Raw genomic sequence first — 71815 nt, forward strand, 5'->3', positions numbered from 1 at the left:
CTTTAGTACTTATACAGCACAGAGGAAATTGAAACAATATTTTGGATACAGTAGCAATTATTTCTTATAGTCTTACTAAATGTTACAAAATTCCTAAATATATGTAAATATTCTTCTTACCACCCATTATGCACCAGTTTGGGGCTGCCTGATGAAGTTGTGGCTACTGTTTTTGTTTTTTCTCTTTTTTGACAGGGTCGTCCAGGCTGCAGTGCAATGGCAGGATCATGGTTCACTGCAGCCTGAACCTCTTTGGCTCAAGCAATCCTCCCACTTCAGCCTCCTGAGTAGCTGGGACTACAGGCGGGTGCCACTACGTGTGGCTCATTTTTGTATTTTTTTTGTAGATATGGGGTTTCGCCATGTTTTCCAGGCTGGTCTCAAAGTCAGAGGCTCAAGTGATATGCCTGCCTCAGCGTCCCAAAGTGCTGGGATTATAGGCGTGAGCCACTGCACCCAGCCATGGCTACTATTTTAACAGTTAAACATTGCACCTAGGCCAGGCACGGTGGCTCACGCCTGTAATCCCAGCACTTTGGGAGGCCAACGTGGGCGGATCACCTGAGGTCAGGATTTTGATGCCAGCCTGGCCAACATTGTGAAACCCCGTCTCTACTAAAAATACAAAAATTAGCTGGGGAAGGTGGCAGGTGCCTGTAATCCCAGCTACTTGGGAGGCTGAGACAGGAGAATCGCTTGAACCTGGGAGGCAGAGGTTGCAGTGAGCCAAGATCGTGCCACTGCACTCCCGCCTGGGTGACACAGTGAGACTCTGTCTAAAAAAAAAAAAAAAAAAAAGCAAAAACAAAACAAAAACAAAAATTGCACCTCAAAAGTTCTGCCATCCATGCACAAGAAACGGACACAATGGTGAGGACTCCTCAGAGATGGCAAACTACTTCCCAAGTGAAAAGTTAGTGATAGAGTGTCTCCAAATTAGAGGAGAGAGGGGCATGGGTAAGGGAGGTAGGTAGAGTAAAAGGACTTTAAAATAATACTGCTTAGGAGTGTGTATGCGTGTGCATATATATGCCATCACACCCACCTAATTGTTAAACATTTTTTGTAGAAATGAGGTCTCACTATGTTGCCCAGGCTGGTCTTGAACACCTGGGCTCAAACACTCCTCCCATCTCAGCTTCCCAAAGTGCTGGGATTACAGGTGTGAGCCACTGTTTCAAGCCAGGAGTGTTTTTTTTTTTAAATTTATTTAATTAATGTATTTGTTTATTTATTTAGAGACAGGGTCTCACTCTGTCTCCCAGGCTGGAGTGCAGTGGCATGATCTTGCCTCACTGCAACCTCTGCCTCCCAGGTTCAAGAGATTCTCATGCCTCAGCCTCCCAAGTAGCTGGGACTACAGGCATGTGCCACCATGCCTGGCTAATTTTTGGGTTTTTAGTGGAGACAGGGTTTTGCCATGTTGGCGAGGGTGGTCTCGAACTCCTGACCTCAGTTGATCTGCCTGTTTTGGCCTCCCAAAGTCCTGGGATTATAGACATGAGCCATCGCACCCTCCAGTAGTATTTTTGTTTGTTTCTTTTTTCTTTTCTTTTTTTTCTTTTTTCTGTTTTTGTTTTTGTTTTTTTGAGACGGAGTCTTGGTTTATCACCCGGGTTGGAGTGCAGTGGCATGATCTTGGCTCACTGCAACTTCTGCCTCCTGGGTTCAAGCGATCCTCCTGCCTCAGCCTCCCAAGTAGCTGGGATATAGACGTATGCCACCACACCCTGCTAATTTTTGTATTTTTACTAGAAATGGGGTTTTACCATGTTGCCCAGGCTGCTCTTGAACTCCTGACCTCAGGTGATCCACCTGTCTTGGCCTCCCAAGGGATTACAGGCATGAGCCATCACACCTAGCCAGGAGTGTTTATTTTTAAGTTAACTTCTATACCTTGTCTGTCCTTGATCCTAATCCTTGAATAACTCATGTTCGTGCTAAATACAATTTCTACTCTAAAGGAAGAGGAGTGTTCTGTTAGGAAAAGCATATTTTAAGGAGAAGACACAAAGACATCTCTGTCATAAATGCAAGTTTACTTGGTGAGTCTTTTGGTTACGTTACTACATTAACTGTTTCTGCCGCTATTTCAATCTCTTTATCATTGGGGCAGGTATTGTTGAACATATCCCTACTACTTGTATTCGTTAGGTATCCCCAGATGCCAGTCATTCCTTTTTTTTTTCCTATATTTTATTTATTTATTTATTTTTGAGATGGAGTCTCGCTTTATTACCCAGGCTGGAGTGCAGTGGTATGATCTCGGCTCACTGCAACCTCCACCTCCCGGGTTCAAGGTATTCTCCTGCCTCACCCTCCCAAGTAGCTGGGATTACAGGCACCCATCACCAAGCCTGGCTAATTTTTGTATTTTTAGTAGAAATGGGTTTCACCATGTTGGCCAGGCTGGTCTAGAACTCCTGACCTCAAGTGATCCACCCACCTTGGCCTCCCAAAGTACTGGGATTACAGGCATGAACACCATGCCTGGCCAGTCATTCCTTTTGGAATATCAAAGTTGTGATTTTTTTTTGACAATATGCAGTTTGGGCAGCAGATGGCAATCAGCTAATGCCATTTTATTGCCATCAGAAATTTATGTGTAGAAAACTTAGTGTCCTGCATGCTATTTTCATCAATTTCATCAGGGAGAGGAGAATTCAGATATTCATAAGTTTTTGCAGTTTTTTTTTTAACTTTTATTTTAGCTACCAGCATACATGTGCAGGATGTGCAGGTTTGCTACATAGGTAAATGTGTGCCATGGTGATTTGCTGCAGAGATCAACCCATCACCTAGGTATTAAGCCCAGCATTCATTAGCTATTCTTCCTGATGCTCTTCCTCTCCTTGCCCCACTGACAGGCCCCATTGTGTGTTGTTCTCCTCCCTGTGTCCATTGTTCAGCTCATAGATATAAATGAGAACATGCGACATTTGATTTACTGTTCCTGTGTTAGTTTGCTGAGAATAACTGCTCCAGCTCCATCCATGTCCCTGCAAAAGACATGATCTTGTTCCTTTTTATGGCTGCATAGTATTCCATGGTGTATATGTACCACATTTTCTTCATCCAGTCTATCATTGGTGGACATTTGGGTTGATTCCATGTCTTTGCTATTGTGAGTAGTGCTGTAGTGATCATATGCGTGCATGTATCTTTATAACAGAATGATGAATATTCCTTTGGGTATATGCCCACTAATGGGATTGCTGGGTCAAATGTTTTTCCTGCTTCTAGATCTTTAAGGAATCACCACACTGTCTTCCACAATGGTTGAACTAATTTACACTACCACCAACAGTGTAAAAGCGTTTCTTTTTCTCTGCAACCTCACCAGCATCTGTTGTTTCTTGACTTTTTAATAATCACCATTTTCTGCAGGGTTTTTAAGAGACACTTCACTCATGCTTCATTAACCTCTGGCCTTGAATTCTTGATCTATGCAGAGAATTTGGCAAAGATGTCCATTCCAGCAGTATTTGATTCTGGGTGTTTTGGTGAAAGCTTTAAGTACTTGGGAGGACATAAGACTTCTTCAGGAGCTTCCTCAATCTTATTTGACTTCACTGTTGAAGGTTATAAGTGGTGGGTGGTTCCCAGGAGCCTTGTTTTGCAGATCTGCACGTTTCCTTTTTCAGATCAACAGTTGTGACACTGAAGACAACTCCTTTGAGCTAAAGAATCATGAGGAATCTCTGGGAAAAAAGGCAGATTCCTGTGATTTCACCATCACTGACAGCCTTGACCCAGAGCTCAATGAGGGGCTCTTTGTCTTCCTCCTTCAACCTGTTCAGTGGCATCGACAATGCCAAGGCCAGCTCAGCTGGGCTTTGCAAACGTTGGTAGCTGCTGCTTCTGCTCCAAGGCTGCTCTGGCTGATGGCTTTGGCCATGTTGCTCACTGGACAGTCTGGCATTGAGGTGGCCATGACCTCAGCTCCTCAGCACTGCACCACACTGCAGATTGAGCCACTTCTTCAATTGGCCTTAAATTTATCAAAGGGAAATTGTTTAGGTGAGCCTGAGTTAATCACACAAACTCTATAAATCTGAATGTAGAAGTCAAATATCAAGAAAGTCAGAAGCCAGAGAGATTCAGACCTTGAGAAGGATTTGACCTGTCATTGCTGGCTTTAAAGGTGGTAAGGGCCACATGACAAAAACCCAAGAACATCTTCTAGGAGCAGAGTGATCCCTGGCTAACAATGAGGTAAAAAAACAGGGGCCTCAGTTCTGCACTGCAAGGAACTGAATTCTGCCAACAACACTAATGAGTTTGAACACAATTCTTCCCCAGTCTCCAGATGAAAACACAGCTTGGTCAACTCCTTGATTGTATAACCTTAAGAATAGAATCCAGATAAATCTTGGCCGGATTCCTGATGAAGACACCATGAAAATAATGAATGAGTGTTGTTTCAAGCCACTAAGTTTGTGATGATTTGTTACATGGCAGTAGCTAACTAATACAGAGTTATGTGGCCAACCTGTTGATTGGGATCACCAGTCTTATTTTGCAAAGATACTTCAGAACCATGGACAGTGGAACACATGCCAGGGGAGAGCTGATTGGCTGGGATTAGTTACCATCCAAACTGGAGTGATCCTATTGGACAATCTTTGACCTAGCCACTGATCCCTGGTCCAGTCAGATTTTGTCAGGGTCTACAGACTCAACTTCTCTGCCAACCATGAAGATGGTGCCTCAGGAGTCCTGTAAGGTCTTGAGTGAACAAGTCCCTGCCTAGTTCTTCAGAAGGATATTGCACCACCCTCTTCCTCGTCCACATTAGCCTCCTTTGGCTTCTCCTTCCCACTTCCCAGCTATTGCCCAGTGGTGTTCCTGCAGTCAGGAACTCCCTTCCTTTCTCTCTTTGATACTTTCTATCCTTTACCTAGCCAACTCTCTCTTTTTTTTTTTTTTTTTTTTTGAGACAGAGTCTCTCTGTCACTCAGGCTGGAGTGCATTGGCATGCTCTTGGCTCACTTCAACCCCTGCCTCCCAGGTTCAAGCAATTCTTATGCCTCAGCCTCCCCAGAAACTGGGATTACAGGTGCACACCACCATACCAGGCTAACTTTTTTTTCTTTTTCTTTTCTTTTATTATTATACTTTAAGTTCTAGGGTACATGTGCACAATGTGCAGTTTTGTTACATATGTATACATGTGCCATGTTGGTGTGCTGCACCCATTAACTCGTCATTTACATTAGGTATATCTCCTAATGCTATCCCTCCCCCCTCCCCCCATCCCACGACAGGCCCCGGTGTGTGATGGTCCCCTTCCTGTGTCCGAGTGTTTTCATTGTTCAATTCCCACCTATGAGTGAGAACATGTGGTGTTTGGTTTTCTGTCCTTGTGATAGTTTGCTCAGAATGATGATTTCCAGCTTCATCCATGTCCCTACAAAGGACATGAACTCATCCTTTTTTATGGCTGCATAGTATTCCATGGTGTATATGTGCCACGTTTTCTTAATCCAGTCTATCTTTGATGGGCATTTGGGTTGGTTCCAAGTCTTTGCTATTGTGAATAGTGCCGCAATAAACATACATGTGCATGTGTCTTTATAGCAGCATGATTTATAATCCTTTGGGTATATACCCAGTAATGGGATGGCTGAGTCAAATGGTATTTCTAGTTCTAGATCCTTGAAGAATCGCCACACTGTCTTCCACAATGGTTGAACTAGTTTACAGTCCCACCAACAGTGTAAAAGTGTTCCTATTTCTCCACATCCTCTCCAGCACCTGTTGTTTCCTGACTTTTTAATGATCGCCATCCTAACTGGTGTGAGATGGTATCCCATTGTGGTTTTGATTTGCATTTCTCTGATGGCCAGAGATGATGAGCATTTTTTCATGTGTCTGTTGGCTGCATAAATGTCTTCTTTTGAGAAGTGTCTGTTCATATCCTTCACCCACTTTTTGATGATGTTGTTTGATTTTTTCTTGTAAATTTGTTTAAGTTCTTTGTAGATTCTGGATATTAGCCCTTTGTCGGATGGGTGGATTGCAAAAATTTTCTCCCATTCTGTAGGTTGCCTGTTCACTCTGATGGTAGTTTCTTTCGCTGTGCAGTAATTTTTTTTTTGAGATGGAGTCTCACTGTGTCACTTGGGCTGGAGTGCAGTAGTGCAATCTTGGCTCACTGCAACTTCTGCCTCCTAGGTTCAGTGATTCTCCTGCCTTAGCCTTCCAAGTAACTGGGATTACAGGTGCCTGACACTACACTCAGCTAATTTTTTGTGTTTTTAGTAAAGATGGGGTTTCACCATGTTGGCCAGGAAGGTCTTGAACTCCTGACCTCAAGTGATCCTCCCACCTTGGACTCCTAATGTGCTGGGATTACAGGCATGAGCCACCATGCCTGGCCTGATATCTCTGAAATTTAAAAACTATTTAGAATCTCACTGGGACTTATGTGCTTTCATTGCTAATGGCCTGCTGCTAAAACTGTATAAGCCCCTTCCCTCTAGGCTCAGGGACTGTCACATAAGAGGTGGGCATGTGAGATTGTAAGGGCCAAATTTGAGGGACAGAATTATTTCAGACCCTCCTACTCAAGCATGGGCACACAGATGCCCAAACATCAGCCAAAATAAGACTGTGTCTTGCGCTACTATGTTGCCTCTCTCCATCCATCCCAACCATAAAAAGTTTTGCTTTCCATAGAATTAAACAAAAATTATGGAAAGATATCCAGACACCTGGTGTATTAGTCTGTTTTCATGCTGCTGGTAAAGACAGACCCAATTCTGGGTAATGTATACAGGAAAAAGGATTTACAGTTCCACGTGTCTGGGGCAGCCTCACAATCATGAAGGAAGGCAAGAAGGAGCAAGTCACGTCTTACATGGATGGCAGCAGGCAAAAAGAGAGCTTGTGCAGGGAAACCCTGTATTTAAAACCATCAGATCTCATGAGACTTATTCACTATCACGAGAACAGCATGGGAAAGACCTGCCCCCATGATTCAGTTGCCTCCCACCAGGTCCCTCCCACAATGTGTGGGAATTCAAGATGAGATTTGGGTGGTGACACAGCCAAACAATATCACCTGGAGACAAAGCCTTCTGGGTATAGTGCTCCCAGTAATAAAATGATGCCAATTATATAAACAATTTTATCAGCCACCTTAGGAGGAATTACTAAAAAGACTACAAAAAGCCTTGCAGCACATTGAAAGTTTCTAAATTCCTTAGCTTAAATGGTTTTAGGAAAATGCTTATGTTTTGTATAGCTAATTACTACAAGCGTGTAACTACAACCAAGATTACAGTAGCTCAATGCATAGAACTTAAATAGATGCCAATTTTATAACCTTGCCTTTTGGCATTTGATTTTTGGCTCTCATGTTACCTAAAGGGTTCCCAGGGTTAATGAGAACCTGCCCACCGCCATTCCCATCTGGCCTGGAACATTTAGTTGGCTATAAACATTTTGACTCCAAATCCCTTGGGCATGGGGTCCCACCGAGGGACATGTTGGGCCTGGGTAGGCAGACACACCACCCCAGCAATAATGTGGGACAAAATAGAAGTGTGGCCATCGATGCTGCATCTGGCATATAATGACCAAAAAAAGGGGGAATGTAAACTTATAATTAAATCCCAAGCTCCCTCTTCCCACTGCTACTGACAGAATGGATCCCTCCTTGGCCAAGGGAAGCCCCTGTAAAAAACCTTAAAAACTTAGTTCCCAGACATAATGGGATGGGAGGCCAGACATACCTTCTTTTTGTGGTTTAGACACAAAAACTGACCACCATTAATGGTCAAATAAAAATCACAAGACAGAACAGGCTTTCTGTAACAATAAGATAGCAAATTAAGCCAGGTATGGTGGCGTGCACCTGTAGTATCAGGTTGCCAGGTCCGACCTGTGGACCCTGACCCAGTGATGGATGAAAGACGTACACTGACACAGACATTTTGCCTGTCAGTGTGGCTAAGGGGCTCTGCTGCCTGAGTCCACAGCATTGGCCTCGATAAGCCGGTGAAGTTTGCATTTATTTAGTACAGATTAAATGACAAAGGTCTCAAGTAAACACCACTGGAGGGTAATTAACATTGCTGACCTCCTGAGTAGAGAGCAGTCATGCACCCGCAGATGATCAAAGGTCAGTCTTAGGACCACATGAGTAAACAAGCTATTTAGATAAACTCCTCTACATTCCTATGTATCTATGCCCTAAGCTTTTAAGAGAATTCAGCTGCCTCCAGCCAAATCTTTTACTGAAGTGATGCAAACCACCCGGCCTTCCAAGAAAGTTTGTGTCTATTTCCTATAACTCTATCTTTATAATTTCTCCCACCACCCTGACCAATCTCCTACACCAGGTATTTGGGAGACTGAGGTGGGAAGATAGCTTGAGCCTGGGAGTTCGAGGCTACAGTGAGCTATGACTGTGCCACTCCAGTCCATCCTGCGTGACAGAGCAAGATCCTGTTTCAAAAAAAAAAAAAAAAAAAGATACCAAATTATAAACAGAACCTAAGACCATGCCAGCAAAGGTTAAGTCACACACTCCTTCACTTAAAAAGTAAACTATGTTCATCCCAGCAGTTTGGGAGGCTGAGGTGGGCAGATCATGAGGTCAGGAGATCAAAACCATCCTGGCAAACATGGGGAAACCCCATCTCTACTGAAAATACAAAAAATTGGCCAGGTTGGTGGCATGCGCCTGTACTCTCACCTATTCGGGAGGCTGAGGCAGGAGAATCGCTTGAACCTGGGAGACGGTGGTTGCAGTGAGCTGAGATCACACCACTGCACTCCAGGCTGGATAACAGAGTGAGACTCCATCTAAAAAAAAAGAAGTAAACTATGTTCTAAATGCCACAAAGTTTTTCTTTTTCCCAAGCAGCCAAACAAGCATTTGCCTCTAGATAAGCAACATTAAAGCACTTTGCAGCTCCACTGGATGCTAACTGACCACCAGCCACAACTATGGCTTTAATTAGGCAAGAGACTTATTTCAGTAACTTTTTCCTGATGAAGAAACCACTGACCACAGGCTAGATCTGACTGGTTTAAGAAATTGCAAGCTTGTGTGCCTTTTTGTCCTGAAAAGAACTTTTAATCTATAGGGCTTAATAGTAATATTTTTATTCTATTCTATTCTATTCTATTCTTTTTTTTTTTTTTTTTGAGATGGTGTCTCTCTCTGTCGCCCAGTCTGGAGTGCAGTGGTGCGATCTCGGCTCACTGCAAGCTCTGCCTCCCGGGTTCATGCCATTCTCCTGCCTCAGTCTCTCGAGTAGCTGGGACTACAGGCGCCCACCACCATGCCAGGCTAATTTTCTGTATTTTTAGTAGAGACGGGGTTTCACTGTGTTAGCCAGGATGGTCTCGATCTCCTGACCTCATGATCCACCCGCTTCTGCCTCCCAAAGTGCTGGGATTATAGGCGTGAGCCACCGCACCCAGCTTTCTTTTCTTTTCTTTTTGAGGAGTTTCACTCTTGTTGCCCAGGCTGGAGTGCAGTGATGTGATCTCGGCTCACTGCAACCTCTCCCTCCTGGGTTCAAATGATTTTCCTGCCTCAGCCTCCTGAGTAGCTGGGACTACAGGCACAGGAAAACTCCTGTTTTTAAAACCATCAGATCTCGTGAGACTTATTCACTATCACTTATAGCCCCACCACGCCCAGCTAATTTTTTTTTATATTTTTAGTAGAGGTGGGGTTTCACCATGTTGGTCAGGCTGGTCTCAAACTCCTGACGTCAAATGATCCACCCACCTTAACCTCCCAAAATGCTGGGATTACAGATGAGCCACCATGCCCGGCCCAACAATATCTTTAAATCAATGACTCTCCTCATGGTTTGGATAAGGTCCCTCCAGATGGAAAAATTTGCTCGTGATTTTAGCCATGATTATAGGGATAGCTTTATTCTTCTACCCTGGACTGTATTGCTGTTGCACGCTATGTATGGGAATGCAAGACTGGCTTTCCCAGAGGCTTCTTTTTTTTTTTTTTTTTGAGATGGAGTCTCTCTCTGTCACCCAGGCTAGAGTGCAGTGGCGCCATCTCGGCTCACTGCAAGCTCTGCCTCCCGGGTTCACGCCATTCTCCTGCCTCAGCCTCCTGAGTAGCTGGGACTACAGGCGCCTGCCACCATGCCCGGCTAATTTTTTGTATTTTTAGTAGAGACGGGGTTTCACCATGTTAGCCAGGATGGTCTTGATCTCCTGACCTCGTGATCTGCCCGCCTCAGCCTCCCAAAGTGCTGGGATTACAGGCGTGAGCCACCACACCCGGCTGCTCTGATCTTTATTATTTCTTTTATTCTACTGAGTCTGGGTTGGGTTGGCTCTTGCTTTTCTAGTTCTCTAAGATGCATTGTTAGTGTGTTTATTTTAAGTTTTTCTTCTTTTTTGATGTAGGTGCTTATAGCTAAAGCTTCCCTCTTAGTACTGCTTTCACTGTACCCCATAGGTTTTGGTATGTCATGTTTTCATTATCATTTGTTTTGAGGAATTTCTGAATTTATTTTTTAATTCTTCATTGACCCACTGGTTGTTCAGGAGTGTATTGTTTAATTTCCATTGTGTTTGTATACTTTCCAATATTTCTCTTGTTATTGATTTCTAGTTTTATTTCATTGTGGTCAGAGAAGATGCTTGATATTATTTTAATTTTTTTTGAATATTTTAAGACTTGTTTTGTGACCTAACATATGGTCCATCCTTAAGAATGATCCAAGTGCTGAGGAAAAGATGTTTATTCTGCAGCTGTTTTCAATGTTTATTCTGCAGCTTTATTTAATGTTTATTCTGTAGCTGTTGAAAGAAATGTTCTGTAAATATCTGTTAGGTTCATTTTGTCTATAGCGCACATTAATTCTGATGTTTCTTTGTTGATTTTCTGGCTGGAAGATCTGTCCAGTGCTGAAAGCGGGTTGTTGAAGTTTCCAGCTATTATTGTATTGGGGTCTATCTCTCACTTTAGCTCTAATAGTATTTGCTTGTTATATTTGGGTGCTCCAGTGTTGGGTGCATATATATTAACAATGGCCGTATTCTCTTGCTGAATTGATCCCTTTATCATTGTATAATGACCTTCTTTGTCTCTTCTTATAGTTTTTGTCTTGAAACTTATTTTGTCTAAGTATAGCTACTCCTGCTCTTCTTTGGTCTCCATTGGCATGGAATATCTTTTTCCATCCCTTCATTTTCAGTCTGTGTGTATCTTTATAAGTGAAGTGTGTTTCTTGTGGGCAACAGATCACTGGGTCTTGTTTCTTTTTTTAATTCATTCAGTGACTCTATGTCTTTTGATTGGAGACTTTAGTCCATTTACATTTAATGGACTTATGAATAAGTATTCATAAGTAAAGACTTACTTCTGGCATTTTAGTTTGCTTTCTGGTCTTCCTTTCCTTCTTTCCTATCTTGTTTTTAGTGAAGGTGATTTTCTCTGGTGGTTTAATTTATTGCTTTTTATTTGTTTTGTATCCATTATATGTTTTTTGATTTGAGGTTACCATGAGGCTTGCAAATACTATCTTATAACCATTATTTTAAGGTGATAACACCTTAACACTGCTTGCATAAATAAACAAACAAGCAAGCAAAAAGAAAACTAGTAAAAATTCTAACTTTGCAGGCAGGGTGCAGTGGCTCACACCTGTAATCCCAGCACTTTGGGGGGCTGAGGCAGGTGGATCATGAGGTCAGACGTTCGAGACCAGCCTGGCCAACATAGTGAAACCCCGTTGCTACTAAAATACAAAAAATTAGCTGGGTGTGGTGGCGGGTGCCTGTAATCCCAGCTACTCGGGAGGCTGAGGCAGGAGAATCGCTTGAACCTGGGAGGTGGAGGTTGCAGTGAGCTGAGATTGCACCACTGCACTCCAGCATGGGTGACAGTACGAGACTCCATCTCAAAAAACAAAACAAAACTCTAACTTTGCCTTCCTGCTTTTTAACTTTTTGTTGTTTCTGTTTATATCTTATTGCACAGTCTGTGTCTTGAAAAGCTGTTGTAGGTATTATTTTTGATTGTTTTATCTTTTAGTCTTTCTAGTTAAGATAAGAGTCCTTTATGCACCACAGCTATAGTCTTATAATACTCTGTGTTTTTTCTGTGTATTTACTATTACCAGTGAGTGTTGTAGCTTCAGATGATTTCTTACTGCTCATTGACAACCTTTTCTTTCTGACTGAATCACTTTCCCTCAAATTCACTTAGGGACCCGGAGCACTCCACCCTGCAGTGGCAAGGCTTGCTGGAACTCAAGCCCTGACCACTGAAATGGGTGATTCTGCTCTGGTTAGGGCCAGTCCAGCTGCTTCCGCTATGGATGGGTCAGCTGGGGACAGCCCAGTTCTGCTTTCTGCTGTGACAAGGGAGCAGTGAATTCAATGCAAAGCCTCACAATTGCTGCGCTTTCCCCTTCCCAACTCACAGACTCTCTGTCCACATGGTTGCTGCTGGGGGGGGGGGGGGGGGGTGGGGGAGGGGTGGCACTGGCAATTCAAGACTGTCTTTCCTTCCCTCTTCAGTGCCTCTTTCAGCGATATGAAGTCAAAACCAGGCACTGTGAGTGCTCACCTGATTTTTGGGTCCTAGGAAGGCACTCCCTTTGTGTAGCTAGTTGTCAAACTTGGTGCTCCTGTTGGAGGGATGATTGGTGGCACTCTTTATTTGGCCACCTTGCTCTGCCCTTCCCAGAAGATTCTCTTGTGTAAGCCCAGGGACTTGTGAATCCTTTCAACTCCAGGTGGATAGGTTCTACCCCATGGCTGCCTAATTATGCCCCTTTTCAGCAGGAAGTAGCCAGAATGGATGCATCACCTGTTTTCCATAGAAATGGAATGGAGTTTGATGGTGGGGAGTTCGTAACTGGGGACTTCAGTTTAAAAATATATTTTATTTATTAATTTTTTTATTAGGATAGTCAAGTGAAGCAGTGGGAGTGGAGAAGGAACAAAGAAATGTGTAACTGGTTGTGAACAATTAGTTGTAAACACCACTGCACTTGGACCAGCCTAAAAACATTTTAATTGCCGGGTGCAGTGGCTCATGCGTGCATTCCCAGCACTTTGGAAGGCTGAGGTGGGCAGGTCACCTGAGGTCAGGAGTTCAAGATCAGCCTGGCCAACATGGTGAAACCCTGCCTCTACTAAAAATACAAAAAAATTAGCCGGGTGTGGTGGTGGGAGTCATAATCCCAGCTACTTGGGAGGCTGAGGCACAAGAATTGCTTAAACCCGGGAGGAGGAGGTTGCAGTGAGCCGAGATTGCACCACTGCACTCCAACCCGGGCGACAAGAGTGAGACTCCCTCTAAAAAATATATATATATATATGTGTATATTCATTTATTTATAAATATATCTCTATCTATCTATCTATCTATCTCTCTATCTATCTATATCTATCTATCTACGCACATATATACTTTTAATCACCCTCCTTTCCTCTCACCTCTTCATTCCTTCCCTCTCTAGATACTCCCTTCTGGCAATGCATGCTTATCTAATTAGGCACTTCCTTGAGAAATTCCAGAGGCTAATCTTAAAACAAACCAGGCAAATCAGGAGCCCTGATTACAGAATCCTTTCACTTAGGGAGAGCCACTAATACTAATGGTTAGTCCACCATCATTTGGCCAAAGTCAAGATAATACCAACCAGACCCCTGAACAGACGACAATCCAAGTTAGCCATTGGAACAAGACACACAGACCCCATACCGTGCACCATTCTACTCCACATCTGCCATACTGAAGTGGCATCGTTGTCTGGGGTAAATACCTGGGAGTCGTCCTCTTGCACCAAGAAGATTAACAATATGGACACACACACATGGAATGGGTTAAGAAGCAGAAAGTTTAATAGGCAGAAGAAAGGAGAGAAGAGGAGCAGCTCTCTCCCTCTTTCGAGAGAGAGGTGTCTGAAAAGGAAAAAGTGGTGGACCTCATCAGATCTTACAGGCAGGCTTGAGAAGGAGGTGTCTGACTTATGTAAGGCCCACAGATTGGTTCGGCCAGGTGTGATGTTTACGTGGTGCGTGGGGAAGGCTGGTTGCCCCACCCTAATCTTATCATGCAAATGGCTTTCTGCTTGGTCGGTGCCATCTTGTCTGCCTCTTACTGTACATGTGGCTGGCAAAGAGAAGAGAAGATGGAGCTGCCATTTTGAGCATGCCTATTCCCGAGTAGTTTCTTCCTATTGGCACAACTGCCAGCATTCACCTGTGCAAACTTCTAGCTTTTTTGTCTATGTTTGCCAGTCAGTTTTACATGCTGCTCTTTGTTAGAGAAGAAAATGATTTGGGGGCTGCTTTTCATTAAGAGGAAGACCTTACCAAGGACCCCCATATCTCCCTATCTGCCTAAGTAATTTCTTCTTAACTCCTATATCAATACCAAGCTTTCCTGTAAAATCCCTATGGTAAGATTTTAAAATTTAAGATGATCTTTATGACTATAGTCTCCCGTCTTCCCAGTCTGCTGGCTCTCTGATTAAACCTGCTTTTCCTTCCTCCAATCCTTGTCTCTTGAGTCTGGCTTTCGAATGATGAGCAGCCAAACCCGGGTTCGTTTACACAAGTCCTGAACCACATGACTGTTTCCCTAACACACATAGCATCTTCCCCCTTTCCTCAGATTTCTATTCTTCCAGTTCCAAACCCAGGCCACACTTGGTTTATCGATGGCAGTGCTTCTAAACCCAATCAATTTTCACCAGCTAAAGCTGGATATGATGTCGTGTCCCACACCTTTATTATCGAAGCTGCTGCACTTCCTCCCTCCACCACTTCCCAACAAGCCAAACTAATTGCTTTAACTCGTGCGCTGTCTCTTGCTAACAGAATGCACATTAACATTTACACTGACTCCAATATGCTTTCCACATCCTCCATAACCATGCTGCCCTCTGGGCTGAAAGAGGCTTCCTTACCACACAAGGCTCTTCCATGATCAATGCCTCCCTAATAAAGGCCCTCCTTAAGGCTGCTCTCCTGCCAGCCAAGGCTGGAGTCATTCATTGTAAAGGACACCAGAAACCTACTGATCTTATTGCAAAAGGAAATGCCTATGTCGACAGGACAGCAAAAGAAATAGCCAATGCCTCCACACCTGCCAATATTCCAGCCCCCGCTCCAGAGGGCCAGTATTTTTCTTTCTCCTCTATCACTCCCACCTACTCTTCTTCTGAAAACCTGCTCTACCAGTCTTTTCCAACTCAGGGCAAGTGGTTCTTAAATCATGGAAAATTCATTCTTCCTGCCTCACAAGCTCAGTTCATTCTTTCTTCCCTTCATGACCACCTCCATGTGGGATACAAGTCTCTGGCTTGCCTCCTACAGCCCCTCATCTCCTTCCCTCTGTGGAAATCCATCCTTAAGACCATCACCTCTCAATGCTCTGTCTGCCATGCCACAAGCCCCCAAGGCTTTCTCAGGCCTCCTCCTTTTCCTACGCATCAGGCTCGTGGATTTACTCCGACACAAGATTGGCAAATTGACTTTTCTCATATGCCCCATGTCCGTAAATTTAAATATCTCCTGGTTTGGGTTGATACCTTCACCGGATGAGTTGAGGCTTTTCCCACTAGCTCCGAAAAGGGTACTGCAGTCATCTCTTCCCTTCTAACAGATATAATTCCCCGATTTGGCCTCCCTGCTTCTATTCAATCTGACAGTGGTCCCGCCTTTATTAGTCAAATCACCCAAGCAGTTTCTCAGGCTCTTGGTATTCAGTGGAAACTTCATACCCCTTACCGTCCTCAATCTTCAGGAAAGGTAGAACAGACGAATGGTCTTTTAAAAACACACCTCACCAAGCTCAGCCTCCAACTTAAGTACTTCTACCACTTGCCCTCCTCAGAATTAGGGCCTGTCCTCGAGAGGCCACAGGGTACAGTCCATTTGAACTTGTGTATGGACGCACTTTCTTGCTGGGCCCCAACCTCATCCTAGACACCAGCCCTCTAGGCGGCTATCTTCCAGTCCTCCAGCAGGCTAGACAGGAAATTCACCGGGCTGCTAATCTTCTCTTGCCTACTCCAGATTCCTAGCCATATGAAGATACCTCTTTTAGTACATCCTCTCATCTTTTCACTTTACATTGCCAGTTCTGCCTTACACAAGGTCTCTTTTTCCTTCGTGGCTCCTTCACCTACATGTGTTTAGCTGTTAATTGGACAGGCACATGTACACTAGTTTTCCTTACTCCCAAAAATCAATTTGCATATGGGACCGGACAGCTTCCTGTTCCCCTTATGACACCAACATTTCACTACTGTTTTGTTTTTCTTCCTATTAATATCAGAAGACAGGAATAGGCCTGAACTTGCTCACTGCTGAAAAAGGAAGACTCTGCATATTTTTAAATGAAGACTGTTGTTTTTACCTAAATCTATCTGGCCTGGTATATGACAACATAAAAACACTCAAGGACAGAGCCCAGAAACTCGCCAATCAAGCAAATAATTATGCTGAACCACCTTGGGCACTCTCTAGTTGGGTATCCTGGGTCCTCCCAATTCTTAGTCCTTTAATACCTGTTTTTCTCCTTCTCTTATTCAGACCTTGTATCTTCCATTCAGTTTCTCAATTCCTACAAAACCACACCCAGGCCATCAGCAATCATTCTATATGACACATGCTCCTTCCAACAACTCCACAATATCATCCCTTACCCCAAAATCTTTCTTCAATTTAATCTCTCCCACTCTAGGTTCCCACGCCACCCCTAATCCCACTCGAAGCAGCCCTGAGAAACATCACCCATTGTCTCTCCATACCACCCCCCCCAAAAACTTTTTGCCACCCCAACACTTCACCACTATTTTGTTTTGTTTTTCTTATTAATATAAGAAGACAAGAATGTCAGGCCTCTGAGCTGAAGCTAAGCCATCATAACCACTGTGACCTGCACGTATACATCCAGATGGCCTGGAGCAACTCAAGAACCACAAAAGAGGACATTTCACTATTGTGATTTGTTCCTGCCCCACCCCAACTAATCAATCAATCAACCTTGTGACATTCCTTCTCCTGGACAATGAGTCTCATGATCTCCCCACCGCACCTTGTGACCCCGCCCCTGCCCCCAAGAGATAACCAACTTTAACTGTAATTTTCCACTACCTACCCAAATCCTATAAAACTGCCCCACCCCTATCTCCCTTTGCTGACACTCTTTTTGGACTCAGTCCACTTGCACCCAAGGGAAATAAGCAGCCTCGTTGCTCACACAAAGCCTGTTGGTGGACTCTCTTCACATGGGTGTGTGTGACAGGATAGTCCTATTCTACCCTCCTTGCAATAGTCTTTTTGAATAAAGTCTCCCCTTGCTAAATTCAGATTTGTTTTTTATTTGACAGAGTAATGGTCAGTGCACATAAAAGACTAAGCATGCACAAAAGTGTGCACACAAAGATAAAGGCTGGGTGTGTGCACTTGAGGAGGAGGCTGTGCTCAGTGTATGTGTGTGTGTGTGTGTGTGTTTATGGGTACTGGTGGTAGGTGGTTTCTGAATTGCATATGAGTCTGAGAGTCCAGATAGTCTCTGAATGTAAAGAAAGCTTGGTCTTGTCTGGGCTTGTCTGGGCTTGCCCCCTGAGCGGATGAGACACACCCCGCCTCAGCCTATTTGAATAACGGCAAAGTGTTAAGCCAATTCTCAGGGAGGAAACAATCTTGCAAATACAATATCATCTTGGGGCTGGAGGAGAGAAGAATCTGCCACAGGTCTGCCAGTGGAAGTGTTTGCCTTCTCTGGGTCTTGTGTGGTCCCATCAGAGAACCAGGGTATATAAGACAGACACCAGAGAACAGCTTCACTAAGACCAGAAGACCCCAGCACCCTCTTCCAAAATGCCCTGGGTCTTGCGTGGCCCCCATGGGGAAACCAGGGTATATATGAGAAAGACGTCAGAGAACAGTTTCACTAAGACTGGAAGAGCTTACTTCCCTCTTCCAGAATGCAGTATTTGGAGCAGGAGAATCTGCTCTTTAATAGCTTTCAGCTACACAGTTTCAGTTCCTCTAAGGCTGCACTTCTGACGTTGAGAAGTCAGAACATAGTAATATCTGCATGAACATTGCAGCATTATTATTATTTTTTTAAATTTTACTTTAAGTTCTGGGATACATGTGTAGAATGTGCAGACTTGTTCCATAAGTATACATGTGCCATGGTGGTTTGCTGCACCTATCAACCCATCATCTAGGTTTTAAGCCCCACATGCATTAGATATTTGTCCTAATGCTCTCCCTCCCCTTGCCCCCCAACCTCTGACAGGCCCCGGTGTGTGATGTTCCTTTCCCTGTGTCCATGTATTCTCATTGTTCAACCCCCACTTATTAGTGAGAACATGCGGTGTTTGGTTTTCTGTTCCTGTGTTAGTTTGCTGAGAATGATGGCTTGGCTTCCAGCTTCATCCATGTCCCTACAAAGGACATGAACTCATTCTCTTTTATGGCTGCATAGTATTCCATGGTGTATATGTGCCACATTTTCTTTGTCCAGTCTGTCACTGATGGGCATTTGGGTTGGTTCCAAGTCTTTGCTATTGTGAATAGTGCCATTGCAGAATTATTTATAATAGCCAAGATATGAAAACAACATAAGTGTCCATTAATGAAAGAATAGATAAAGAAAGTATGGTCTGTAGACACATTGGAATACTATTTCATCTTACAAGAGAAGAAAATCCTGACATTTGGGACAATATGGATGAACCTGGAGGACATTAAGCTAAGTGAAATAAGCCAGACACAGAAAGGCAAATACTGCGTGATCTTACTTATACGTGTAAGAGTTAAAGAAAGAGAAAAGAAACACGAAAAGTGGCTCAACAGTCAAAGACAGGTTTATTTTGGAGAATAAACCTGAGAGGGGATTCTGGCCAATTTTGGTCAGGAGTGCTCTCTCTTACAGACTAAGAGTATATATTGGTTTTAGGGTGAGGGGGCTTATCACAAGCTTGGAATGTTTCTGTGTAGGGGAGAGGTTTATGGGGGGGGGGTTGGAATGTCTCTGGTCACAGGGGAGGTTATCTTGGGGCTGACATCTTCCCAGCCAGAAAGGAGGTTATCTTGGGGCTGGAATGTCTGTGGTTGAGGATGTTATTTGTGGTTTATGGTCATGGTGACCTTAGCCATTAGGCTGATGCCATTTGGATTTAGGTGGTTTTTTGATCAAGATGAAACTTTTTTTTTCTTTTTTTTTTTTTGAGATGGAGTCTCTCTTTGTTGCCCAGGCTGGATGCAGTGGTGCGATCTCAGCTCACTGCAACCTCTGCCTCCCGGGTTCATGCCATTCTCCTGCCTCAGCCTCCTGAGTAGCTGGGACTACAGGCACCCGCCACCACGCCTGGATAATTTTTTTGTATTTTTAGTAGAGACGGGGTTTCACCATGTTAGCCAGGCTGGTCTCAATCTCCTGACCTCATGATCTGCCCACCTCGGCCTCCCAAAGTGCTGGGATTATAGGTGTGAGCCACCCCGCCCAGCTCTGATCAAGATGAAACTTAAAATGGCAGCACTTGTCCAAGATGGTGATACTCCTGTTCTGTCAGTATGGGGAATCTTTAAAAAAAAAAACAAAGCCAAACTCTTAGAGACAGAGAGTAGAACTGTGGTTACCAGGGAATAGGGGTAGGAGGAAATGAGCAGATATTGGGCCACAAATATGTGGGCTCTCTGGAGGCTTGCGAGGTATTAAGGAGTGGGTTTACCCCAAATTGGAAAATGTGGGCTCTGCGTTCAAATAGTCTCACTTGGGTCTTAGGGCTGGTAAGGTTTGCTGGAAATTTGCATGTGCATTGTACATACGCACACCAGCATGATATTTAAATCAGTATTATGAGAATTTTAAAGAGATACAGTTTTCCTATCTCAGCACAACATACTCAAGAAGCATTTACCATCACCCTTAAAAAAGACCATACACAAAGTGTGGTCGGTTAATTGGTGAATTACGTAGATTCATCAAAACACCAGTTCCTCCTTTGTGCAGGCTAAATTTATGACAGTGGACATCTCTGGTCTCTATCCTGTTAATCTGGATGTCCGAGTTTAATGCTAAATTTCAAAAGATGAGGCTGGGCACAGCAGCTCATGCCTGTAATCCTAGCTCTTTGGGAGGCCAAGGTGGGTGGGTCACCTGAGGTCAGGAGTTCGAGACCAGCCTGGCCAACATGGTGAAACCCAGTCTTTACTAAAAATACAAAAAAAAAAAAAAAAAAAAAAAAATAGCCAGACTTCTTGTGATCTCGGCTCACTGCGACCTCTGCTTCCTGGGTTCAAGTGATTCTCCTGCCTCAGCCTCCCAGGTAGCAGGGACTACAGGCGCCTGCCATCATGCCTGGCTATTTTTTTTTTTGTATTTTAGTAGAGATATGGTTTTGCCATGTAAGCCAGGCTGGTCTTGCCCTTATTGCCCTTCTGACCAAGCCGAGGCGGGTGATCCTTCCCCTCTCTCAGCTGGGACAGGTGAATCACCCGTCTTGGCCTCCCAAAGTGCTGGGAACAAGCATGAGTCACCGCTCATGGTCCTGTTAATGGACATTGAATTTCCTTTTCAGGAGGTGGACAAGATGGTGATTAACTGTTAACGGACTTTGAATTTTCTTTTTTCTTTCTTTTCTCTCTCTTTTTTTTTTTTTTGGAGATGGAGTCTCGCTTTGTTGCCTAGGCTGGAGTGCAGTGGTGTGATCTTGGGTCACTGCAACCTCTGCCTCCCAGGTTCAAGCGATTCTCCTGCCTCAGACTCCTGAGCAGCTGGGACCACAGGTGCCCACCACCACGCCTGGCTAATTTTTTTCTATTTTTAGTAGACACGGGGTTTCACCATGTTGGCCAGGCTGGTCTCAAACTCCTGACCTCAGCTGATTCACCTGCTTTGGCCTCCCAAAGTGCTGGGATTACAGGTGTGAGCCACTGCGCCTGGCCTTGTATTTTCTTTTCTATAAAACCCTGTGTATACACTCTTTTTTCAAAAATTGAGGTGAAAATCATGTAACATCAAATAATCCTTCCTTCCTTCTTTCCTTCCTTCCTTCTTTTCTTCCTTCCTTCTTCCCTCCTTCCCTCCTTCTCTCTCTCTCTTTGTCTCTTTCTTTCTTTTTTTTCTTTGTATTCCTTTGTCACCCTAGGTGGAGTGCCACATGAACATAGCTCACTGCAGACTCCTGGATTCTAGCCTCCTGCCTCAGCCTTCCTGTTAATGACATTGAATTTCTTTTTCTTTCTCTCTCTTTTTTTTTTTTTGGAAATGGAGTCTCGCTCTGTTGCCCAAGCTGGAGTGCAGTGGCACGATCTTGGCTCACTGCAACCTCTGCCTCCCAGGTTCAAGCGATTCTCCTGCCTCAGCCTCCCAAGTAGGTGGGATTACAGGCAGGCGTGGTGGTGGATGCCTGTAATCCCAGCTACTCGAGAGGCTGAGGCAGGAGAATCACTTGAACCCGGGAGGCGGAGGTTGCAGTGAGCCGAGACCGTGCCACTGCATTCCAGCCTGGGTGACAAGAGCGAAACTCCATCTCAGAAAACAAACAAAGAAACAAAAAATCAAAACAAACAAAGAAAAAAGAAAATAGAACTGATTCAAATGACTGTTAAGCATCTGAAGAAAAGTTCTGGACTGGTAGAAACACAAGGAAACCCTCAAAGACTGTATATCTAAAAAATTCTATTTTATATTCCTGTGAACAGTTTTAATCCTGTGTGGTAGATTAACGTAAGTTAGTTTATACAATACATATTTTTCCTTTTTGACTGGCTTATTTCATTGAGTATAATGTCCTCAAACTAGTCATGCCTTCCTAACTATCCTCAAAGTCTTAACTCATTTCAGCATTAACTCAAAAGTCCACAGTCCAAAATCTCATCTGAGACAAGGCACGTCCCTTCTGTGAGCCTGTAAAATCAAAAGCAAGTTAGTTACTTCCTATATACAATGGGGTACAGGCGTTGGATATACCCATTCCAAATGGGAGAAACTGGCCAAAACGAAGGGGCTGAAGGTCCCCTGCAATTCCAAAAGCCAGTGGGGCAGTTAAATCTTTTTTTTTTTTTGAGACAGAGTGTCGCTCTGTCACCCAGTCTGGAGTACAGTGGCTCGATCTCAGCTCACTGCAACCTCTGCCTCCCGGGTTAAAGCGATTCTCCTGCATCAGCCTCCCAAGTCGCGGGGAGTACAGGGGCACGCTGCCACGCCTGGCTAATTTTTTTTTTTTTTGTATTTTAGTAGAAACAGGGTTTCACCATATTGCCCAGGCTGGTCTCGAACTCTTGAGCTCAGGCAATCTGCCCGCCTCGGCCTCCCAAAGTGTTAGGATTACAGGCATGAGCCACTGTGCCTGGCCAGGCAGTCAAATCTTTTTTTTTTTTTTTTTTTAATTATACTTTAAGTTCTAGGGTACATGTGCACAACGTGCAGATTTGTTACATATGTATATATGTGCCGTGTTGGTTTACCGCACCCATTAATTTGTCATTTACATTAGGTATTTCTCCTAATGCTATCCCTCCCCCCTCCCCCGACTCCACACTCCACGACAGGCCCCGGTGTGTGATGTTCCCCTTCCTGTGTCCATGTGTTCTCATTGTTCAATTTCCACCTATGAGTGAGAACATGCGGTGTTTGGTTTTCTGTCCTTGCGATAGTTTGCTCAGAGTGATGGTTTCCAGCTTCATCCATGTCCCTATGAAGGATATGAACTCATCCATTTTTATGGCTGCATAGTATTCCATGGTGTATATGTGCCACATTTTCTTAATCCAGTCTATCATTGATGGACATTGGGGTTGGTTCCAAGTGTTTGCTATTGTGAATAGTCAGGCAGTCCAATCTTAAAGCTGCCAGATAATCTCCTTTGACTCTGTGTTTCACATCCAGGTCACGCTGATGTAAGTGGTGGGTTCCCACGGTGTTGGGCAGCCCCTTCCCTGTGGCTTTGCAGGGTACAGCCTCCCTCCTGGCTGCTTTCACAGGCTGGTGTCGAGTGTCTGTGGCTTTTCCAGATGCATGGTTCTGAGTCCAGGTAAGGTTGGAGAGGGGCTGCAGGGCTAGATTTGTGGGGGAAGGCGGTGCATGGGTCTCACTTCCCCTCCCTCAGCTGGGACACCCCACCACTCCTCTCACTTCCCCCTCTAGAGGCGAGATCATGGATGCAAGATGCGGGATTATCTGGCTTGGAATCCTGAGTCCACTACTATGTAGATGAATTGCCTCGGGCTTGTGACTCAGGTTTTCTGCCACTATTTTCCGTAACTGTTAAATACTGAGGTTCCAGCTGTTACAAAACCAGTAACTTTGGACAGATGACTCAACGGTTTGCGCCTCTGTTTTCCTCATCTGCGAAATGGGAACAATGATGATTCCTCCAGCTTTGTAGGGCTTGCATGAACACGAGCTGAGTTAATGGGATAAAACAGTGTGCAGTCCATATTAAATGCCGTAAGAAGCACTTGACTTTACTTTGAGTCCCCAGTTCCAAAATCCAAAAAGCCCTGGAAATCAAGTTGTTTTGGTGAATTGTTTGGCAGCAATCTCTGACCTGAACTTTTTGTTAATTGTAGTCTTTTTTTTTTTTTTTTTAAAGACAGAGTCTCACTCTGCCACCCAGGCTGGAGTGCAGTGGCACTATCTCAGCTCACTGCAATCTCCACCTCCTGAGTTCAAGAGATTCTCCTGTCTCAGCCTCCCCAGTAGCACAGATTACAGGTGCCCATCACAACACCCAGCTAATTTTTAAATGTTTAGTAGAGATGAGGTTTCACCATGTTAGCCAGGTTGGTAACTGTGGTCTTGATTTTTTTTTTTTTTTTTTTTTGAGATGGAGTTTCGCTCTTGTCACCCGGGCTGGAGTGCAATGGCATGATCTTGGCTCACTGCAACCTCCACCTCCTGGGTTTAAGTGATCCTCCTGCCTCACCCTCCTGAGTAGCTGGGTTTACAGGTGCTGGCCACCATGCCTGGCTAATTTTTGTGTTTTTAGGAGAGACGGGGTTTTACCACATCGGCCAGGCTGGTCTCAAACTCCTGACCTCAGGCGATCCGCCCACCTCGGCCTCCCAAAGTACTGGGACTACAGGCGTGAGCCACCGCGCCTGGCCTGTAGTCTTGATTTTTATCCCACTTAGTGTGAATGTTAACATTTCTCATTGTAAAAAAAAAAAAAAAAAAAAAAAAAAAAATAGGTGTGGTGTTTGATTACAAAATGCTGTCCCGACCTCACTGAGGTGACGCATAAAAGATAGTATAAGTGCTAGGCACGGTGACTCATGCCTGTAGTCCCAGCACTTTGGGAGGCCGAGGCGGGTGGATCACAAGGTCAAGAGATCGAGACCATCCTGGCCAACATGGTGAAACCCGTCTCTACTAATAATAGAAAAATTAGCCGGGCGTGGTGGTGGATTTCTGTAGTCCCAGACTTGGGAGGCTGAGGCAGAAGAATTGCTTGAACCTGGGAGGGTGGAGGTTGCAGTGAGCTGAGATTATACCACTGCACTCCAGTCTGGACAACAGGGCGAGACTCCATCTCAAAAAAAAGATGGTATAATCCTGTACACCATCTTTAAATACTGGAAAATTCTGAGTTCCAAAATGTATTTGAGGTCCAGGGCAGTGGCTCATGCCTGTAATCCCAGCACTTGGGGAGGCTGAGGCGGGAAGATCGGCATTTCGGGAGATTGGAGTTTGAGACCAGCTGGGGCAATGTAATGAGACCTCATCTCAAAAAAAAAAAAAAAAAAAAAAATAGCCGGGTGTAGTGGCCTGTGCTGGCGGTCCTAGCTATTTGGGAGGCTGAGGTGGGAGGATCGTTTGAGCCCAGGAGTTTGAGGCTGCAGTGAGACAGGATCATGCCACTGCACTGCAGCCTGGGTGACAGATCAAGACCCTGTATTTTCAGTAGAGGTGAGGTTTCGCCATGTTGGCCAGGCTTGTCTTGAACTCCTGACCTCAAATGATCTTTTATTATTATTATTTAAGTTCTGGGGTACATGTGCAGGATGTGCAGTTCCGTTACATTGTTAAATGTGTGCCATGGTGGTTGGCAACACCTATCACCAGGCAGGAGTGCAATGACGCGATCTTGGCTCCCTGAAACTTCCGCCTCCTGGGTTCAGGCGATTCTCCTGCCTCAGCCTCCTGAGTAGCTGGGATTACAGGTGCCCTCGACCACGCTTGGCTAATTTTTGTATTTTTAGTAGAGACGGAGTTTTACATGTTGGCCAGGCTGGTCTCGAACTCCTGATTTCAAGTGATCCACCCGCCCTGGCCTCCCAGCTCGTTAGGTATTTTGCATTGTCTGCTTTGAGAGACAGTCACCCAAAGTGATCTTTGTGTTTCCTCTCTTGTCAAATAGATGCACCAAGGAGAAAACAGAACTTTTTTTTTTTTTTTTGACAAGGAATCTTACTCTTGCTCAGGCTGGAGTGCAGTGGCATGATCACGGCTCACTGCAGCCTTTGACCTCCTGGGCTCTACCCAATCTCCCACTTCAGCCTTTGGAGTAGCTTGGACTAGCACACCACTACATCTGGTTAATTTTTGTATTTTTTGTAGAGATGGGGGTCTCACTATGTTGCCCAGGCTGGTCTTGAACTCCTAGGCTCAAGCGATCTGCCTTCCTCAGCCTCCCAAAGTGCTGGGATTACAGGCATGAGCCACCGTGCCCAGCCCACTTCCTCTGTTCTTCAAACATCCCTAACCAAGAACATTTTTTTTTCCTGAGACAGAGTCTTGCTCTGTTGCCCAGGCTGGAGTGCAGTGGCGCAATCTCGGCTCACTGCAACCTCCACCTCCTCGGTTCAAGCGATTCTCCCGCCTCAGTCGGCCGAGTAGCTGGGATTACAGATGCACGCCACGACGCCCAGCTGATTTTTGTATTTTTTAATAGGAAAATGAAAGAAAAAGCTCAATGCCTTCTCTTGTCCTGCCACCACTACCCCCCACCACACCCCCACCCCAACCCCGGGTGGCCCCTGTGTGTACACTTTTTCTCTTGAACTTAAATAAAATAAAATAAAATTTAAAAAACCCTAATCAGCAGCAGTGGTCAGGGGCGCACCCACTGCACTCCAAAGAAGGTCTCATCAGTGTTTCGGGAAGGCAAAAGTGTCCCAGTGAGGTTGGTGCAGAGTGTGTCCCCTCGGGCCAGGGGCGTCAGGCGCTGGGAGGCAATGGTACAACCTTGGTGGAAGCTGAGACGCAGCAGGCTGATGCTACGGGAGGCGGGAGAGCAGATTCCCACGGCCAGGGTGGTGGGGTGGTGCCTGGAGGCCGTCGTGGAGGAGCAGATGGCCAGCGTCACCTGGATGTGTACCATGTAGATGCCATCACGATGGATACGTAGCTGCCCCTTGTCCAGCTCTGGTCCATGCAGGAAGGAGCGGCCCAGTGCTGGGCCCCCCTGCCAGTATAGCCTGGGGTCCTGCTGAGGTCCTGGGGGCACAGGGTTAGAGGGATGAGAGGATGGAGGTTTAGGGAAACTGAGGCACAGGGGGTCATAGAGAAAGTCAGATATAGAGATCGAGAGTTAGAGATCAAGGAATAGGTTGGACGTGGTGGCTCATGCCTGAAATCCTAGCAGTTTGGACGTGGTGGCTCATGCCTGTAATCCCAGCACTAGCAGTAAATCCTAGCAGTTTAGGAGGCCAAGGCGGGTGGATCACCTGAGGTCAGCAGTTCAAGACCAGCCTGGACAACATGGCGAGACCCCATCTCTACAAAAAATAAAAAGTCAGCCAGGTGTGGTGGTGCACGCCTCTGGTCCTGGCTACTCTTGGGAGGCTGAGGCTGGAGGATCGCTTGAGCCTGGGAGGCTGAGACTGCAGTGAGCTATGATCACACCACTGCACTCCAGCCTGGGTCACAGAAACCCTGTCTCAGAAAAAAGGGAGGGGGATAGAAGGTTAGAGATCTAAAGGGAAGGAGAGAGGGGTAAGGGGAGGGGGGTGGAGAGAGGGTAAGGGGAGAGGGGTGGAGAGAGGGGTAAGGGGAGAGGGGTGGAGAGAGGGGTAAGGGGAGAGGGGTGGAGAGAGGGGTAAGGGGAGAGGGGTGGGGAGAGGGAGAGAGAGAGAGAGACAAAAAAAAAAACAGAAACAGACAAGGGTAAAGATAGAGGGGGAGGGAGAGATATATAGAGAGAGAATGCAGAGAGAGAGCACGAGAGAGAGAGCGAGAGAAAGAGTGTATGTGTGAGAGAGCACGAGAGTGCACGAGAGAGTGTGAGAGAGAGCATGAGAGAGCGAGAGAGTGTGTGAGAGAGAGGATGAGAGAGCTTGAGGGAGAGTGCACGAGAGAGTGAGAGAAAGCACGAGAGCAGGAGAGAGTACGAGAGACAGCATGAGAGAGAGCAAGAGAGAGAGTGTGTGTGTGAGAGAGGACGAGAGAGCTTGAGAGAGAGTGCACGAGACAGAGTGTGAGAGCGAGCTCGAGAGAGTGCATGGGAGAGTGTGTGTGTGAGAGAGAGGACGAGAGCTACAGAGCTCGAGAGTGCACGGGAGTGAGCGAGAGAGTGCCTGAGAGAGTGAGACAGACAGCACGAGAGAGACAGCGCGCAAGAGAGTGCACGAGAGAATTCCCCAAGGGACGCCTGCTCGGGTCACACCCTGAACCCCAATAAAAGCTTTGGCTCCCAGGTCCCTTTTTTTTTCTTGCTCTCCACCCGCTGGTTGAGTCTGTGTCTCAGAGAGATCCCCTACCTTCCCGTTGGCCCTCTTCTCTCTAGGATCTTTATTTTCTTTAGAGACAGGGTCTGGTCCTGTCACCCAGGCTGGAGTGCAGTGGTGCAATCATAGCTCACTGCAGTCTCAGCCTCTGGGGCTCAAGCTATCTCCCACCTCAGCCTCCCGAGTCACTGGGAGGTGGCATGCGCCACCATGACCAGCTAATTTTCAAAATTTTGTTCTAGAGATGGTGGTCTTGCTATGTTTCCCAAGAAACATAGTCTAGAACTCGTGGGCTCAAGCGATCCTCCCACCTCAGCCTCCCAAAGCGCTGGGATCACAGCCGTGAGCCAAGGTGCTCAGCCATATTTCACGTGTTTCATCTCAGCGTCTCCTGTCTCCGCGACTTATCTGACTGACACACCTGAGCCTCACTCTCCTCCTCACTCAAGGCTCTCCTGGAGACTGGCTGTCTTGTTAGGAAGGAACTGAACACGGGTCAAACAGGAGCCCCAAGGGTGTTTACCAGGCTTTGCAAATTTCCTGTAAGAGTGACACCTGGTCCCCTGTCAGACACTTAGGCATCACATCATCCACCAGAAGAAAGAGCTGTCCTGTGGAAGACACTGTCAACACCTGTGGCCACCACCCCTGGTGCCCGTCGATGTGGGGCTGGAGTTTACAGCCACTCTCCAGAAAGGGGCCTCAAGACCAAATTACAGGAAAAATATGGCAAAAGCGGCGGCGGGGGGTGGGGGGAGACATATCAGGGGTCAGAGACCCAAGGAGAAGAGAGAGCAACAAAGGTCCCTTCCATTACAAAATGAAAGGAACAAAACACGCAAGCCTGCAGTAATTTTAGTCTCTGGGGATGAACCGTGGAAAAACAGAAGAGGAAGAAGCGTTCGAGAGAGGCAGGGAGGAGGTAGAGACTTCCACCTAGAGCAGAACTGTTCATTTCTTCTCCCTCAAGGCTTCTTGCCAATGCCACCCACTCAGAGACCAGCCCCCCACCCGACCGCCGCGACTCCACTTTAAACGAAAATCCCCAACCCTGGCATGCCCGGATTCCCCACCCACCTCCTTGCCTGATTTTTTCTCTAAAACCTGCTCTTGGCCTGTTTTACTCTACGTGGCATTGCTCTGTTTCTCACATGTTCGTTTTTATTTTTTTGGTCATCTCCTCCTCCGTAGGAGTGATAGTAGAAGGGAAGCTCACCAGGCAGGGATTTCTGTCTGTTTTGTGCGCGACTGCGGTACCGGAACAGTGCCTGCCCACTGCAGATGTATAATTAGTGCTTGTAGCATGAATGGAGGAAGGGTAGCCTTTCCTGTGAGCGTTTTCGTTTACTAACAAAACCCCTTTGATTCTTCCAAGGGAGGAGATCGAATGTGAAGGACTGAGAGGGAAAGAGAGAGAAAGGTAGTGGATGCCCAGAAACACGAACCTGCTCTCTCTCTCTCTCTCTCTCTCTCGTTCTCTCCCTTTTCCTTTTTCTCTTGGGCATGATCTCTTTCTCCCCCACCCTGTTTTTCTTCTTCCCCCTTTCTGTCTCTGTCTCTTCCTCTCTGTTATTCTCCTTCTCTCTTCCTCTCTCTGGCTTTCTTTCTTTTCTTTCTCTGTCTTATTTTTTTCTCTTTCTTCTTTTTCTTCCTTTCTCTCTCTCTCACCTCCCTCCCTCTCTCCTTCCTTCCTTCCTTTCTTTTTCTTTTCCTTTCTTCTTTTTATTTATTTATTTGACAGAATCTCCCTCTGTCACCCAGGCTGGAGAGCAGTGCCATTATCTTGGCTCACTGCAACTTCTGCCTCCCAGGTTCAGGCGATTCTGCTGCCTCAGCCTCCTGAGTAGCTGGGATTACAGGCGCCTGCCACCACACCCGGCTAATTTTTGTAATTTTAGTAGAGACGGGGTTTCACCATGTTGGCCAGGCTGGTCTCAAACTACTGGGCTCAAGTGATCCACCCGCCGCTGCCTCCGAAAGTGCTGGGATTACAGGCTCCAGCAACCACGCCAGGTCGCCTCTCTCGTTTTTATTCTCTCTTCCTCTGTCTTTTTTCTCTGTCTCCGTCTCTCTCCCTCTCTCTCGTTCTTTCTGTCTCCCCCGCCTGTCTCCCTCCCTCTTCCTCTCTCCCTGCGTCTCTCCATGTTTCTTTCTTTCCCCTTCTTCTCCTGTCTCCGTCTGTCCCCTCTGTCCCTCTCTCTGTCCTTTTTTCTCACTGTCTCTCCCTCCCTTTCTCTGGTCCTCTCCCTCCCTCTCTGTCTTCTCTCTGTCTCCCCCTCTCCGTTTCCCTCCCTATCTCTCCCTCCCTTTCTCCCTCCGTCTCTCTCTGTGTCTCTTTCTCTGTCTCTCCCCACTTGTCTTTCTACCTCTCCTTCCTTCTCTCTCTGTGCCTCTTCTTCTCCCCGTCCCTCCACGTCCCCCGTGTTACCTGTGTGATTCAGCTGCAGCTCAGCTACGTCCCACTGGAAGAAAAGACCAGAAAACGGCACGGACGTAAGCAGAGAGGTTCTATGTGTCCCCTGTGCCAGGAGCTCTCTTTTCTCTGTCCATCCTCCTTTCCACCTCTCATCCCACGGCGCGCACTGGTGATTTTATTTCATTTTATTTTTTTTTACTCTTAAGACTTCTTAAAGAGGAAGCAGGTCTGAACCAGCGGGGAGCGTGAAGTCGAGACCTTCAAAATAACTTCTTCGTTTCCCGAATCGTTTTCCTGGATGTCACTGGGCGCGAGACCACCGCGCGCAGCGGACTGTCTCCGCTGCAAAGGCGCCCGGCGCGGTCCCCAAAGGGACCCCTCCCCCACCCGGAGCGAGTGGCTGGGGCCATCCCGTCCTAGGAGGCCCCAGGAAGCCCCCAAGCCCAGCCTTGTGAAGCCCCCAGCAGCCCGTGAGTCAGCCTGCCGGGGGAACACCAGAGCCGAGTCATCTTCCATTTCCATGTGCGTCTACCTTTCCCATCCCGGGATCTCCCTGTACCTCCTGGCAGGGCTGCCTGTCTCGGAGCCCCTACACCGGGCAGCCTGGTCCCCGCCTCGCCTCCCTGTTCTGGTCTCTGTCTCTGCCCTACCAGATCTTCCTCTCTGGCCTCTTTGTACCCATCTCATTCTGTATTTTCGGTCACGCTCCTCTCAGTCTCCGCCCTGGTGCACGGTCCCTGCGCCCCTCGCCGTATTCTCTGCCGGAATAAGTTAGGATGTTTTCTTCCCAACTTTTGCATCTCAACTCACCCCAAGTGACTCGAGCGGCAGCTGCTGCTGAGCCTGTGCGAAGCGCTGGATGCAGACCACGAGGCAGATCACCAAGCCCGCGACCAATGGGACCAAAGCAGCCCGCAGGACGCACCCATAGGGCCTGCGCCGCACCGAGCAGCCCGAACCCTCCTCCGGCATCGCCGTGGCGATCACCTCCGCTAGCGCAGGAGGGGCGATGGGGGCGCGGAGCGCTGCCAGAGAAGGAAGGAAGGAAACTGCAGCCCCCTCCCGGGGCTCCTGGGCGTCTACTTGCCTCAACCTGTCAGGGGACCAGCCTGCCCCTCTCTGGGGATGTCCGACCGGTCGAGGGGAGGGACTTGAGCAATTGGCGAGGGGAAATTCCCTCCAACCGCTGCCAGTCTGCAGATCCTAAAGTGTGGGTGGAGGCAGTTGCCAGGATGCAGGCAGTGGCCCCGGGTGAGCCTCAGAGTTGCCTGCCCCCAACCCCTCCCCGCCCGACCTTCAGGCAGGAGACATTCAATCTTCCTATTCCCCTCTCCACCTCATTCTTCTGGGGCCCATTCATTTATTCAACAAACCTCCACTGCACATTTATTAGGGACTAGATTTTGCTGTGCACTGGGGATACAGCAGACATCCAAGAATTGGGGGTGCTCCCCAAATATTCGTGTACCCCTCTCCTGCATTTTTTTTGTTTTGTTTTTGAGACGGAGGTCTCCCTCTGTCACCCAGGCTGGAGTGCAGTGGCGCCATCTCAGTTCGCCGCAACCTCGATCTCCTGGGTTCAAGCGATTCTCCTGTCTGAGCCTCGCGAGTAGCTGGGATTAACATGCGCGCGCCACCATGCCTGGCTAATTTTTTGTATTTTTAGTAGAGATGGGGTTTCACCATGTTGGCCAGGCTGGACTTGAACTCCTGACCTTGGGTGATCCACCCGCCTTGGCCTTCCAAAGTGCTGGGATTAAAGGCATGAGACACTGCACCCGGTCGGTTATCTCCTGCATTCTTGGAGACCTCCTGCTTTTTTGTTTAAAGTTAAATTAAATTAAAATTTTTATTTTTTATTTTTATTTTATTTTATTATTTATTTATTTATTTTTTTGAGACAGAGTCTCGCTCTGTCGCCCAGGCTGGAGTGCAGTGGCGCCATCTCGGCTCACTGCAAGCTGCACCTCCCGGGTTCACGCCATTCTCCTGCCTCAGCCTCTCGAGTAGCTGGGACTACAGGCGCCCGCCACCATGCCCGGCTAACTTTTTGTATTTTTAGTAGAGATGGGTTTTCACCATGTTAGCCAGGATGGTCTCAATCTCCTGACCTCGTGATCTGCCCGCCTCGGCCTCCCAAAGTGCTGGGATTACAGGCGTGAGCCACCGCGCCCGGCCTAAATTAATATTTTTAGAGACAGAGTGTTGCTCTGTTGCCCAGGCTGGATGCAGTGGCGCCACCACAGCTCACAGCAGCCTCAAACTCCTGGGCTTCAGTGACCCTCCCATCTCAGCCTTTTGCATAGTTGGGTCTACAAGCACACGCTACCATGCCCGGCTAATTTTTTTTGGGGGGGGGGTAGAGGATGGGGTGTTACTATGTTACCAGGCTGGTCTCAAACATCTGGGCTCAAGCGATCCTGCTGCGTAGGTCCCCCAAAGCGCCGGGATGACAGGTGTGAGCCACCGCACCCAGCCTCCTGCTCCTGTTCTCGATGGCTGTAGTGGGTTAACGGTGTCCTCCCAGAATTCATGGCCTCCTGGAACTGCAGAATATGACCTCATTTTGAAATTACGGGGTTTTTTTTGCAGATATAATTAGGCTTAAATGAGGTCATACTGGATTAGAGTGGGCCCTCAGGTGGAGAGAAAAGAGGCTCATAGAGAAGGAGCCGTGTGAAAACAGAAACAGAAACTGAATGAGGCAGATGAAAGTCAAGAAACACCAAGAAGAAGCCGGGCGCAGCAGCTCACGCCTGTAATCCCAGCACTTTGGGAGGCTGAGGCAGGCGGATCACTTGATATCAGGAGTTTGAGACCCTCCTGGCTAACACGGTGAAACCCCGTCTCTACTAAAAATACAAAAAATTAGCCGGGCGTGGTGGCGGGCGCCTGTAGTCCCAGCTACTCAGGAGGCTGAGGCAGGAGAATGGCGTGAACCCAGGAGGCGGAGCTTGCAGTGAGCCGAGATCACGCCACTGAACTCCAGCCTGGGTGACAGAGTGAGACTCCGTCTCAAAAAAAAAAAAAAAAAAAAAAAAAAAAAAAGAGTTGGAGACCAGCCTGGCCAACGTGGTGGATGGAACCCCATCTCTACTAAAAATTCAAAAAATAGCTGGGTGTGGTGGTGGGCACCTTTAATCCCAGCTACTCAGGAAGCTGAGGCAGGAGAATCGCTCAAACCCGGGAGACTGAGGTTGCAGTGAGCCGAGATCACACCATTGCACTCCAGCCTGGGTGACAGAGCGAGACTGTCTTAAAAATATATATATATTTTAAAAAGAGGATCCAGCCTCTTTTTCCGGCTGGAACCATGGAGGGTGTAGAAGAGAAGAAGAAAGAAGCTCCTGCTGTGCCAGAAACCCTTAAGAAAAAGCGAAGGAATTTCACAGAGCTGAAGACCAAGCGCCTGAGAAAGAAGTTTGCCCAAAAGATGCTTCGAAAGGCAAGGAGGAAGCTTATCTATGAAAAATTGAAGCACTATCACAAGGAATATAGGCAGAGGTACAGAACTGAAATTCGAATGGAAAGGATGTCAAGAAAAGCTGGCAACTTCTATGTACCTGCAGAATCCAGATTGGCGTTTGTCATCAGGATCAGAGGTATTGATGGTGTGAGCCCAAAGGTCCGAAATGTGTTGCAGCTTCTTCGCCTTTGTCAAATCTTCAATGGAACCTTTGTGAAGGCCAATTAACATGCTGAGGATTGTAGAGCCATATATTGCATACGGGTACCTAAATCTGAAGTCAGTAAATAAACTAATCTACAAGTGTGGTTATGGCAAAATCAATAAGAAAAGAATTGCTTTGACAGATAACGCTTTGCACGATCTCTTGGAAAATATGGCATCATCTGTATGGAGGATGTGATTCATGAGGTCTATACTGTTGGAAAACGCTTCAAAGAAGCACATAACTTCCTGTGGTCCTTCAAAGTATCTTCTCCATGAGGCGGAATGAGGAAACAGACCACCCATTTTGTGGAAGGTGGAGATGCTGGCAACAGGGAGGACCAGATCAACAGGCTTGTTAGAAGAATGAACTATGGTGTGTACTATAATTATTTTTCTAAGCTGTTCAATAAACACTACCTGCTCTCAAATGGAAAGAAAAATATGTGTGTATATACATACAGTTAGGGTCCCAAGGGCCTCTGGCTATGAATCATCAAGAAGTCAGTGTCATCAGCAGCAAACAGCCAACAGCGCTAGAACTCGTGCCTGGGGATAGCTTCTCTAACACATGGATTTCCTCCTCTGTGAGGCTCATCACGGCCTCCTTGCTCTTGGGGACGTTAGACAGGGCTTCAGCACTATTTGGGGGCTGTTTGAAACAGCAAAATTACCAAAAAAAGCAAAAAATTGAAAGGAGATAAAAACGGGAGATTTCAGAGCCTGAGCTTATAGCATTTGCTGGGTGGGTGAAAGAGGGTGGTGAAAGAGGTCCAGAATTTTGAGGTATCCAGAAATCAGAATATCCTCCCTGAGATCCCCAAGTACTAAAGGGATTTCCTTCATGGAAGCCCTAGGACTCCAGGTCTGGGGGAAACGGGTAGACAGCACCTTCAAGACAACCTCCTACCTTAATTTATTTAATATTTACTTAGCTGATCTTTTTATCAGCTTAAGATATAAATAGTTTAGACTCATATCATTAAGAAATAACTAATACCTTCTAAAAGATGGGGGAAAGAGAGATGGGGTGTGGTGGCTCATACATGTAATCTCAGCACTTTGGGAGGCCGAGGTGTCTTAGGAAAATCCCAAAATGAGACAGGAGCAGCCAACTCATAAAAATAAATACAACTGCTTGGCCGGGTGCAGTGGCTCACACCTGTAATCTCAGCACTTTGGGAGGCCGAGGCGGGCGGATCACAATGTCAGGAGTTCAAGCCCAGCCTGGCCAATATGGTGAAACCCCATCTCTACTAAAAATACAAAAATTAGCTGGGCGTGGTGGCGGACGCCTGTAGTCCCAGCTACTCGGGAGGCTGAGTCAGGAGAATCGCCTGAACCCCGGAGGCGGAGGTTGTCATGAGCTGAGATCTGGCCACTGCACTCCAGCCTGGGAGACAGAGAGAGAGTCTGTCTTAAAAAATAAATAAATAAATAAAATACAACTGCTTATGAAACTGAATCTCGTTCACCACAAGAAAATTGGAAATTGAAAGCTCCATGAAACACAATTTTTCTTTCTCTCTCTCTCTCTCTTTTTTTTTTTTTAAGATCGTGTCTCCCTCTGTCGCCCAGCTTGGAGTGCAGTGGTGCCATCTTGGCTCACTGCAATCTCCGCCTCCCAGGTTCAAGCAATTCTCCTGCCTCATCCTCCTGAGTAGCTGGGATTACAGGTGCCCACCACCACGCCCGGCTAATTTTTGTATTTTTAGTAGAGATGGGGTTTCACCATGTTGGCCAGGCTGGTCTTGAACTCCCGACCTCCAGTGATCTGCCCACCCGGGCCTCCCAAAGTGCTGGGATTACAGGTGTGAGCCACTGTGCCCAGCCGCACTTTATCTTGTCACCTGTGATCTGGTAAAAGATCAGAGTGTTTGATGATTCACTGCTCAGCAAGTGCGTGGGTGAGAAGGAGCCTCAAACCTGGAGGCTAGGATCTGAAATGGATCCAACTTTCTGGAAGGACAGCTTGTTGAAATCTATCAATGCACCAAAATGCACCTTCCCTTCGGTCCAGAAATTTTACTTCAAGGATATTCTTTCGTAAGCACACTTGCACGCGCCACAGACGCGGACGTACACACACAAACTCAGCGTGGTGTGCTTTGAACGATACCCGAACACAACCAACCAGAAGATCCATGCGCAGTTGAGGGTTTAGTCCTGTGCTACGCACTTGTCAGGTTTCACCTTTTCTGACCTTCCCAAGAACCCTATGAAGTGAATCATGCTGTTATTTCTATTTTCCCTGTGAGCAGGCTCAGAGAGGAAGGCCACCAGCTTAATCCACCTAGCAAGGAGCTTGGGAGAGGAAGTGCCTAGATTTGAATGTGGATCCGTATCGTGTACCTGAAGAACCTGGACCTTCCCACCTGAGTCACTTAGTGACTTGACCTGGCCTCTGACCACTTTCCAGTCTGTGCAGTTCTGCTGGAGGTCATTTGCACCATTTTTTATTTTTTAATTTTTATTTATTTGTTTATTTTTGGGACGCCTTGCTCTGTCACCCAGGCTGGAGGGCAGTGGCGTGATCTCGGCTCTCTCTGCAACCTCTGCCTCCCGGGTTTAAGTGATTCTCCTCCTGCCTCAGCCTCTCAAGTAGCTGGGATTACAGATGTGCACCACCACATCCGGCTAATATTTGTATTTTTCGTAGAGATGGGGTTTTGCTATGTTGGCCAGGCTGGTTTCGAACTCCTGACCTCAAGTGACTTGACAACTTTGGCCTCCCAAAGTTCTGGGATTACAGGCATGAGCCACCACGCCCCACGGTCGTGTGCATTGTTTTTTGGTGACGTTTGAGAAGAAGGTTTTCTAAAACCAGAGTTTCCCCATCTGCAGACTCTAGAGCTGAGGCTCCAGGACAAGACATCCACTGATGTTGGCACTCTCTCTCTCTTTCTCTCTTGCTCTAAGTCAGGGGAATCATGAGCCCTGTGAAGGGAAAGAGTTGAGAGGAGAGACCCAGAGGACAGTTGGAGCACAGGAAGTAAGATCACTTTCCTCCTGAGGAAGCCCGAGGCCCACCAGGCTGATTTTTGGCTGCCTTCTGCTTTCCCCCAAGGGAAATCTGGAAACTTCTGCCTCTCTTCCATAACCCTGGAAGCCGTGGGCAGCTTGAAAGTGCCAACTCAGGCTTCCTCTTTGTCCAACTTGGTCACTCCTTCTCTTTCCCTTTGCTGTGGCTGATCTCAAGTTGCCACAGGGATATGCTCCTTGGTGTTGATATAGGAATTAAGAAGGAATTACTGGCTGGGTGCAGTGGTTCATGCCTGTAATCCCAGCACTTTGGGATGCTGAGGTGGGTGGATCACCTGAGGTCAAGAGTCTGAGAGCAGCCTGACCAACAAGGAGAAACCCTGTTAAGGGAGGAGACCACCCCTCATATTGTCTTATGCCCAGTTTCTGCCTCCAAAGAAAGAAAAAGTAAAAACAAAAAGGCAGAAAGGAAATCCACAAGCAGAAAGCCCGGTGCCTCACCCTGGGCCTGGTAGTTAAAGATTGACCCCTGACCTAATCGGTTAAGTTATCTATAGATTACAGACATTGTAGAGAAAAGCACTGTGAAATCCCTATCCTGTTTTGTTCCGATCTAATTACCGGTGCATGCAGCCCCCAGTCACGTACCCGCTGCTTGCTCAATCGATCACGACCCTCTCATGCTCACCGCCTTAGAGTTGTGAGCCCTTAAAAAGGACAGGAATTGCTCACTTGAGGAGCTCGGCTCTTGAGACAGGAGTCTTGCTGATGCTCCTGGCCGAATAAACCCCTTCCTTCTTTAACTCGGTGTCTGAGGAGTTTTGTCTGCGGCTCGTCCTGCTACATTTCTTGGTTATCCCGATCGGGAAGCGAGGTGATTGGCGGATGGTCGAGGCAGCTCCTTAGGCGGCTTAAGCCTGCCCTGTGGAACATCCCTGCAGGGGACTCCGACCAGCCCGAGTGACGCGGATCCTGAGAGTGCTCCCGGGTAGGCATTTGCGCCGGTGGGACGCCTTGCCAGAGGAGTGTGTGGCAGACCCCCGTGGAGGATCAACACGGTGGCTGAACGCTGGGAAGGAATGGGCACTTGGAGTCTGGACATCTAAAACTTGGTAAGACTAGTCTTTGAAACTTGCCCACTCCGTTTGAGTGGAAGCGTGGCCTGATCACCCACGGCATGCCTGTGCCGGCACTTTGGTTATTGTTTTTGATTTGACTTGGATTACTTGATACTTTGGTTTTGGTTTCAACCTGGCTTGGATATCTGGATACTCTGATTTTGGTTTTGATTTTGGTTTGGTGCAAACTGCAAAAGTGTGTGTGTGTGTGCCCTTTTTACCCGTTCTTTGTTTTGTGGTGTGCGTGTGGTGTGAGCGTGGTGTTTTGTCTCAAAGAAGCATAGGTCAGGCACGAATAAGCCCATCCTACTAGGAACTAGGTTGAAAATTTTCAAAAAAACATTTAAAGGAGACTATGGAGTACTATGACACCAGGAAAACTTAAAACTTTGTGTAAGATAGACTGGCCAGCATTAGAGGTAAGTTGGCCATTAGAAGGAAGCCTGGACAGGTCCTCTGTTTCAAAGGTATGGCACAAGGTAACCTGTAAGCCAGGGCACCCAGACCAGCTCCCGTACATAGATACGTAGACACTTGCTTACAGCTGGTTTTAGACTCCCCGCCCCCAACACACAGTGGTTGAGAGAACAGTAGCATAAGCGGCTGGCAGAGGCAAGGAAAGACCAGCAGAGAGAGAGAAAGGAAAGAGACAGAGAGGAAGAGACAGACAAAGAGGGAGTCAAGGAGAGAGAGAGAGAAAAAAAAAGAGAGAGAGAGAGGCAGAGAGAGAGAGAGAAAGAGACAGAGGCAAAAGGAAAGTCAAAGAGAGAGTGACAAAGTCAAAGAGAGAAAGAAAGAAGATGATTTAACATTAACCACTGAAAATTCCCTTCACTCAGCAGGTTTCCTAACAGGGGATCTAAATCTTAATTACCAAATACGAAGGTCTGACCAGACCTAGGAGGAACTCCCTTCAGGACAGGATGAATGATGGTTCCTCCCGGGTAATTAAAAAAAAAAAAAAAAAGCCATCTATACCAATTCTAATTTAGAGAAAACAAGGTCTTATTAATAGCAAAGGATAATTAAAATCCCAGACTTACAAGGTTTTCAACAAAAGTAAAGTTTGCTAAAAGTTAACAGTTTAACACGTATGATAGTAACTTCTATGCTTCTTGCCTTAGACAGTCTAGTCCACAGACATAAAAAAAGGTTCGCTTTGGAAAAGAATGGTTATCATCTTCGAGAAAAAAAAAGGAAAAAAAAAGGTGGGGCAGAATTTATATAAAAAGAGTATTATATGGCAAATTCTTGTCCTGAAATAAATCAACTGGTTGTTTAAAGAAAGAAATGTTTGTAGTAAGTCCGAAAGTTAAGGCATGTCAAAAAATTGCCTGTAAAAGTTGTGAAAGAAAAATAAGTTATAAAAATAATGTGTTAAAAAAAGAATTTATGCAAAAAATGTTGTATAATTTAAAAGTAACTAGGCCTCCTGAATGTAAAACTATTGAAAAAAAAAAAAACAGTTTATGTCCAAGATGTATAAGAAAAGTAAAATATACCTTTAGTAAAAGGATTATAAGGAGGCATAAGAGTGTACATTTTTACCTACATTAAAAAGTTAAGTTAAAAAAATTATTGTTTTGAAGGTTTAAGCAAGTTTTAAAACGTTAATTGTAAAGAAAATTCTGTGTGTAAACATATTAGCTAAAGTTAAAGAACTATCATCCAGTTTTTCTGGACATTAAAGTAAAAGCATAACAGGTTTTTCTTAAAGCACCAACCTGCTCTTTAGCAAAAATTATAAAAGGTTGAAAAGAGTCTATAAAATCATACCTTATAGTCAAACATTAAAAATTAGATAAATATGTCTACAAGGTTTTATTAAAATTAGGTTTAACATTAATAACACACTAATATAAAACTAAAATTTAGCTTATCTGGTATAAAAATCATACAAAAAGCATTATTAAATATAAAATAGTGTTTAGCTTTCTTTGGTCTAAAAACTAATAAAAATAGGTGCTGAAGGAAATTTCTCAGTAAAAAGGCACTAAGGACTATAAAGTCCACTGCCACGGTCCCCACATTTAAAACAAAAGGTCAATTTCTTAGAAATTATATACTTGGTTTATCTTCCACTTTCTTTTCTCTCAAAAACTAATATGAGGGGCTGTCCCCTCCCTTAACAGGGTTTCTCCTTGTTGGTCAGGCTGCTCTCAAACTCCCAACCTCAGGTGATCCACCCACCTCGGCCTCCCAAAGTGCTGGTCTTGTGTCATTTAGGCCAATTAGATTAAAAAAAAAAAGAAGAAAGAAAAGGATCCAGTCCACCTTCAGAAAGGAAAAAAATGGCCCTTCCTGTAGTAAAGGACAATGTAACCCCTTAGAGCTAGTACTAACCAATCCCCTTGATCCTCGCTAGAAAAAAGAGGAACGTGTAACCCTAAAAAATTGATAGAGCTAGACTGAATCTTCAAGTAAATATCGTGGTTTGAGAAAAAGTGTATAAATGCTCTTCTGAGCCAGTATTTCAAACCTTTTATGATAAACTAAAAGTGCCAGTACCAGAAATTCCATGAAAAACAAGAAATTTGTTTTTGCAATTAGCCAAGCATGTGGCCCAGTCTCTCAATGTCGCTTCATGTTATGTATGTGGGGGAACTGTCATAGGAGATCAATGGCCATAGGAAGCACGAGAATTAGTACCTACAGACCCAGTTCCTGATGAATTCCCAGCTCAAAAGAATCACCCTGATAATTTCTAGGTCCTAAAAGCCTCAATTATTGGACAATAGTGCATAGCTAGAGATAGAAAAGAATTCACTCACCCTGTAGGACGATTTAGTTGTCTGAGACAGAAACTGTATAATGGTACCACAAAAACAGTCACTTGGTAGAGTTCCAATCACACAGAGAGAAATCCATTTAGTAAATTCCCAAAGTTGCAAACCGTGTAGACATAGCCGGAGTCCCACCAGGACTAGACAGCCCCGACTAGATTATGCTAGATATGTAGGCATAGAGCTTATGCCAAATTGCCTAACCAGTAGGCAGGCAGTTGTGTTATTAGCACTATTAAACTATCTTTCTTCCTACTGCCCATAAAAACAGGTGAACTCCTGGGCTTCCCTGTCTATGCTTCCCTCAAAAAGAGAAGCATAGCTATAAGAAATTGAAAAAATGATAAATGGCCCCCTGAGAGCATCATACAATATTATAGTCCTGCTACTTAGGCACAAGATGGCTCGTGAAGATACTGGACCCCCATTTACGTGATCAACCAAATCATATGGTTACAAGCTGTCTTAAAAATAATCACCAATAAAACCGGCACAGCCTTGACCCTTCTGGCCAGCAAGAAACTCAGATGAGAAATGCTATCTCTCAAAATAGATTAGCTCTCGACTACTTGCTAGCAGCTGAAGGAGAAGTCTGTAGGAAATTTAACCTTACTAATTGCTGCCTACACATAGATAATCAAGGGCAAGTAGTTGAAGACATAGTTAGAGATATGACAAAACTGGCACATGTGCCCGTGCAAGTGTGGCATAAATTTGATCCTGAGGCCATGTTTAGAAAATAGTTCCCAGTGCTAGGAAGATTTCAAACTCTTACAGTAAGAGTTATAATAGTAATAAGAACCTACTTACTGCTTGCTTGTTTGCTACCTGTACTTCTTCAAATGATAAAAAGCTTCATCGCTAACTTACTTCACCGAAATGCTTCAGCACAAGTGTACTATATGAATCATTATCGATCTGTCTTGCAAGAAGACACGGGTAGTAAAAATGAAAGTGAGAACTCCAGTATTGAGCGAGAGTCTCAAAAGGGGGGGGATAAGGGAGGAGACCACCCCTCATATTGTCTTATCCCCAATATCTGCCTCCAAAGAAAGAAAAAGTAAAAACGAAAAGGCAGAAATGAAATCCACAAGCAGACAGCCCGGCGCCACACCCTGCAGCCCCCAGTCACGTACCCCCTGCTTGCTCAATCAATCATGACCGTCTCACGCTCACACCCTTAGAGTTGTGAGCCCTTAAAAAGGACAGCAATTGCATACTCGAGGAGCTCAGCTCTTGAGACAGGAGTCTTGCCGATGCCCCCGGCCAAATAAACCCCTTCCTTCTTTAACTCGGTGTCTGAGGAGTTTTGTCTGCAGCTCGTCCTGCTACACTATCTCTCTAAAAATAGAAAATTAGCTGGGCGTGGTGGCACATGCCTGTAATCCCAGCTATTCGAGAGGCTGAGGCAAGAGAATCGCATGAACCTGGGAGGTGGAGGTTGTGGTGAGCCAAGATCGCACCATTGCAATCCAGTCTGGGCAACAAGAGCGAAACTCCGTCTCAAAAAAAAAAAAAAAAAAAAAAGAGAGAGAAGGAATTACTTAGGCAGAGAGCAAGGGCATGGGAGTCCTCGGTAAGGCTTTTCTTTTTAATGAAAAGCAGCCCCAAATCATTTTCTAACAAACAGCAGCCTGCAAGCTGGGAGCTTGCCTGGATGAATGCCAGCGGGAACTAAGGACTAGATATATTGAAGATGGCGGCTCTATCTTCCCTTCTCTGCCAGCCACGTGTGCTGTAAAGGAGCAGACAAGATGGCACCGATCAACTAGAAAGCCTATTTGCTTAAGAAGGGTAGGCTGGGGCAGCGGGGCGCTGTGGCTCACGCCTGTAATCCCTGCACTTTGGAGGCCAAGGCGGGTGGATCACCTGAGGTTAGGAGTTCAAGACCAGCCTGGCCAATGATGAAATCCAAATAATAGCTGGGCGTTTTAGTGATCATCTGTAATCCCAGCTACTCGGGAGGCTGAGGCAGGAGAATCGCTCGAACCCGGGAGGTGGAGGTTGCAGTGAGCCAAGGTCACACCACTGCATTCCAGCCTGGGTGACAAAGTGAGACTCCATCTCAAAACACACACACACAGAATTAGGGTGGGGCAACCAGCCTTCCCTGCACACTATGTAGACGTCATATCTAATCAAACCAATCTGTGAGCCCTGTGTAAAACAGACACCGCCTTCTCTAGCCTACCTATAAAATCTGCTGTGGTCTGCTGTCTCCCCTTTTTTCGGATCTCTCTCTCAGCTCCTCTCCTCTCTCTTTTCTTTTTTTTTTCTTTGATATGGAGTCTTGCTCTGTCGCTCAGGCTGGAGTGCAGTGGCCTGATCTCAGCTCACTGCAACTTCCCCCTCTTGGGTTCAAGCAATCCTCCTGCCTCAGCCTCCCGAGTAGTTGGGATTACAGGCGTGCACCACCATGCCCAGCTACTTTTTTGTATTTTTAGGAGAGATGGGGTTTCACCATATTGGCCAGGCTGGTCTTGAACTCCTGACCTCAGGTGATCTGCCTGCCTCAGCCTGGGTCCCAAAGTGCTGGGATTACAGGCGTGAGCCATCCCACCCGGCCCTCTCTCCTTTCTTCTATTAAACTTTCCACTCTTAACCCACTCACTTGTGCCTGTGTCCTGAATTCTTTCTCTGCACGCGTCAAAGAACCCCAGGGTATATAACCCAGACAGCGTAGCGGGTTCACTGTTACCCCTGGCAGAGTTCTAACAGGAAAAGGACAGGGATCCTTCAACTTACAGCTTCCCGCTTAACTATATAGCATGCCTCTCACTGCTGGGATTTCTGCTGGGAGGGAGGGTATCAAGACACTTTTGTCTCAGCACTTCTCACTCTTCCATTCCTGTTCCTTTCTTTCTTTTTCTTTTCTTTCTTTTTTTTTTTTTTGAGACGGAGTTTTGCTCTTGTTGCCCAGGCTGGAGTGCAATGATGCAATCTCGGCTCATTGCAGCCTCCGCCTCCCAGGTTCAAGGGATTCTCCTGCTTCAGCCCCCCAGTAGCTGGGATTACAGGCGCCCACCACCACGACCAGCTAATTTTTGTATTTTTCGTAGAGATGGGGTTTCACCATGTTGGCCAGGCTGGTCTCGAACTCTTGATCTCAGGTGATCCACCCGCCTCAGCCTCCCATAGTGCTGGGATTACAGGCGTGAATCACCATGCCCAGCTCATTCCTGTTCCTTTCTTTATCCCATGAGCCAGTAGGACTAGGAGAATTCTGCGCAAAAGGAAGCAACAAGAAACAATTTTCACCTACATGAAAGTCTGGGCTGGCATGTCATCTCTGTTCTGCAAAATCTTTAGGAGCCAAAATTCTTTCGCTCAAGTGCCTCTGACACATCAAAGGTGATGCCCTTGTCTGCAAAGTACAAAGTGACACACCACCATGGCTGAGTTCCAGGAAACAGGAAGGTCAAAAAGTGAAGGGAAGCAACTATCCTTCCTTTTCAAGGAAGTGCTTGCGCTAATAAATTCCGCTTACAACCCATTGGCCAGGACTTTGTCACATGACTCAGGCAAGGGAGTCTGGGAAATGTAGTCTTCATTCTGATGAGCCATGTACCCAGCTGAAACTCCAGGGTTCTATTACTATCAGTAACAGAATTTTGTGCCTCACGTGCAAATTTCAAGGGGGCATCTCAAACTGTCATTGTCAAAATAAATGATATTCTCAGGCAACATTTTAAAAAAATCTAAAAAGTGAAGGTCAAAAAAATTCATGATGAACAAATTGCAAAAATGTTTTAAAGATCAGATCCAACCCTACACTTCTACAATCTGCTTCATTTTTTTCCACCCTCATTCTGGTCTTGCAGCCCAAATTTGCATTCTGGCTCCAACACTTACCAGCTGTGTGAGCTGCAGCAAGTGATTTAACCTCTCTGTGCCTCAGTTCCCTGGAAGTAATAAAAGTATCTCACAAGCTTCCTATGAGGTTGGAAGGAATTAATATTTGTAAACTGTTTAGCAAAGAGCCAGTACGTAGTAAGGAACTGGTGAGAACTATTACTATCATTGCTACTACTGAAACGGCCTCCTTGTCTGGAGTAACACCCGAGGTTCACAGTCTCACAGCCAAGGAAAACAAGGACATAGACATAGAAAGAGTGAGGTCGAGAATGGAAGTTTAATAGGCGAAAGAAAGAGAAGAGCTCTCTGCTGCAGAGAGGGGTCCCGGAAAAATGGGTTGCCGTATCAGTGGGGAAATGTAGGGGGTTTTATAGAGAAGCTAGTGAGCAAACGGTGTTTGATTTACATAGGGTGTGAAAAACTGGTTAGACCATGCGTCGCATTTGCATAGGGTGCAAAATTTCTGGTAGCCTCTGACCCTAATCTTTTATCATGCAGGCAGGTTCTCTGCCCGAGCTGCGCCATGTTGCCCATTTCTGTTACTGCACGCGTGGTAACATAAAAGGGAAGAGGAAGCGTCCATGTAGGGCCTGCCTGGCCCCTGGGTAGCTCTCTTCTATTGGCGCACCTGCCGGCATTCTCCCGTGGAAGCTTCCAGCTGTGCCTATCTATGTTTGCAGCTCAATTTTTCAGGCTGCTGCTTGTTAGAAAAGAAATGATTTGGGGGCTGCTTTTTGTTAGAAGGGAAGCTCTGCCGAGGACTCTGCTGCCTTCGCTATCTGCCTAAATAATTTCTTTCTACCTCCTGTATCACTACGACTGTTATTATTATTAATCTGAGAAAGAGACTCACTCTGTTGCCCAGGCTGGAGCACAGTGGCCTGGGCTTACTGCAACCTCCGCCTCCCAGGGTCAAGTGATTCTCATGCCTCAGCCTCCCAAGTAGCTGGGACTACAGGAGCCTGCCATTATGCCCAGCTAATTTTTTTGTATTTTTAGTAGAGACAGGGTTTCACCATGTTGGCCAGGCTGGTCTCAAACTCCTGGCCTCAAATAATGTGCCCGCCTTGGCCTCCCACAGTGCTGGGATTACAGGTGTGAGCTACTGCGCCCGGCCTCTTATTATTATTTATTTATTATTATTACTACTTTTGGAGACAGGGTCTTACTCTGTCGCCCAGGCTGGAGAGCAGTGGTGCAATCATAGCTCCCTGCAGCCTCCAGTTCCTGGGCTTGAGTGATCCTCCTGTCTCAGCCTCCTGAGAAGGTGGGACTATAGGCGTGCACCACCACACTCAGCTATTTTTTTTTTTTTTGAGATGGAGTCTTGCTATGTTGCCCAGGCTAGAGTGCAGTGGTGCAATGTCGGCTCACTGCCAGCTCCACCTCCCGGGTTCTTGCCGTTCTCCTGCCTCAGCCTTCCGAGTAGCTGGAACCACAGGTGCCTGCCACCACGCCCGGCTAATTTTTTTGTGTTTTTAGTAGAGACGGGGTTTCACTGTGTTAGCCAGGATGGTCTCGATCTCCTGACCTCGTGATCTGCCTGCCTTGGCCTCTCAAAGTGCTGGGATTATAGGCGTGAGCCACCGCGCCCGGCCTCACATTCAGCTAATTTTTAAAGTTTTTGGAGAGATGGGCTCTTGCTATGTTGCTCAGGCTGGTCTTGAACTCTTGGCCTCAAGTGATACTCCCACCTTGGCCTTCCAAATTGTTGGGATTCCAGGGGTGAGCCACCACTCCTGGCCAGACTTTACACAATAAAGGTGTATTTAGGGCTGCTCTGCCTATGGAGTGGCCATTCTTTACTCCTTTACTTTCTGTTTTGTGTTTGTTTGTTTGTTTGTTTGTTTGTTTGAGACGGAGTTTTGCTCTTGTTGCCCAGGCTGGAGTTCAATGGCGCGATCTCAGCTCACTGCAACCTTTGCCTCCTGGGCTCAAGTGATTCTCCTGCCTCAGCCACCAGAGTAGCAGAGATTACAGGTGCCTGCCACCACACCCGGCTAATTGTTTGTATTTTTAGTAGACATGGGGTTTCACCATTTTGTCCAGGCTGGTCTCGATCTCCTGACCTCAGGTGATCTGCCCGCCTTGGCCTCCCAAAGTGCTGGGATTACAGCTGTGAGGCTAACACTCCTGGCCTATTCCTTTACTTTCTTACTAAACTTATTTCACTTAAAAAAAAAAGTTTATTTTCTACTTACACAACATTCAGATCAGCAAGGGGTTCTGCCCATGGTAGGCTGAAATAGGCTTCTTCCTTTTTTTTTTTTTTTTTTGTTGAGACAGGGCCTCACTCTGTTGTTCAGGGTGCAGAGCCGTAGCACAATCTCGGCTTAATGCAACTTCTGCTTCCTGGGTTCAAGTAATCCTCCTATTTAGTCCCCCAAATAGCTGGGACCACAGGTGCACGGCACCATGCCCGACTAATTTTTTTTTCATTTTCAACAAGTGTTTTGTCACCAAACATTAAAAACCTACACAAAATACAGGCCAGGTACAGTGGCTCACGCCTGTAATCCCAGAACTTTGGGAGTCCGAGGCGGGCAGATCACCTGAGGTCAGGAGTTCGAGACCAGCCTGGCCAACATGGTGAAACTCCCTCTCTACTAAAAATTCAAAAATTAGCCAGGCGTGGTCATGTGCAATTGCAGTCCCAGCTACTCAGGAGGCTGAGGCTTGAGAATTGCTTGGACCTGGGAGGCGGAGGTTGCAATGAGCTGAGATCATGCCACTGCACTCCAGCCTGGGTGACGAGAGCCAGACTTCATCTCAAAAAACAAAAATATATACAGAATACAAAGATAGTATAATAGACTTGTCACCCAGGTTTAACAGCTACTAGTCATGCCATTTTTGTTTCATCTATACTTTGACCCATTTCCTACCCTCCACTTTATTAGTTTTTTGGGTTTTCTTTTTAGATAAAATGTATACATATTGAAAGGTACAATCTGAACTGTACCATTTTGACAAATTAATACACTCATATAGACTTCCCCCCTTTAAAGAATAGAATTACTCCACTTACTAATCATTAATGTACATATAAGTTACGTCGAAGTAGTATTTACAATCCAAATTTTTATAAAATAGGTCAGAGTTTTGACTGAGAATTTTTTTTTTTTTGAGACCGAGTTTTGCTCTTGTTGCCCAGGCTGGAGTGCAATGGTGCAATCTTGGCTCACCGCAACCTCTTTCTCCCAGGTTCAAGCGATTCTCCTGCCTCAGCCTCCCGAGTAGCTGGGATTACAGGCTTGCGCCACCTCGCCTGTCTAATTTTTTGTGTTTTTAGTAGAGATGGAGTTTTGCCATCTTTGCCAGGTTGGTCTTGAACTCCTGACCTTCTGATCCACCCACCTCAGCCTCCCAAAGTGCTGGGATTACACGCGTGAGCCACCGCGCCTGGCCGAGAATTTTTATTTTAAAAAAAGTAGAGATCTGTAGAGCACACAGTAACTACAATGTCTATTTATCTCAAGTAAATACAGTTTGATGAATAAAATTAAGGAAAATTCACCTAAGATGAAAAAAAACAACCAAACCATCTGTGCAATATGCTATCTGTAGGAGCATTTGGTTAAGAATAACAAACTAACCCAACAATTTTATTATTTTAATAACCAAAATTGGCACAAATTTCTACTATTGTTTTCATAGAAATGCTCCCTCACAATAAAAAAATTTTCATATAATGAGAGCAAAAACAGCAAATATTTGAAAAAGTAGATGTCTTATAAAATTAAGTAGCAAAGGCCAGGCGCAGTGGCTCATGCCAGTAATCCCAGCACTTCGGGAGGCCAAGGCGGGAGGATCCCCTGAGGTCAGGGGTTCCAGACTAGCCTGGCCAACATGGTGAAACCATACCTCTACTAAAAATTCCAAAATTAGCCAGACGTGGTGGCGGGCAGGAGAATCGCTTGAATCTGGGAGACAGAGGTTGCAGTGAGCCGAGATCTTGCCATTGTACTCTAGTTTGGGTGACAAGAGCAAAACTCCATCTCAAAAAAAAAAAAAAAATCACAGTTACCTATAATTAGATCATTCAATCAATCATCAGATAATTCATTCAATTATCTGCAAGTGTAGATAATTCTCATATCTTCCTATTAAAATTATGTTTTATGCCCTTACAAATTTTAACTTAGTTTTTCTTTTATTTATTTATTAGTAGGAGTCTCACTCTGTCGCCCAGGCTGGAGTGCAGTGGCACAATCTCAGCTCTCTGCAACCTCCACCTCCTGGGTTCATGCAATTCTCCTGCCTCAGCCTCCCGAGTAGCTGACATTACAGGCATGAGGCACCACACCCAGCTAATCCCACAGTGCTGGGATTAGAGGCATAAGCCACCTCCCCCTCCTACTTTTTCTTCTTACTTGGTCCAAGGGCTGTGGGACGGGGCCCCACCCCAGCCCATCACCAGAGACTTTTGGTCTTGGCCATGTGTCCTAAGACTTAATAGTTCTTGCACATTCTCTTGGTAATCAATTCAATTTGTTTCTTCCAAATCTTGCAGTAAAACTGATGTTCCAGCCAGGCGCTGTGGCTCATGCCTAAAAGGTTTTCATCTTGACATAACCTTTGTGCTAGGAGTGTGAAGTAGAAAACCACAGATGGATACACATCATTGCCAGTCCCTTTTCACTAACCAAAGCGTGTCAGTGACCCTGCTTAACTTTAGTGGGTGCAGGGAAGTGGCATGCTTGCAAGAGTCAGAAAGAAAGCTGAAAATATTAGGTGGATAACACGAATCGCTATCAAAACCCACCCATTTGATCACAGAAACTCAGCTCATGCTCCTTCCTGCTTGCAAAATACAGTCACCCCTCCACGAGAGAACTCCGTAGTCCCACCTGTAATGGCATCAAGCCTCTTTTTCTTTCCATGTGGTCTGTGATCATTCAGTAGCCTAGCCAAGCTTTTTTTTTTTTAAATTACTGAACATATATTTCTGAGTTCCTGCTGTTTCCAAGGTATTAATACAATAGTGCAGAAATCAAAGTTCCTACCCTCTTGGAGATTGCATTTGATGAGTTCCCATTTGTGTCAGGTCAACTTTCTTGCATTCTGTTTTTATTTCAAAAATAAATATGGTCTCAAAAAACAAACAAACAAAAACAACAACAACAAAATGGTCTCAGTTAATGTTCCAACAGCCCTGGGAGATAAGTAGTATTATCTTGAGATGCCTTTTGTGAATTTTCAGCAACAACTAGAATTTTAAAAACAATCCATAGATATTTCCGTAACGTACGTATATGAAAGGACACAGTGAACAATGATAAGAAAACTTAGGTTTTAAAAAGGTTAAGTACCTTATTAAAGGTATAAGCTGGCCAGGCCTGGTGGCTCACACCTGTAATCCCAAAACTTTGGGAGGCTGAGGCAGGCTGATCACTTGAGGTCAGGAGTTCGAGACCAGCCTGGCCAACATGGTGAAACCCTATCTCTACTAAAAATACAAAAATTAGCCAGGCATGGGGGCGGGTGCCTGTAATCCCAGCTACTTGGGAGGCCAAGACATGAGAATCACTTGAAACCAGGAGGCGGAGGTTGCAGTGAGCTGAGATCGTGCCACTGCACTCCAGCCTAGGTGACAGAGTGAGACTCTGTCTCAAAAAGAAAAATAAATAAATAAATAAAAATAAATAAATAAAGCAAAGCCAAAATTCAAAACTCAAACTTTATTTTGACTCCAGAGTTCCTTTTATACAATACCTTTTCCTCTGAAGTCATGCCCCAGCTGATATCACAGTCAAAATACATTTTAAAGGGTGAGTGGGACAGAGGTGTAATGGGGAAAAGGTACTAGTCAAAACTTTTTAAAAAATAGACTTTTATGGGTGTGGTGGCTCATGCCTGTAATCCCAGCAACTTGGGAGGCTGAGGCAGGAGAATTGCTTGAACCTGGGAGGTGGAGGTTGCGGTAAGCCAAGATCGCTCCATTGCACTCCAGCCTAGGCAACAAGAGTGAAACTCTGTCTCAAAAAAAAAAAAAAAAAAAAAAAGCCTTTTTAGAGCACTTTTAGTTTCACAGCAAAATTGAGCAGAAAATACAAAAAGTTCCCACACACCCCTAGAGCCCCCTGCTCCCACAGACAATCCCATTGGTAACATCCCACCGCGCCCGGCCGGCTCTGTGTATTTGTCTTCACTTTTTTCCCCTGCTTCTTGGATTTGCTAACTTTATGGTTGCCTTATCTTCAAGTTTGTTGATCTTTTTTCTACCTACTCAAATCTGCTCTTGAATTCCTCTAATGAATTATCATCTCCATTATTGTAACTTTCAGCTCCAGAATTCCTGTTTGTGAATTTTTAATAATTTCTTTCTTTCTATTGACATTCTCACTTCTTTCGTATATCATTCTCATGATCTGCTTTATTCTTTGTCCATATTTTCCTTCATCTCACTGAACACATTGGAGACAGTTGATTTAATGTCTTTGACTAATAGCTTCAATGTGTGGGCTTTCCTAGTAACAGTATATGTTAAATCATGGTTTATTGTAAATGAGTTATACTTTCCTGTGTCTTTATGCTTCGTAATTAGAACTGGACATCCTGAGTATTATGATTCACAAGTCTGGAACTCCGATGCTCCAAGTCTTCATGGATTGCTGATTTCTGCTTACTGAAGGCTGAAACTATTCATTTCTGACTTTTCCCGACTGGTTTTTGGCAACTGTGTATCCTTTGGGTGTGATCACTGAAGTGTCTTTTCCATTTTGTGGTCAGTTAGTAACATGACAAAGATTTTACAAGGCATCGAACCTCTAAGTCTGAGGGATACCAAGGGACTCAAGAGGGCCAAAACGAGCATCTTATTGGCTTCTCAGGAATTGCCAGACCTAGTAGAGTGCAAATCCCCCAAATTTTGGAGGCCAAGGTCTCAACTGCCTGCTCTGGCACTGGTCACCTGTTTGAGGAAAATGGACTCTCTCCAAATTGCCCCGCTCGGACGGAGGAATGGGGAGTGGGGGCCAGTTTGTGAAGGCTGTTCTCTTTCTAAAGTCTCAGTCTCTCTTTTCATCAAGCACTCCTCTCATTATTATAAGTGCTGCAACAGGATGACTAGTTCTGAAATCATTGATTCTGTGTCTCCTGCCCCTCAGTTCACTGTTTATTTCACTGGAGGGAGGGGCTCCCAGAGCTTTCTACTCTGTCTTTTTGCTTGACCTCACTGTTTGCTGACTTTCTGAGATATGCCCAAACTCATATGGCTATTGGAAATTTCCACATTAAAAGTACTTCACCAGATTGGGCAACATGGTGAAATCCTGTCTCTACAAAAAAGAAAAATACAAAAATTCCTTGGGTGAGGTGGCACACTCCCGTAGTCCCAGCTACTTGGGAGGCTGAGGCGGGAGAATTGCTTGAGACTGGGAGGCAGAGGTTGCAGTGAGCCGAGATCGCACTACTGCACTCCAGCCTGGGTGACAGAGTGAGGCTCTGTCTCAAAAAAAAAAAAAAAAAAAAACAAGGTACTTGACATGATAGTTTCCAATAAAAACATCTTAACCTAATTCCTTCATTTCACTCTTTAGCAATCAATATGTGAAAATTATATTGAACTGGTAAAAATGCAGGTTACAAAGATAAGATAAATATGAAATGCTATGATACACTTCTGACCACTGGAAGACATAAGAGAGAGTTGCAATGATTATGTTTAATATTTTGGTTAGTAAACAGAGAGAATGCATCTACCCAGGGATTCAGTAGGGGTATGTGAAGATTTAATAAGGTAAGTAATCCTTAGTTTTTGAGAAACCAGAGATAGAAAATATGTTGGTGATTTTTTTTTTTTTGAGACGGAGTCTGGCTCTTTTCGCCCAAGCTGGACTGGAGTGGCGTGCTCTCAGCTCACTGTAACCTCTGCCTCCCGGGTTCATGCCATTCTGCTGCCTCAGCCTCCTGAGTAGCTGGGATTACGGGTGCATACCACCACACCTGGCTAATTTTTTTTTTTTTTTGAGACGGAGTCTTGCTCTCTTGCCCAGGCTGGAGTGCAGTGGCGCGATCTCGGCCCACTGCAAGCTCCGTCTCCCAGGTTCATGCCATTCTCCTGCCTCAGCTTCCCGAGTAGCTGTGACTACAGGTGTCCACCACCATGCCTGGCTAATTTTTTGTATTTTTAGTAGAGACGGGGTTTCACCGTGTTAGCCAGGATGGTCTTGATCTCCTGACCTCGTGATCCGCCCTCCTCGGCCTCCCAAAGTGCTGGGATTACAGGCGTGAGCCACCGCGCCGGGTCGATTTTTTTTTTTAACTTTAAGTTCCGGGATACATGTGCAGAACATGCAGGTTTGTTACATAAGTATATGTGTGCCATGGCGGTCTGCTGCACCTGCTGACCCGTCCTCTAAGTTGCCTCCTCTCACTTCTCACCCCCCAACAGGCCCGATGTGTGATGTTCCCCTCCCTGTGTCCATGTGTTCTCATTGTTCAGCTCCCACTTATGAGTGAGAACATGCAGTGTTTGGTTTTCTGTTCCTGTGTTAGTTTGCTGAGGGTGGTGGTTTCCAGCTTCATCCATGTCCCTGCAAAGGACGTGATCTCTTTCCTTTTTATGACTGCATAGTATTCCATGGTGTATATGTACCACATTTTCTTTATCCAGTCTATCATCGATGGGCATTTGGGTTGGTGCCATGACTTTGCTATTGTAAATAGTGCTGCAATAAACATATGGTGCATGTGTCTTTATAGTAGAATAATTTATGTTCTCTTTTTTTTTTTTTTTTTTTTGAGATGAAGTCTCAGTTTGTCACCCAGGCTAGAGTGCAGTGGCATAATCTTGGCCCACTGCAACTTCCAACTCCCGGGTTCAAGCAATTCTCCTGCCTTATCCTTCCGGGTAGCTGGGATTGCAGGTGCCCACCACCATGCCTGGCTAATTTTTGTATTTTTAGTAGAGATGATGTTTCACCGTGTTGGACCAGGCTGGTCTTGAACTCCTGGCCTCAGGTGATCTGCTCGCCTTGGCCTCTCAAAATGCTGGGATTACAGGCGTGAGCCACCACACCCGGCCAGGATTGTTATTACTACTTTTAACCCATTTCCCATTTGCCCTGAGAATACTCTTGTCTCTAATCCCAATGTAACATCATATACATTTCTGCTACATTAGGATTAGAGACAAATTCTGTTCAGAAATAACTCCAAGAACAGTTTTTATATTTTATTTGCACATTGAAACTCAACCAGATTTGCTTCAGCCTCAACAAGCGTGTTTATGTAAAGTTAAATGAACTCTGGCAGTGAGCTGCACGTTTTTTAAAATTAGGAAATGAGTTAGCTAATATTGAACTTGAGGTTTTAGTCAATGCAATGAGACAAAAAGATTGAATAGGAAGAAATGAGTCATTATTTAGAGATTACTCCATTATGTATGTAGAAAATTCTAGGCCAGTCATTGTGGCTCACGCCTGTAACCCCAGCACTTTAGGAGGCCGAGATGGGTGGATCATGAGGCCAGGAGATCGAGACTATCCTGGCTAACATGGTGAAACCCTGTCTCTACTAAAAATACAAAAAACTAGCCGCCTGTAGTCTCAGCTACTTGGGAGGCTGAGGCAGGAGAATGGCGTGAACCCAGGAGGTGGAGCTTACAGTGAGCCGAGATCACGCCACTGCACTCCAGCCTGGGTGACAGAGTGAGACTCTGTCTCAAAAAAAAAAAAAAAAAGAAAATTCTAAATAATCTACACATAGTTTTATTTTTACTTTTGAGATGGACTCACTGTGTCACCCAGGCTGGAGTGCAGTGGTGCAATCTCGGCTCACTGCAACCTCTGCCTCCCAGGTTCAAGCAATTCTCCTCCCTCAACCTCCCAAGTAGCTGGGACAACAGGTGAGCACCACCACACCCAGCTAATTTTTTCTGTAGTTTTAGTAGAGATGTGGTTTTATCGTGTAGGCCAGGGTGGTCTCAAACTTCTGGTCTCAGGTGATCCACCCATCTCAGCCTCCCAAAGTACTTGGATTACAGGTGTGGGCCACCGCACCCAACCTACACATAGTTTTTTTTTTGTTTTTTTTTGTCTTTTTTGAGACAGAGTTTTGCTCTGTTGCCCAGGCTGGAGTACAGTGGTATATCTCGGCTCACCACGACCTTCTCTTCCCGGGTTCAAGCAATTCTGTTGCCTCAGCCTCCTGAGTAGCTGGGATTACAGGCAGGCACCACCACACCCGGCTAATTTTTGTATTCTTAGTAGAGATGAGGTTTCACCATGTTGCCCAGGCTGGTCTCGAACTCCTGACCTCAGGGGATCCGCCCACCTCAGCCTCCCAAAGTGCTGGGATTACAGGCATGAACCACTGCGCCCGGCCTACACATAGTTTTGATATATTGATTTAGCAACAACACCGGAGGCAAAGCCAAAGTACAAAAATAAATCATATTTTTATATACCACTGTCAACTAGAAAAGACATGTAAAACTATGTCATTTACAAACTCAACAAAAATATATCAAATACCTGGGACTACATCTAATGGAAGCACTATATAAATTCTACACCAAAAACCATAAAATGTTACTGAGAAAATTAAAGAAAGCTTAAATAAATAGAAGGATATACCATGGCCAAGAGGTCGGAACATTTAATACCATGAAGACACCAATTCTACACCAATATCTATTGATCTATAGATTCAGTGCAATCCCAGTCAATACCTCAGCAGGAAGTATACGTGTGTGTGTGTGTGTGCGCGCGTGAGAGAGAGAGAGAGAGATTCTAATAAAAACACAGGGAAATGCAAAGAACTAAGAAAGACAAGATGATCTGTAAAAAGAACAAAATGGAGAGACTCTACTATACACTGAGTCTTATTAAAGGGCTGCAGCAAGTTAAACAGTGTGGTATTAGTGCCACGAGGGACTACAATCCAGTGGGATTATAAAAATAATTGCTCCGCCGGGCGCAGTGGCTCATGCCTGTAATCCCAGCACTTTGGGAGGCTGAGGCGGGCGGATCACGAGGTCAGGAGATCGAGACCATCCCGGCTAACACGGTGAAACCCCGTCTCTACTAAAAATACAAAAAATTAGCCGGGCGTGGTGGCGGGCGCCTGTAGTCCCAGCTACTTGGGAGGCTGAGGCAGGAGAATGGCATGAACCCGGGAGACGGAGCTTGCAGTGAGCCGAGATCGCGCCACTGCACTCCAGCCTGGGCGACAGAGCAAGACTCCTTCTCAAAAAAAAAAAAAAAAAATTAGCCAGGCGTGGTGGTGTGCACCCGTAATCCCAGCTACTCAGGAGGCTGAGGCAGGAGAATCACTTCAACCTGGGAGGCAGAGGTTACAGTGAGCTGAGATCGTGCCACTGTACTCCAGCCTGGGCAACAGAGCGAGACTCTGTCTCAAAAAAAAAAAAAAAATTCTGTAAGGCAAAAAGAAAAAGACAACCTACTTTTAAAAGATATAAAAGATGTGAAGCAACACTTCACATAAAATAATACACAAGTGGACAATACTAGAGAGCATATTTAGCTACATTACTCCAAAAAAAAGTAAAACCACGTGGAATCCCCCTTATTCAATAGTGGAAATTGGCAAGACTGGGCATGACTCTGAGAGTGAGTCAACAATGTGGCAGGATATGTTTCGAACCTTTATCCTTTCACAGAAACATTCATTTCAATAATCTTCTGTGCAGAAAAATACTTTCACAAGAGTCAAAGAATCCAGCTGAGAGACCACAGAACTCGAATGGAAAATAACGGTAAGAAAAGATAGGCCGAGCGTGGTGGCTCACGCCTGTAATTCCAGCACTTTTGGAGGCCGAGGTGGGTGGATCACCTGAGGTCAGGAGTTCCAACCAGCCTGATGAACATGGAGAAACCCCATCTCTACTAAAAATACAAAAAAAATTAGCCAGACGTGGTGGACGCGCCTGTAATCCCAGGCACTCAGGAGGCTGGGGCAGAAGAATCTCTTGAACCGGGAGGCAGAGGTTGCGGTGAGCCGAGATCGTGCCATTGCACTCCAACCTGGGCGACAGAGCGAGACTCCATCTCAAAAAAAAAAAAAAAAAAGGCAAAAAGAAAGAAAAACAAGAAAAAGAAAAGAAAAGATGTACTGAAGAGGGTAGGAAAGAGTTTCACTTGATCTGCGTCATCCCCTTCTTGAACCCAAGGCAGCACAGAGGGAGAAACCCACTTCATGGGGGACGGAGAGTAAAGTGAGTTCCTGGCTGCACTGCAGACCTGAGCCCGAGTTCCACTTTAGTGAACACTGATACAGGCTGTCCAGAGAAAAGCAAGTGGAAACTACAGAAACTGTTGTAGAACTTTTGCTTGCTGGTCTGGTCTTGGTTGTATCCATCTTTGGCCAGTCACATATGTACTCAAGAAACCTTCCCCATAGAGTACAACAGGATGAGACTCTGAAATCCCTTTCAATATTCCCTGCTAGATATTGATTGTTATATCAAGCATTAAGTGTAAACTTTTAATGGACAATTAGTATAACTGTGGATGGCATCTGCTTTTGTTTTTAATTCTGTGGATTGTGTTTAAGCAATTCAATAGTATGTTCCTGATTTTGAGATGCTAAGTGATATTGCACAGTTGTCATTTTATCCAGTGTGTGCAACAGTCCCATGAAGTTTGTAGAGCATACCCTTGTATAGCTTCAGGTGCTAGAATTAAAATTGATCTGTTATCACACACACACACACACACACACACACACACAATCAGCCATGTGGACTCAAACTCCAGGTCCATCCCAGGGGATCCAGGCACCAGGTCAGCCCCTGTGGAACCAGGTGCCAAGCCTCCTCTCTTGCTGAAATAGGCACCAGGCAATCCCTCTCAAGGACTCCAGCGAGAAGTCCACCAGCAACTCCCCACCAAACAGGCTGCCTAGACTCTCTAGATAGGCTGACTGGCAAAGTGCTTTTCCTGCTAAAGCCAGTATGTAAAGAACTGACTACTTCAAATGCACAGACACCAATGCAAGGCCATAAGGATCATGAATAATCAGAGAAAAATGACATCACCAAAAGAACAAAATAAAGTACGAGAAACTGACACAAAAGAAGTGGACATCAACGAACTCCCAATGAAAAATTCAAAATAATCATCTTAAAGAAGCTCAGTGAATTATAAGAGAACGCAGAGAGACAACTGAATGGGAAACAAAACATAACGAAATGACAAATTCAACAAAGAGATAGAACCTATTTTTAAACAAGGACTAAAAAGAAATTCTGGAGCTGAAGAAAACAAGGACTGAACTGAAAGTCTCCATGAAGAGCTTCAACAGCAGATGTGATCAAGAAGAAGAAAGAATCAGTGAGCCCAAAGGCAGGACATTTGAAATTATCCATTCAAAGGAGCAAACATAAAAAAGAATAAATAATACTGAAAAAGCTCAATAGGCTTATGAGATACCATTAAGTGAACCAATATATGCATTATGTAAGTGCTCCAAAAGGAGCAGGAAAGGTGAAAAGGAGAGAAAACATATTTACAAAAACAATGATAGAAAAATTTTGAGGCCAGCTGTCGTGGCTCATGCCTGTAATTCCAGCATTTTGTGGGGCTGAGGCAGGTGGGTCACTTGAGGTCAGGAGTGTGAGACCAGCCTGGCCAACATGGTGAAACCCTGTCTCTACTAAAAATACAGAAATGAGCTGGAGTGGTGGTGCACACCAATAGTCCCAGGTACTTGGGAGACTGAGGCATAAGAATCACTTGAACTTGGGATGTGGAGGTTGCAGTGAGCCAAGATTGTTCCACTGCACTCCAGCCTGAGCAACAGAATGAAACTCTATCTCAAACAAAAACAAAAACAAACCCCCCAAAATTTCCAAATCTGGAAAAGGAGAAATGAATATGAAGATCCATGAAGCCCCAAAAACCCCAAATAGGGTTAAGGTATAGAGAACGTCACTGAGACACATTGTAATAAAATTCTCAAAAATCAGAGATAAAAAGAATTTGAAAGCAGCAAGAGAAAAGCAACTCATCATATACAACAGAACCTCTATTCAAGTATTAGAGATTCCTCAGCAGAAACATTCCAGGCCAGGAGAAAGTGGGATGATGTATTCCAAGTGCCAAAAGAGAACAAAAACAGCTGTCAATCAAGAATACTATAACAGCAAAGCTATCCTTTAGAAATAAAAATAAGTAAATAAAAACTTTCCCTGATAAACAAAAACTGAGGGAGTTCCTCACCACTTGACCTGCATGACAAGAAATGCTAAAGGAAATTCTTCAGTTTGAAACAAAAGAATGCCAAATAAAAATATGAAAACAGGCCAGGTGTGGTGGCTCACGCCTGTAATCCCACCACTTTGGGAGGCCGAGGCAGGTGGATCACCTGAGGTCGGGAGTTCGAGACCAGCCTGACCAACATGGAGAAACTCCATCTCTACTAAAAATACAAAATTAGCCAGGTGTGGTGGCACATGTCTGTAATCCCAGCTACCCGGGAGGCTGAGGCAGGAGAATTGCTTGAACCTGGGAGGCAGAGGTTGTGGTGAGCTGAGATCGTGCCATTGCACTCCAGCCTGGGTAACAAGAGTGAAACTCCATCTCATTAAAAAAAAAAAAAAAAAGTAAAAGTATAAAACTCACTGTAAAGGTAAATATAGAGTCAAATTCAGAATGCTTTAATACTGTAATGGTGTGTACAGATCATTTTAAACTGTAGAATAAAAAGCAAAAATATTTAAAAACTATACAGTAATTTGTTAATGGATACAAAATATTAAAATATATAAAATGTAACATTAATAAGATAACATATAAGAGGGAAGTAAAAGTGTAGAGTTTTTTATGTGATCAAAATTAAGTTGCTAGCAACTTAAGATGAACTGTTATAACTATAAGATGCTTATGTAAACCTCATGGTAATCACAGAGAAAAAACCTGCAGTAGATACACAAAAGAGAGACAGAAAGAATCAAAGCTTATCACTACCCCAAATTGTCAAATCACAAAAGACATTAAGAGAGGAAGAAAGAAATGAAGGAACTACAAAAACAGTCAGAAAAGGATATGGAAAACAGAAATAGTAATTATCTATCAATAATTATTTCAAATGTATGTGGATTAAATTCTCCAACCAAAATATGTAAAGTGGCTGAATGGATTAAAAAAACAAGAGCCATCTATATGCTGCTTACAAGAGACTAATTTTACTTTTAAGGACATATATGGGCTGAAAGTAAAAGGATGGAAAAAGATATACCATGCAAATGGTAGCCAAAAGAGAGAAGGGGTAACCGTATTTATATCAGACAAGATTAGCTTTTAGTAAAAAACTGTCACAAGAGACAAAGGAGGTCATTATATAGTAATAAAGAGGTCAATTCATAAAGATGATCTGCCAATTATAAATATATTTGCATCCAACATTAGAGTTTGTATTATATAAGCAAATATTAACAGATGGGAAGAGAGAGATAGATAGCAATACATACTAATAGAGGAATTTGATACCCCACTCTCTATGATAGATAGAACATCCAGACAGAAAATGAATAAGGAAACAGTAGACTTGAATAACACTGCAGACCAAAGGACCTTGCACACATATATAGAACATTTCATCAAACAGCAGCAGAATACACATTTTTCCTCCAAATACACATGGAACATTCTCTAGGACAGATCAAGGGTTAGGTCACAAAATAGGTCTTAACAAGTTTAAGAAGACCGAAATCATATCAAGTATGTTTTCTCACCACAATGATACAAAACTAGAAATCAAAATAGGAAGAAAATTAGAAAATGCACTCATATATGAAAATTAAACAACACATTCCTGAACAATAAATGAGTCAAAGAAGAAATAAAAAGAGAAATAAAAGAGTAGCTTGACAATACAAAAATGGAGAAAGACTGTATCAAAATTTATGGGAGGTAGCAACAGCAGTTTTAAGAGTGAAGTTTATAGCAATAAATGCCTACATTAAGAAAAGAGAGGCCAGGCACGGGTGGCTCACGCCTGTAATCCCAGCACTTTGGGAGGCCTGGGTGGGTGGATCATGAGGTCAGGAGTTTGAGACCAGCCTGGCCAATATGGTGAAACCCTGTCTCTAATAAAATACAAAAATTATCCGGGGGTAATGGCATGCACCTGTAGTCCCAGCTACTTGGGAGGCTGAGGCAGAAGAATTGCTTGAACCCGGGAGGCGGAGGTTGCAGTGAGCCGAGATCATGCCACTGCACTCCAGCCTGGGTGACAGAGTGAGACTCCATCTCACAAAAAAAAAAAAAAAAAAAAAGAGAGAGAGAGAAAGAGAAAAGAAAGATCTCAAATAAACAACCTAAGTTTATACTTCAAGGAAATAGACAAATTAAGCAAAAGTTAGTAGAGGAAGAAAATAACGGAGCAAAAAATAAATAAAATCGAGACGACAAATGCAATAGAAAAGATCAATGAAACTAAGAGCTGGTTTTATAAAAAGATAAAATTGACAAAACTTTAGCTAGACTAAGAAAAAAGAGAGGAGACTCAAAATCAGAAATGAGAGGACACATTACAACTGATACTACTGAAATACAAAGGATTATAAGAGACTATTATGCACAGTTATACACCAACAGATTGGGTAGCCTAGAAGAAATGATAAATTCCTAGAAACACAAACCTACCAAGTCTGAATCATGAAGAAATTAAAAAAGATCTGAACAGACCAATAATAAATTAGGAGATTGAATCAGTAATCAAAAGTGCTCCAACAAAGACAAGTCAGTGGCCAGGTGGCTTCACTGGTGAATTTCACTAACCTTTAAAAGAAAAATTAACACTAATCTTCTCAAACTATTCAAAAAATTGAAGAGGTGGGAATATTAGCAAACTAATTTTACAAGGACAGTATTACTCTGATACCAAAGCCAGAAAAGGCACTAGAAGAAAAGAAAATTACAGGCTAATATCCCTTAGAAACACAAATGCAAAATTCTCAACAAAGTACTAGCAAACCTAATTCAACAGCACATTAAGAGGCTCATTCACCATGATCAAGTGGGATTTATCCCTAGGATGCAGGGATGGTTCCAAATACAGAGATTAATAAATATAATATACCATATTAACAGAATGAAGGATAAAAATTATATTATCATCTCACTAGATGCAGAAAATCATTTGACACAATTCAACATCCTTTCACGATAAAAGCTAGCAACAAGGTAGGTATAGAAGGAAGGTATCTTAACATAATAAAGGCCATATATGATAAGCCCACAGCTAACATCATACTCAGTGGTGGACAAATGAGTCCACTCTCACCACTTCTATTCAAAATAGTACTGAAAGTTTTAGGCAGAGCATTTGGGTAAGGGAAAGAAAGAAAAGAAATTTAAATTGGAAAGGAAGAGGTAAAACTACCTCTGTTTGTAGATGTCATAATCTTATGTATAGATTTTTTTTTTTTTTTTAGATGGAGTTTCGCTCTTGTTGCCCAGGCTGGAGTGCAATGGCATGATCTTGGCTCACTGCAACCTCCAACTCCTTGGTTCAAGTGATTCTCCTGCCTCAGTCTCCCGAGTAGCTGGGATTACAGGCATGCGCCACCACACTGACTAATTTTGTATTTTTAGTAGAGACCGGGTTTCTCCACATTGGTCAGGGTGGTCTTGAACTCCTGACCTCAATGAGCCGCCTGTTTCGGTCTCTCAAAAGTGCTGGGATTACAGGTGTGAGCCATTGCACCCTACCTAGAGAATCTTACAGGTGCCACAAACAAACCTCTTAGAATTAATAAACAAATTCAATTGCAAGATACAACATCAACATAGACAATTCAGTGTGTTTCTACACACTGACAACAATCTATCTGAAAAAATAATCAATAAAGCAATCCCATTTAAAATAGAATAAAAAATGCTCAGGAATTAATTTATCCAAGGAAGTAAAAGATCCGTTTACAAAAAAAAAATTGATCAAAGAAGTTGTAGAAGACATAAATGAATGAAAAGATATCCCATGTTCATGGATTGAAGGAATTCCACGCTACACAAAGTGATCCACAGATTCTATGCAAATCCCTATCAAAATTTCAGGGGTATTTTTCATAGAAATAGAAACAAAATTCTAAAATTTAACCACAAAAGACTTTGAATAATAAACACAATTCAGCAAGAAAAACAAAGCTGAAGGCATCAGTTCTGGATTTCAAACTATATTACAAATCTATACTAATCAAGACAGTATGTTACTGGAATGACAGCAGACACACAGACCAATGGAACAGAATAAAAAGTCCAGAAGTAAACTCACACATGTACGGTCAATGAATTTCAGACGAAAGTGCTGAGAACACACAATGGGAAAAGGAGAGCTCTTTGATAAATGGTGCTGGGAAAAATAGATATCCACATGCAGAAGAATGAAATTAGACCCTCATCTTGTTACTGAAACACCAGGAATATGGTCTAGGTCTGCTGCTTGCCACACAGAAAGCCAGTGGCTGAGGTGATGAGCATTGCCAGGGAAGAAGGCTTTAATTGGGTGCTGCAGCTGAGGAGGTGGGAGATCAGTCTTGAATCCATCCCCTTGACTGACTAAAATTAGGGGTTTATGTAGCTGGGAAGAAATGTAATGATGTGTGGGAAAATGGGAACTTGGGAGGCATAAGGAAGCAATCATGATGAATGAGGGGTCTGGATGTGATGATCTGGTGAGTTTCAGTTCTTTGATATTTTTTGAGATGCCTGGGTTGGGGTGGGGAGGTTCCTTCTTGAAGAAGAAGAAATTCAGATAAAACAAACATAAGTTTCAAGGTTTAAGACTGGAAGTGTCGATTTCTATTTATCAAAAACAAAACAGTCTATGGGACTATTGGGTCAGTTTCAGTCCCCTCTATTTATTAATTTTTTTAATCATGGGGAATCTGACCATCGATCTTTCTGGCTGCTTCATGCTGAGGAGGTGACCATGTGGCCACCTTCTGAAACACAATCATTCTCTCTCCAGCCACCACTGCCCCCACCAAAGACAAGTCAAAGCAGGATGAACCTACCTGCAAAATAAGCTTCAGTCCATGGCTGGGCATGGTGGCTCCTGCCTGTAATCCCAGCAGTTTGGGAGGCCAAGGCAGGTGGATCACTTGAGGCCAGGAGTTGGAGACCCAGGAGATGGAGGTTGCAGTGAGACAGTCTGGGTGACAGAGTGAGACTCTGTCTAAAAAATAAAAAATAAAAAATCTTTGGTCCCATATACTTGGCCTGATTACCCCCATAAAGTGCAGCAAAAATCATTGTCCACATAGATCCTTATAAATTGGCCTTGCTGGAACCTCACACTGTGTTCCATTATAAAAGAAAATAGGTTCTTACTGAAATTATGCCAACAAACACATTGACATATCAGAATTTTAGGAATCTCATACAATCCTAGAACATATATTAACAACTCATCTATATAAATATAACCCTAAGGGCCAGGCGTGGTGGCTCACGCCTGTAATCCCAGCACTTTGGGAGGCCGAGGCAGGCGGATCACGAGGTCAGGAGTTTGAGACCAGCCTGGCCAGTATGGTGAAACCCTGTCTCTACCAAAAATACAAAAATTAGCCGGGCATGGTGGCACGTGCCTGTAATCTCAGCTACTTGGGAGGGTGAGGCAGAAGAATTGCTTGAACCTGGGAGGCAGAGGTTGCAGTGAGCCAAGATTGAGCCACTGTACTCCAGTCTGGGCGACAGAGTGAGACTCCGTCTCAAAAATAAAATATAACCGGAAGGAAGCTAAACACCACCTTGGATCTGACAATGTTTCCTGCATGATTCTAACATAACAAATTAACCTAAGACATCTCTCTTGGACTTGAGGGAACCTAATATCCAAAAAAGTTAGTTTGAGGTCAAAAAGACTGAATTTAGACCTTTAAATTGTGCTTCTAGAAATTTTGCCAATTACAAAAATTTTAAAACACTTGATATCACAAAACATGATCACAGGTCACAATAAAATAGTCATTTATGGCCGGGTGCAGTGGCTCACACCTGTAATCCCAGCACTTTGGGAGGCCAAGGCAGGCAGATCATCTGAGGTCAGGTGTTCAAGACCAGCCTGGCCAACATTGTAAAACCGTGTCTCTACTAAAAATACAAAAATTAGCCAGGTGTGGTGGCACGTGCCTGTTAATCCCAGCTACTTGAGAGGCTGAGGCAGGAGAACTGCTTGAACCTGGAGGCAGAGGTTGCAGTGAGCTGAGATCGGGCTACTGCACTCCAGCCTGGGGGACAAGAATGAAATTCTGTCTCAAAAAAGAGAAAGAAAAAAAGGAAAAAACAAATCATTTATTTAGCCAAAATGATAAAACAAAAATATTTACCTTTTAATAGGAGATGCAGTTTCTCAAACAATAAGACAGCATGACACCAAACAAATCTGTCCCTCTCCACTCCATTTTTTCCCTTCAGTTTACTTGAAAGATAAACAAAACTATTTTCTCTCTTATTAATATTATACAAATTTTGTTCAAAAGAGAAAACCCAAATTTTACCTTTATATGGTGTATTTATTAATGTTAAAGCTAATTTTAATAAAACTTTATGAATAAATCTATCTAATTTTCATTGGTTTGACCACAGGGTAAGATTTTGATAAACTTTTTATAAGCTTTTATGATTTTCTATTAAAAAGAACAGATCAATGCTCCACAAAAACCCTTACTCCTGACACATGGGCTCAGACCCTCACCTTGCATCAGTGTGCTTTTGATATTAACGTTTAATTTATAAGAAAAACTCTGAACTAATTTTATCCCTCAAAATTGGCCCTTATAATCTCACACACCCACCTCGTCCATGATAGTTCCTGGGCCTAGAGGGATTGAATAGTTTTGGGTTTTTTTCTTTTTTTTTTTTGAGACAGAGTCTCACTCTGTTGCCAGGCTAGAGTGCAGTGGCACGATATTGGCTCATTGCAACCTCCGCCTCCCCAGTTCAAGTGATTCTCCTACCTCAGCCTCCTGAATAGCTGGGACTACAGGCGCCCGCCATCACTCCTGGTTAATTTTTGTATTTTTAGTAGAGATGAGATTTAACCATGTTGGCCAGGATGGTCTCGATCTCTTGCCCTCGTGATCCGCCCGCCTCAGCCTCCCAAAGTGCTGGGATTACGGGTGTGAGCCACCGCACCTGGCTGAATAGTTTTAATTTCTAGCCCTGTGTCTCATGAAAACAGTTCATTTTGATTGTCATTTTTCCCTGGATCTGAAGACAAGACTTCCACTGGTTTTGATGTTCAAGACTTAGCAGTGCCTTTTTCAGACCCAGGAGTCAAAGTTGTGAAACTTAACAGCACAAGGATTAGTTAATAGGGTATTTATACTACCAAAAGGCCTGTCATTCTAACATGCCACACATTGAAACGCTGTGATTTGGTGTCTAGGAGTTACTGCTTGCAGCACTTCAAACCACTGTATTAAAGTAATGAGGTTACTCATTGCATATGTCCAATTGCTAGCATTCTAGTGACAAAACTGTGACCAAAAGCATCAAAAATGTGGTAGGTCCTAAGTCAAACTTACCAAAGTAAGACAACTACCTTTTTTCCCCACATTAAAAAAAAAAAAGTAAATGCAGGCCAGGCACGATGGCTCATGCCTGTATTCCCAGCACTTTGGGAGGCTGAGGCAGGCAGATCACTTGAAGTCAAGAGTTCGAGACCAGCCTGGACAACATGGTGCAACCCCATCTGTACTAAAAATACAAAAATTAGCTGGGTGTGGTGGCAGGTGCCTGTAATGCCAGCTACTTGGGTGGCTGAGGCAGGAGAATCGTTTGAACCTGGGAGGTGGAGGTTGCAGTGAGACAAGATCACACCACTGTACTCCAGCCTGGGTGACAGAGTGAGACTGTCTCAGAAAAAAAAAAGTAAATGCAAATATCAGCTATGAAAATTCAATATGAGGAAAATATTATCCTTTAAGTTAAATTTTTACTATAAAATCCTTTCACTTAAATATTATATAAAAACACAGGGAAAAAGTAAGAATAAGCTGACAATAATTTCTTTTCAGCTATTTTAAAAGAGCATCATTACACATTTCCAAGATTGGTTTCTAGATAAAGTACTGACAACTGATTAGGTAACTTTCACCACTAGAATCTTCAAACCAGTGGCAACACTTGTACATATTTTGTTTTCAAGTACACACAGGAAGGTCCATCAGCGATAAATGGCTTGAAATAAAAAATCACTAGAATGTCTTACAATTTTTTAATTGCTACTTAATCCAAGTGAACATCACTTAATTTTAATAATGGTCAACACAACCAAATTTGTGTGAGAGAAATCTCAATCAATATAATTGTTTCAAGGAAAAGGCCAATCTTTTCTGAACATTAAAACTTTGTACTTGCCAAGCGTGGTGGCTCACACCTATAATCCCAGCACTTTGGGAGGCCAAGGCAGGTGGATCACCTGAGGTCAGGAGTTCGAGACCAGCCTGACCAAAATGGGTGAAACACCGTCTCTATTAAAAATATAAAAACTAGCTGGGCATAGTGGCAGCAGCCTATAATCTCAGCTACTCAGGAGGCTGAAGTAGGAGAATTGCTTGAACCCAGGAGGTAGAGGTTGTAGTGAGCTGAGATCGCACCATTGCATTCCAGCCTGGGCAACAGAGTGAGACTCTGTCTCAAACAAACAAACAAACAACCAAAAAAAACCAGAAAACAAAAAACAAAAAAACAAAACAAAAACTTTGTACCCATATGACAACTTTTTCCCATTACCTAAAGGAAAAGATCTGAAACCAACTCGAATTATTGATTGAATTGAAATATATTGGAAATAAATACCATTTAAACATTTTTATTCTCACTTTTTCAGATAACACAATAAATAATGTACTATTTCTGCTCAGAACTTGCAAAAATAAGTCTTTCATTTAGTAATTGCAAAAACCACAATACTTATAACTGTCTACATCACAGAGGCAAGCAAAACCAATGAAATTTTAAATAACTGTCATGTCTATCAATTTTTACAGGCTTGGCAAAGGTAGCTTAGGAATTTTAGATAAATAGAACAAATGATGAATTGCTGGAAATGCATAGGAAACAAAATGACTACTCATCAAACCAAATAAAAGCTTTCCATTAGAAACTAAAAAACATGACTGGTTTTATGTGTGTGTACATGAATAAATGAAAACTAAAAGCAAAAACAAATAAACAGGAAATCAACCTTAAATTTTTCTTCTACTCTGTTTACTTCAGAGGCTACAGTGTTATCCAGAACCTTAAAAAAAAAAAACAAACCAAAAACAACAGTCTGGGCACTGTGGTTCACGCCTGTAATCCCAGCACTTTGGGAGGCCAAGGTGGGCAGATCACCTGAGGCCATGAGTTCAAGACCAGCCTGGCTAACATGGCAAAATCCCATGTCTACTAAAAATACAAAAATTAGCTGGGTATGGTGGCATGTGCCTGTAATTCCAGTTACTCGGGAGACTGAGGCATAAGAATTGCTTGAACCCAGGAGGTGGAGGTTGCAGTGAGCCAAGATGGTGACAGTGCACTCCAGCCTGGGTGACAGAAACTCTGTCTCAAACAAACAAACAAACAAAAAAACAAACAAAACAATCAAAAAATACCCCAAAACAAACCCACGTGATGAATATTTTGTTTCTGACACACAATTTAATGTCTTTAAGTCCACCAATACCACTGTATGTTTTGTGCAATTAAGAAATTCACTTTAGGCTCATGACCAGTAAGTACTTAAGTGCTAGTGCTATCTATGCAGAAGAGCAAATACAGTGAGAAGCAAAGCAAGTCTTTACAGAAAATTTGGCTTCACAGAAAATCTGGATTCATACTTAACTATATGAAAAACGGATTGCCAAACTGCCAATGTATTTCTTTACAATATTTCTTAATTTTCTTTCATCAAGACTAAGAGCTTTAACTATGAACAACATTAATTAGCCAAACTTCTCCAATTTTCGATCAGGTTTTAAAGGATATTCTACATCTAAGTATTTTAAACTTTGTTTTCTCTGTGTATGCATAAAGGCAGACATACAGAGAGAGAGGAAAAAAACTACATATGACATACACAGACCATCTATGACATGCTTGAACCTTCAGTTTGTTCTAAATTTATTTTCTTATTCCCTCCCTTCCTTCCTTCCCCCTTCCTTTCTTCCTTCCTTCTTTCCCCTCCCTCCCTCCTTCCTTCCTTTCTTTCTCTTTCTTTCTTTCTCTCTTTTCTTTCTTCCTTTCCTCTTTCTTTTTTCTTTCTCTCTATCTCCCCCTCCCTTGCATCCCCTCCCGTTGTCTTCTTTCCTTCTTTCCTTCCTTCCTTCCTTTATTCCTTCCCAGTCATTTTACTTTAGGACAAAAATTCACCATACAAGATCCTTTCTCATATAAAATTATTCCTTTTTTTTTTCTTGAGACGGAGTCTCTCTCTGTCGCCCAGGCTGGAGTGCAGTGGTGCAATCTTGGCTCACTTCAAGTTCCACCTCCCGAGTTCATGCCATTCTCCTACCTCAGCCTCCCGAGTAGCTGGGACTACAGGCACCCACCACCGCGCCCGGCTAATTTTTTTTGTATTTTTAGTAGAGACGGGGTTTCGCTGTGTTAGCCAGGATGGTCTCGATCTCCTGACCTCGTGATCCACCCGTCTCAGCCTCCCAAAGTGCTGGGATTACAGGCGTGAGCCACCGCACCTGACAAAATTATTCTTTCTTTATAACCTTTCTTACCAAAAATACATCTTCATATCCATAATTTTCTTCACATCTCACTCCTTTACTTATTGGTTCCTTTCTTTTCAAGTCCATAATTTGAATTAACCTTTAGATAACTTCTGAATTCGATAATAATTTTTTTCTCAATAAGAACATCTCTTCTTTGGCATATTTTATATGAAGAATTACATATTAACTAGAATTCTTATCCTTAGTAACCTCAAATTTTAGTGAAAACCTAGGAAGAAAGAAATCCTGAGCTACCTATCAGATATTAGCATTTTATAATGAGAACTCTTCCATAATTTTTAGAAACATATTTCCCCATATCATAACCCTTCCTTAATTGGAAATGACCCAGACATCTAATAAGCATAATTTTAAATATTATTCTTAAACATAATTTTAAGATTTTAAGTTACACAATAAGTTCACCTGCAGCACTTACCCATTTACACTTTATTTTTAGCAGTTTATATAGATTATTTACACATTATTTTCTTGTTAACCCTTTTATAACTTGTGAATATCAGATGTTCACCTAAATAAGAACCTTAAAGTTAACTGCATGGGCATTTTCACCAATAACTCAGTAGACTCAGGTGCTTTCATTAAACCAATAACATTAAATAGTCTTACTTATATTAAAAAAAACACAAAAAGATCATTTTGTTTTGGCTGGGTTTATGGTTTTATAACCTTCTATGCCAAACCCTGATACCTCAAAATATCTAGAAGAGACAAATATGAAACCCAGAGAAAAATGTATGCTGACAATTCTGAAGACATTTCTATTCCTATTTTACCAATAATTTAAAAACCACCTTGTTGGCCAGGTACAGTGGCTCATGCCTGTAATCCCAGCACTTTGGGAGGCTGAGGCAGGTGGATCACTTGAGGTCAAGAGCTCAAGATCAGCCTGACCAACATGGAGAAACTCCATCTCTACTAAAAAAAAATACACAAATTAGCCAGGCATAATTGCACACAACTGCAGTCCCAGCCACTCAGGAGGCTGAGACTTGAGAATCGCTTGAACCCAGGAGGTGGAGGTGGCAGTGAGTGGAGATCATGCCACTGAACTCCAGCCTGGGCAACAGAATGAGACTCTATTTCAAAAAAAAAAAAAAAAAAAAAAGCTTGCTCATTAAAGACTTAAGTCATATAAACTTGAAAAATACTTTGGACTTAATTAATGAGCACTCTTATTTATAAGCCAAATTGGTAGGCATAACATATAACAATAAATATACATACATATACACACATCTAAATATGTACTCACACACAGAAACAAAGATCCAATAGCTTTTACTTTGGAATTCTAGTTGGGAGGCTGAGGTAGGCAGATCACCTGAGGTCAAGAGTTTGAGACCAGCCTGGCCAACACGGTGAAACTCCATCTCTACTAAAAATACAAAAATTAGCCAGGTGTGGTGTCAGGCGCCTGTAGTCCCAGCCACTTGGGAGGCTGAGGCAGGAGAATTGCTTGAACCTGGGAGGTGGAGATTGCAGTGAGCCAAGATTGTGCCACTGCACTCCAGGCTGGGTGACAGAGCAAGACTCCATCTCAAAAAAAAAAAAAAAAAAAAAAGGAATTCTAGTCATGAGATAGCAATACAAACTCACCTATCTATGAACATGTTCACAGGGCTGCATTTTGTCTGCTCTGGTAGGTAATCCAATGAAGACTGTTGTGTTAGTCTGTCCTCACACGGCTATAAAGATATTACCTGAGACTGTGTAATTTACAAAGAAAGGGGGTTTAATTGACTCACAGTTCCACATGGCTGGGAGGCCTCAGGAAACTTACAATCATGGTGGAAGGCGAACGGGAAGCCAGGCATGTCTTACATGGCAGCAGGAGAAGAAACAGAGACAGAGAGAGAGGGGGAACTGCCACTTTTAAAACCATCAGATCCTGTCATGAGAACAGCATGGGGGCAACTGCCCCCATGATCCAATCACCTCCCTCTAGGTCCCTCCCTTGACATGGGGGGATTACAATTCGAGATGAGATCATGGTGGGGACACAGAGCCAAAACATATCATCTGTGAGCCAAAATTTTGGGTAAAGTAGTTTCCACGGCAGTTTGATTTTTTTTTTTTTTTTTTTGTAAGACGGAGTCTCGCTCTGTCACCCAGGCTGGAGTGCAGTGGCGCGATCTCAGCTCACTGCGAGCTCCGCCTCCCGGGTTCACGCCATTCTCCTGCCTCAGCCTCCTGAGTAGCTGGGACTACAGGCGCCCACCACCACGCCAGGCCAGTTTTTTGTATTTTTAGTAGAGATGGGGTTTCACCGTGTTAGCCAGGATGGTCTCGATCTCCTGACCTCGTGATCCGCCCACCTCAGCCTCCCAAAGTGCTGGGATTGCAGGCGTGAGCCACTGCGCCCGGCCCGGCAGTTTGATTTTTAGAAGTCAAACCTTTAAACATTGGGATCAAACAGAAGAACATCACGTATTAACCAGGCCGAACCCTGCTTAGAACAGCAGCCCAGGCCGGGCGCGGTGGCTCACGCCTGTAATCCCAGCACTCTGGGAGGCCGAGGCGGGTCAAACACGAAGTCAGGAGATTGAGACTATCCTGGCTAACATGGGGAAACCCCATCTCTACTAAAAAAATACAAAATAATTAGCCAGGTGTGTTGGCGGACGCCTGTAATCC

At 44.3% G+C, this 71815-nt stretch overlaps 1 protein-coding gene and 2 pseudogenes across 1 annotated transcript; 1 reads left to right on the forward strand and 2 right to left on the reverse strand.

Annotated features, from left to right (window-relative positions):
- Window positions 1–2515: 2515 nt before the first annotated feature.
- Window positions 2516–15507, reverse strand: LOC129528780 (chloride intracellular channel protein 4-like; annotated as a pseudogene).
- Window positions 15508–24744: 9237 nt separating this feature from the next.
- On the reverse strand, window positions 24745–33739 carry CD70 (CD70 molecule). The gene is made up of 5 exons (XM_055371454.2): window positions 33631–33739; window positions 32454–32613; window positions 30878–31092; window positions 30080–30113; window positions 24745–26422 (listed from the first exon to the last, which is right to left on the reverse strand). The coding sequence occupies exons 3-5, from the start codon at window positions 31037–31039 to the stop codon at window positions 26037–26039; spliced, it is 582 nt and encodes a 193-aa protein (XP_055227429.1). The 5' UTR covers window positions 31040–31092; window positions 32454–32613; window positions 33631–33739; the 3' UTR covers window positions 24745–26036.
- On the forward strand, window positions 33154–34761 carry LOC134757765 (large ribosomal subunit protein uL30-like; annotated as a pseudogene).
- Window positions 34762–71815: the final 37054 nt, after the last annotated feature.

This window comes from Gorilla gorilla, chromosome 20, assembly GCF_029281585.2.
Source record: "Gorilla gorilla gorilla isolate KB3781 chromosome 20, NHGRI_mGorGor1-v2.1_pri, whole genome shotgun sequence".
NCBI classification, from domain to species: domain Eukaryota; kingdom Metazoa; phylum Chordata; class Mammalia; order Primates; family Hominidae; genus Gorilla; species Gorilla gorilla.

What these genes read in the sequence shown, in the direction of transcription:
- CD70 (XM_055371454.2), bottom strand. Translation starts at nt 31,039, where the DNA reads ATGCCGGAGGAGGGTTCGGGCTGCTCGGTGCGGCGCAGGCCCTATGGG. An exon ending in TGCCGCTCGAGTCACTTGGG is followed by an intron (nt 30,114 to 30,877) that starts GTGAGTTGAGAT and finishes CTTTTCTTCCAG; the next exon opens with TGGGACGTAGCTGAGCTGCA. An exon ending in GCTGCAGCTGAATCACACAG is followed by an intron (nt 26,423 to 30,079) that starts GTAACACGGGGG and finishes CTGTGCCCCCAG; the next exon opens with GACCTCAGCAGGACCCCAGG.